The sequence below is a fragment of the Lactuca virosa genome, chromosome 9 (genome assembly GCF_052849685.1).
Source record: "Lactuca virosa cultivar CGN04683 chromosome 9, Lactuca_virosa_CGN04683_v6, whole genome shotgun sequence".
Lineage (NCBI taxonomy): Eukaryota > Viridiplantae > Streptophyta > Magnoliopsida > Asterales > Asteraceae > Lactuca > Lactuca virosa.
Genome location: NC_136434.1, coordinates 7,383,846 through 7,455,934, shown reverse-complemented (window position 1 = coordinate 7,455,934; position 72,089 = coordinate 7,383,846). Strand labels below are relative to the sequence as shown.

Here is a 72,089-nt window from a genome sequence, read left to right as displayed (position 1 = left end):
TACCTCAACTTCTAAATGGTGAGGATTCTGTCAAGACCTAATCACAAAATTTATGAACATAAACAAAAATAAGAGGAAGATAAACAATTTTAAGGGTTTAAAATCATACATCTTGTTAATCTCTGTGTGTTTGCAAATCCGGTGAATGTGGTGTCTAGGGTACCAACAGAGGGAGAGAGCATTAAGACCATTACATGTAACCATGAAGATAAAGGTGTAACTATTGGAACCCTAGAGAAGACTGTGCTAATTTTAGAACTGAGTGATATCGATTGGCATTATGTAGCATCTTACTCTCATTTCAACGATAAATAAAATATAGTTTAATTTTATTTTTTTTTTGTATTAAACCATAACACTTTGAAAGTACATTGCTATAAATGGGTGGCAAAAAATAGCAATGTACTTTCAAATACAATCATAATTACCCTGAAACATTTCCAGGTGCCAGGTGGGAGAAAACTAACAAAACAAACAAAAAAATTGCTGATTTTTGCATATAGCATCTTACTCCTAAAATGCGATCGGATCTATCAAACGGTGTAGAAAGTATTTTAAAAAAGTAGAAAATTATACCAGAGAGCTGTAGGATTAACTTGACCAGCATCTGATAAAGCTGCAAACCAAAATTCTAACATAAGTCACCAACTTAAAAGCCAAAAAATATGAATGTAAGTACATTGTCATTATTCCATTCATCGCTTTATATTAGTTTCATTCTATTTTTTCTTTCTTTTCTTTGTTTCTTTCCTTTCTCAACATGTTTGCTTGAAATCACCAGTTATCCTGGTTATCTGCAAGTTAATAATTACATACCAAAAAATCTATATCTGATGTTAATAGGCAAATATTTTTGATGTTTAACCTTGAACTATGATTTAAAGGCCAAACCTCTATTTTTGAGCCTCTTTGGTTCTTTGTCATCTAGATGATCATACTATTGAAAGGTCTAATGAACCTTTGTCTCTTTTATAGGGACACAAAAGTCAAAGTCATTCATTTACGTGAACAAAAATCAACTTCAAAACCAAGATGACTCTTAATAGAACTCAGTACGGATTTTTACCTTGAACAAAGATAAACCATTGAACCAGCATAATATCTACCATATCCAAGTCCATCATGTTATTAGAGAATTCAATATTCTGTGAAAAGTAGAAACAAAATCAATAACTTTTAGTCAAGTTACATATGTATGCTTAATTTATGTTACAAATACAGTTCTGTAAGAGTAAATGATTTCATAATACAGTGAAAATAGTAGTACTTTCAAAAAGTCGAAAGTCCATCATGATCTTTTTGGGAACCAAAAAAAGGATTTTCATTTAGACTTTAATTTGGTTCGCTCAAGATATATTTGTCAATAAAATTGATCATTGTAAGATAAAGTATGAGGCTAAAGATGGTATTAAAGAATACAATAAAATGTGAGAATAAGGGTAAATCAGTCGTAAACAATCAAGTACTTGATTCTTACTTGCTCATCAATAACATGGGCATAAATGATTCTCCAAATTGGTCAATATATTGAAATAGACCCATTCTAATAGCTTTTTTATTGGAGGCAAAACATTCCATTAATGTTGGTGGGACCTACATTTATATCCCCAAAAGTTTCAGTAATTTTATCAACAAACTTTGTGCATGTAGCTCAAGAAAACTCAAACAAATCTTGTTTTGGTTATTTTACACAAAAAAATCCCTAAAAAAAAGAAGAAGAAGAAGCAATAAGTTGAAGAAAATTAAGTACTCGATTCCTGCCATTCCAAATAATCAAAGAAGATATGCAATTGAAACCTAACTCAAGATGCAAGCATATAAACACAAAATTAGGAGAATCTTACCATGTTCTTCTTACCGATTTGTTCAAAACCTTCACAAACAGATGCAAACAAATAAAAAAAAAACAAATGTCAGACACAACTTCTAAATTTTGAATTGTGAAAACACATAAAAGTTACCTTAAAGTAATTTGAAGCATTGGCACCATAGTTAATGACTTTACGATTGATAAAGGAACATTTGGGAGAGATAGAGGTGGTGCACTGGTAGTGGTTCATTCTAGCAGTGGTTGTTGTAGAAATAATAGAAGAAGTACGATGGATAGAGAGTGTGAGTCTAGTTGGTTCTATCTTCTTTGAACCACATCTAATTCCTGGAAATGTAACTTAACAAAATGTAAGAACTAAAATAATTTAAAATCCATTTCACATTCATTAAAATATGTCAAAAGGGGGGCATACTCACGAATATTTTATTTCAGACAAAGATGCAAAAATATACCTAAATCGTTTGTATGCGTAAATCTGGGTCTAAGCTTTTCATAAATAAAAAGCATTAAGAACAGTGTCTATGGTTTTCTCTGGTTATGCAGTGATACATGTAACCATGAAGATAAAGGTGCAACTATTGGAACCCTAGAGAAGACTGTGCTAATTTTAGAACTGAGTGATATCGATTGGTACTATCCAGATTATGAAGGCTGATGAGAGGAGAAATACTTGGATTCAACATATATTGATCAAGGATTAAAGGGGGACGGCTGTGTTTTAAACTGATTGGGAGGGTGAAAGGATGTGATGGGATTGAAAGAGAAAGGCTATGTAGAGGTTAAATTGAAGCATTTTAGGATTGACAAAGGAGTGATGGTTGTTCGTATCTGGTGGTGGTAACAGTAAACAACACACAAAATAGACACACATATATACGGAGAGAAAGTCTAGAGAGAGACCTTGTGGTGATTTTTTCTGATTTCCAAATTTGTGTATGGCATGAGTGCATAGATCGTTGGACTCTGACGGTCACGGTGGTGCAGCGGCGGCGTTCGCTTTAGGCTGATGACGGAAGCTTTGAATGATGGTGGCGGTGGGGTGTGGTTAGGGTTCCATATATCCACAACGATACTTCCGGTTGCTGAAATAATTTAGTGTTGTTAAAGAGAGATGGTGAAAAGAATTATGATTGCAATTCTTGAAATCAGCTGTAGAGAGATATAAGGGAAGTCGATCCAGAATGGAGACGAAAAAGGGAAGGGTGAGCGTTTGGAACAACAGCTAGGTTTATTTTGAGTCCATGGTTGTCAAGATTGGACGTTGGCGTCTGGGGATATATGGGGGCGGGTCTGATATACATGGTCGTGAACGAAAATTTTGGGATTCAGATGATGGATTGAGCGGGAGAAGGTGGAGTCGACGATGGTACCAAATCAGAAAAAAAAAAGAACCTAAATCGAGGTGTTGCAATGTTATTCGAGTGAGATACATAGATAGATAGGAAGGAACAGAAGAAAGTGTTGTTGTTCACCGTTGGTCGAGGATAGTGAAATGGTGGTGGAGGTAGCAGCCGATGATGGTGGTGTATATGATAGTCGATGATGGTGACGTTTCATTTGTAGAATGAAAGAGAGAGAGGTGGTGGGGCGATATTGAAATGGAGAAGAAGAATGGAGGTGGGGGAGGGTTATATAAATGGAAAATAATATCAACAGTGGTATAGTATTATAAGGCGGAAGAAAGTGCGACATAGTGTGAAGGTTGTTAGGCAGGATTGGTGATGGGACTAAATCAGGAGCCATCGAGGTTTAAAATTGTAGGGGGCAAAGTCAAACAGAGGATTACGGTTCTTTGACTTTTTCAAGATCAACTAAGGTTTTACTTGCATAAAATTGTTGTATATAATGCTTTAAGGGGTGTACCTCTTAAAATTCAGCAAAACATGCTAAATGCTTTTTAAGGTATATATATATATATATATATATATATATATATATATATATATATATATAGAGAGAGAGAGAGAGAGGAAGGATCATTTGAGAACTCATAGTTTCCTGAGAACCCGAGAACTAAAAGTGGAACGTTGGATCAAAATAAAGGACGATCAAGATGCAATGTGGCATTTTTGTAAATAATCAGAAAACTAAAGAGGTGGGGGCATATCAATTAAATTACACAAGGGTATTACTGGAAACAAATATATTATTAGTTTATTAATCTTATTTACTAAAAGAGAAAACAAAATTTCCCATTGTCGACTGCGATTTTCCCCAAACGATCGTCACCTTCTCCGATTATGGTGTCGGCGATTCCGCCTCCCCCACAGCCGACGTCGGCGAGTCGCCTCTTCAGTACCGCATCTAGGTAATTATCGGTGACCACCGCCTTACACTGCCACCGTAGATCCAGAATCAAAATCCCTTTCATTGATCCATTGTATCATAAACCTATCTCCACTGAAGATCCCTGCAGATTGATAGATTGAACAACGCGGTAGCGACATCCTTCTTCCCTCTCGGAGTTCCGTGCCCTAATCTTATTTACTATCGGTTGCTTTCTGTTCCGTCCGATCTAGATGGAGCCACGGTGTTGATTGGAAGTCTCCTGCCTCACTGTCTTCTCAGATCAGGACTACTGCTTCTCCTGTTCTTGACCGTTTTCACTGTAGTCTCGCTACCATGGGTAATTCCTTTGGTTTTCTTCTTGCTTGTTTTGGTTCCTGCGCTATTCATTTTGATTTCTTCTGATTTTTATTTCACGTAATTCTGCTGGAGTGTCAATGCTTGCGTGGCTGATACTGATCGGTGGGGTGATGTTTGACCTCAAGTTTAGATTTCAGTTACGCAATTTGAACAAAGGCTAATGAATTATGATTATAATCTAGTAGCGTACAGGTTAAGCAGGATTATAGTTGTCAAGTCGGTAGTGCTTTAGATATACAAGTATCACTATAAGCTACTACCTCTGACCAACCAAATAACATCACTTCTCTTATGAATCGGACTGAGGGAGTGTATAAATTTATTGACCTGATCATATACTTCTATGGTTATGACAAACAGCCTACATAAGTATCGATCTGAGTATAAGCACATATGACAACATAAATGAGATGTTTTATGATTTCTAGTGTTTCTTACTTTTTTTTCTTTCTGAAATTGTGATTGTCTTTGAGTTGTTAGATCTGATTTGTATGTTTAATTGCATCTACAGTCTCTGATCATGCTTTCAGTGGGATTTTGACTGGTCTCCCCAATCCTGGAGGCGGAGAGTTTGGAAAGTTCTATAGTTTGCCTGCGCTGAATGATCCAAGAGTTGGTAAGTCTTTTTGACTCCTCCGCTTCACTTCCCAACTTTTTAGCTGATAATTTTCATTTAAAGAATCTATAAATTAACAGCCACTTGAAACTGATCAAACTTTTGTTCATATGGAGATCAGACAAGCTGCCATATTCAATTAGGATACTTCTTGAATCAGCCATCCGTAATTGTGACAATTTCCAAGTCACCAAGGCAGATGTTGAGAAAGTCATTGATTGGGAGAAGACTTCTCCAAATCAAGTTGAGATTCCATTCAAGCCAGCTCGTGTTCTCTTGCAGGTTTCTTTTTTACTACTTTGTGAAATAACCATTATGAAAAAAGGTTATTATTATTAAAGCCATTTTTTTTAGAATTGTAAAATTTCATGAACGCCATTTGAGATTTTTTTTTAATATTTATTTATTAATATATTTTTTAATTTACATTTTAATATTAGGGAAAATGATAGAAAAATATTTTTTAGTTTTTCCATAAAGACTAAATATGTCCAATATATAAGGTGTTTTTTTTTAAATATGCGATTCACTTGTGATTTACATGTGAATGTGATTCACATGTAAATCAAATATAAATCCATATGAATTACATATGATTCACATATAATTAACATACGGATTACATGTAAATCACATGTGAATCACATTCACATGTAAAACACAAGTGAATCACATATGAATTACATATGATTCACATGTAAATCACATGTGATTCACATGTAAATCACAAGTGAGTCACATATGAATTACATGTGATTCACATGTAAATCATATGTAAATCACATATGAATCGCATGTGATTCACACGTAAATCACAATTATACGTGATTCACATGTAAATCACATATGAATCACATGTGATTCACATGTAAATCACAATTACACGTGATTCACATGTAATTCACATATGAATAACCTGTAATCCACATGTAAATCACAAGTTGGTCACATATGATTCACATTTAAATCACATTTACACGTGGTTCACATGTAAATCACATGTAATTCACATATAAATCACATGCGATTCACATGTGAATCGCATGTGATTCATATGTTAATCACATGAAAATCACATATGTATTTTTGTGAGTGTTTTTGCGTCAATCATTTTTTTTAATTTTCTTGTAGATTTGGAAGAAATTGTGGTGAATATTGAAGAGTTGAAAAATGATAAATTGAAGAAAATAAGGAAATATTGACACGAAGACATGAAAACGCTTTGAAATTTGTAGCATTTTTTATTTTTTATATTTTATTTTGTATCGAATAAAATACTTGTATTATTCTGTTTATAGATTAATTAATAAAAATGAGATTTTTTGTGATTTACTTATGAATATTATAGTATAAGAAATATACATATATGCATTTGAAAAAATATGCATATATGCATCTAAAAATTTATTTTTTTTTTTTTTAAAAAAATGCAGTCTTATTTTTAAATGCAGATTTTTTTTGAAAAAAATGTAACTTTCTTTAAAAAAACTTGCAGTTTTTTAATTAAAAAATGCAGTTTTTTTAAAAAAATTACAGTTTTTTTTTTTGAAAAAAATGCAGTTTTTTTCTAGAAATAATGCAGTTTTTTAAAAAAAAATTACAGTTTAAAAAAAAATGCAGTTTTTTTTTTGAAAAAAATGCAGTTTTTTTTGAAAAAAATGCAGTTTTTTTTTGTAAAAAAATGCAGTTTTTTTTAAAAAAAAGATGCAGTTTTTTAAAAAATATTTTTTTTCATTTTTTTTGAAAAATTCATGTTTTTTGAAAAAAATTAAAAAATCGAAATTTTTTTAAAAAATCGAATTTTTTTTTTTTTTAAAAAATAAACCCAAAATTTTAAGTTATTTTGTTAATTTTTAGACTTTTATATTAATATATTAAATAACACAAAAAAATTAAACATTAAATGAGATTGGTAAGATGACGATCATGTCCTTAACGAAGCTCTACTTTTAGTTCTCTGGTTCTCGGAAAACTTTGAGTTCTCAACCGATCTCAACCCTATATATATATATATATATATATATATATATATATATATATATATATATATATATATATATATATATATATATATATATATATATCGATTTATGATGTTTAATATCAACAGATCTAACTACTCCGTAAATTTGTACAAAATATTAACTTCGAAGACCGCACACGTAAAAACGTATGCACGTCCTCTCTTGTAGAAAACAAAAAAATTACTTCTAAAATTAGTAGACATCTTCTAACTTGGTTCACGCTTCCGTCTCCCTACCTTTTCACGCTTCCAGAGCTCATTGTCGTTCACCACCACACCTCCCCCAATTCCACATTCGACCCCCTCCTTGAGGATCACAAATCTAATGACGATAACTCAACCAAGTAGTAGATTATCAATATGAAGACGTATGCTTCTAATTTTAGGGGAACGCCGTCTTTATAGGTGTTTATGTATGGGAAGATGGAAACGGCCATCGAAGGCGGCGTTCAGAAAATTGTTCAACCTAACAGTGAGAGGATTATGCAATTTTCTTCCATATGTATTGAAATCGGAGTTTTCTAGTCAATTTTCTGGACCTCTTCATTTTTATTAGGCTGGGTAATTTGATATGCGTGTGTGAAGAAGATAACATGAGTCGATTTAACTTGTTTTGCAGTTTTCTTGTCCTAATAAGTGGGGCCTGTTCACCCTGATGCTCTTTACAAGTATGCAATTTATGTTCTTTTTTAATCTTTTGTGATGAATTGTTGTCAATAATGATGATAAAAGATCTACGATTATATGATTATTGAAATGTCAAATGAAATGGTTTTGTATGAATTGTAGTAATCTTGTTAGTAGAAAAATGAAATTGCACACCATGTGTTTGATTATTTGTCAATTTGAAAGAACATAGGGCGTTGTCCTGATTGTGACAGTATTAACTCTTCTTAAATTTTGCTTGCGGAACGAAAGGAATGGACAACATAAGAACCACTAAAAAGATGTAAGCATATGTAAACATGGAACAATTTTCAAAGGATTAGGATGGTTAACCTTTTCTTTTCTTTTGATATGATGGGGTTCTTAATTGGGTTTTTTTAGTAATGTTTGACATGCCATAATGAAATTCTCAATGTAAATACGAAAGCAATGATTTTCCTTTAAGAATTGTCTTGTTGTACTAATACAAATGGAACTATAATTGTTGGATGGGGATATAAAATTGTGGTTGATGTAAAAGTTTTTTTATGCAGCCTATATAAAACAAAAACAAACTTTTTTTAAAAAATCAAATTATTTTAGTAGTTTGCAGACTTTAAAAAATAAATTATTTTTTTCGTGCGGATGTTTGGTTGTTCTCTTCTTCTGCAAATATAGTTCGCAGATCGCAGACGTTTTACCTTTTCAAAAACAAACAACACCTTAATTTTGTTAGTTATAAAAAATATACATGAATCACCTATTTCTTATATAATTGTTGGTATTATTGGAAATATTAATAAAAAAAGTCTAAAAACTAACATAATAAATCAAAACTTTTGATTTTTTTATAAAAATAAAAATTTTCATTTTTTTTAATGCAAATTTTTTAATTTATTTACAAAACATGATATCTTTTTAAAAAAATCTGAAAAATATATATTTTTTTAAAGCTGCAATTTTTTAAAACCAATAAATTTTTTAAAACCACTAAATTTTTAAAAAACTAGAATATTAAAAAAACCGTAATTATTTTAACCAAATTATTTAACGTTTTAGGAAGATATATGCATATTTTTTCATAAAAAAAAACCATATCTATTAATGAATATATAAACACAATAGTACAAGTAGTTTATTCAAATACAAAATAAAATATAAAAAATAAAAAATGCTACAAATATTTAAAGTGATATCATTTCTTCGTGTCAAGATTTCCATATTTTTTTCAATTTATCATTTTCGTCTCTTCAATATATTCCACAAATTCTTCCAAATCTACAAGAAAATTAAAAAAAAATTGATTAATGCTAGAACACTCACAAAAATGCGTATATATATCTATATATATATATATATATATATATATATATATATATATATATATATATATATATATATATATATATATATATCATGTAAGATTCAAATGTGGATTACATGTGATTTATATGTGAATTACATATGATTTATATGTGAATTACATATTATTTACATGTGAATCACATGTAATTCATATGTAATTCACATATGATTTACATGTGAATTGCATGTGATTCATGTGACACATATGTGAATTACATGTGAATAACATGTAATTCATATGTGATTCACTTGTGATTTAGATGTGAATCGCATGTAATTTATGTGCAATTCACTTGTGTATACATGTGATTATATGTAAATTACATGTGAATCACATGTAATTCATATAATTCATATGTGATTCACTTGTGATTTACATATGAATCGCATGTAATTCATATGTGATTCACTTGTGATTTACATGTGAATTACATGTGATTTACATGTGAGTTGCATATGAATCACATGTAATTCATATGTGATTCACTTGTGATTTACATGTGAATCACATGTGATTTACTTGTGAATCTATAACTTATATGTGAATCACATGTGATTTACTTGTGAATCTATAACCATGGTCGATTGCACTAATGGATTCACAAACTTCACCTGAAATATAATCAGAAGTGAATTAGAATTCAGAAAGATAGTTTCTGATCCATGTCAATTAGATCATGAACTTCTCTATAGAAATTCATCAGATGAATATACACAAAACTTGTTATAAAATAGAAAGACCTCAAATCCAAATCACAAATTCCATAATAGAACCCTAAAGAAGATCTTACTTGATCAAATAGTTGTTTTATTGAATTTATAAAACATATCAGAACAGAAAATCAGTTGTATATTATACACACATCATGTAAAGTTTAAAAGTATACAAACTAATCCAATATTCATTTAACATTATTCATAAAAAAATAATATATACATGTGAGTCATTTATCTCATCTGCATCCATAAAATCACCTTCTTTTTTCAAATTCAATGACATGGATCCTTGAGAAGTTCAATCTTGCCCAACTGAAAATCACCAGCACCTGATACATGAACCTGATGAAAACTAGGTTAGCCACTTAATCAAATATATCAAGCCACAAAATGACAAAAAAACTTAAAAATATTTAAAAGAAAAAAAACAAATACTGAGAGATTGTGAGCACGAACATAACCACTTAATCAAATATTCACTGAGAGATTGTGAGCACGAACATAACCAGTGATGAGAAGATCAACAATTGAAATTAGTAATTGACCAAGGAAAATACATGCATTACTGCAACCATTGCCATATAACCTTCTTGCCATCTACCTTCTAGGACAACCTGCCAACATGGAAAATATCAATCCTCTAAAGACCAAATATTGTTTCAAACTAAAGAAAGTGAAACATCATGTGACATGACACTAGTAGTAGTTATTTTTTCTTGGGTTTATTTATCTCTATTTCCCCTGTTCACAGTATTGTGAACAAAAGTGTGTAGGGTACACCAAGCTCTATATTTTAGATTTTTTTTTTTCTAAATGTTGTTTTAGTACTTGGGTGTAAGTAAGTTATTAACAACCCCCACCCTTGGTTTGTGATTTTGTAAACATGAAGATTTCTTACATAGAAAAGGAAGTTTAGAATTACCCTTTCATTTTCAACATAAAGATTTTTTATTGTCCTGATGGCACGTGGATGAACAAGGTAGAGCCGACCTGCAAAATTTGTTATTAAGATCTTCAATCCAATATGTTTGCAGCAAGAACGCCTTCAATTAACGTTAGCAGTCTTGTTTCCTAAAATGAAATTAAAGATTTTACTCATTTTTAACAATTGAAACTTTAGGGTATACATAAAAAATTTACTAGGAACAAAAAACACTTCTTAGAAAATATTCGGTGTAAAAGATTTGTTAAGATTTTACCTCTTTCATACTATTAAGCTCCAAGAGAAGGTCAGTTAAAACAGCAAGCAATGCCTCGTTTTCCCTAATACAATCCAAATAATTGAGGGAGAAAGGAAAGATATATAAGATCAAATAAAATAAAAGCAACATTTCTTTTCTCATTAAAACACAAAATCAAAGCTTCATATGGCTACAAATACAATACAAATATATGTAAAAATTCATCTCCATAGATGGATACCTCTGTTTTATAGTACGATATGCATCAAAAAATTTGAGAAACAGTAAATTTTTTTAATGAAGACTCTGTAACTTCCTAAAAGTTCAAGAACTTTATTATAGAATATTACTAAACATAAAAAAATTACAAAATATGGAATAAATAGGCTATAAGGCTAGCAATTAATCTTTAATATGAATATAATATGCTTAAAAATGATTTTTTTCCTTGAATTATTTTCCACTCAAAAAGTGTAAATTCCAAATGTATAGATAATATACATATTTAACATATACATATATAAACATATTTAAATCACAATTTAGCAACTCCTACATTAAGTGGGAAGCTGTTATATTATATGACGATTGATGAGCTTTTGAGCTTTTGAGTTATATCATATTGTGGTGCATAGATATGACTTTCTCATCCTACATTTCTCAAAATATAACCAAAAAAGTTTGTTCATAATCCTAAATTGGAATTGGTTCATCATTCATGAAGTCAAACTGAAGTTAACCTGTGATATTTCTCATTGAGGAATTTCATCGAACATGTTGAGTGCAAACAAATATCTATATTTTTCAATAACACAGGTATCTATTTTTATTCCTACAATCAACACAAGGATTTAACTCTTTTTAAAAACATATTGACTAAACAGGTTCAACTTAACGATTAGGCAAAAACAATTCATAAAGGTCAAACAAAGGTCAGGAATCAACAATAGAAACAGATGATACTTAACTTTTGATCGACAAGGGGTCATCTTCTCCGTTCAGGTCTTCAATCCACAGTGGAGGCCGAGATGAAGTCGGCGATTACAATGTACTCCGGGGAACGAATTGATGGAGGATAAAACGATTCAAAATCAAAGCATCTTCAGTGGAGTTTTTTCTATGAAGAACGTGAGATCAAGGAGTTCAGCAACAATGAAACTTCGATCGTTGGGGTATGTCAGATTTCATATAGATTGATGATCGATGATGATAGTTTGATCAATTAGGATCTGGAAATCGACGATAAATGTGGTTCGTCGTTAATATTCACTGTATTCGTGTGAGTAGAAGCAATTTCAGAATTGAAAGCATGGAATTGGATGAAGGATTGGAGGCAATTCAACGGAGGTGAGTCGTCGGAGGATGGATCGTAGGTTTGAGCGAGAGAGGAAAACGGGGAGGAGAGAAAGAGAGATGAAAATTTATTTTATCAGATATTAGTTTTAAGAAATCATTTAATTATACTTTTATTCCTATAATACCCCTGACTGAATTAATTACGATACCCCTCCTTTTTTTTGTCTACTTATTTACAAAAACGTCATCTTGCATCTCGACCCTTCCTTTTTTGATCCAATGTTCGAACTTTTGTTCTCGGATTCTTGGGAAACTTTGAGTTCTCAAATGATCATATATATATATATATATATATATATATATATATATATTTAAAAGTATATTAAAAGGAATAATGAAAAAATATATGCATTCTTACATCATCAATATCCGTTAAAATCAATAGATAACCACCAAATCTCTAAATTATTTATATATTTTTCATGTTAGAATCAATAGATAACCACCAAATCTCCAAATTATTTGTATATTTTTCCTAGATACAAGAAGTTAGTTCGTTAAGATGTTTATATTTAAAGTTTCATACAATCAAAGTTGTTTTTATTAAAAACACTTTCATGATCTTATCAAAGCTCAAAATTAATAATCAACAAGTTATTAACCGTAAAACTCATTGTATGTGCCTATTTGAAATAATCATCAATTATATATTTTAAAATGTTTTCAGAGTTTTAGTGTGAAGAAAAACGGTCCCAAAGTTTATTTCAACATATTTTACAGAGTTCAAATACATATAACGGTCCCAATTAAAAATTTCTAAACAGTTAGTGGTTTAATTATAAAAACATTTCCTACGAGAGTGTCACAACAGATATAAAAATAAGGTTTAAGAAGACATTACAAATCAAAGGTCTTCTAAATACAAAGCTTATGAGTCTTCTATGCTTCTAAATATATCTACTGTTTTTGTCAAAGATTACACAAGTGAAACTCAATCAAATTGTATGAGAGGTTGGATGTTCAGGGTAAAACATGTACAAGATGATGATCAAAGTGACACAAGTGGTTTACAAGGAAAGCCCTTGATCCTTGCTAGGATCCCCAGCACAAAACCTTGGGAGGTGATAATGATCACCCGCCTTGATAATTTTATTGATTAAAAATGATGTTTACAAAGATGAATGTGTAAATGTAAGTACAAGTATTATAGATGAGCTAATCGTGTGTCTAGTGTGAATAATACAAGTATTATTTATAGTTTAATGCTAATAAAAAGAAGTCTGATATTTCCGGGATCTTTCGAGAATCAGCATATGAACGTTGTTTGATTCCGAGTCTTTTGCTTGGTCAATATGATTCTTCGTTGATAATACGTCTTTAGTTGACTATTTCGGTACATATGAAAAAAATAAAGAAGAATATAACCGTTGTAGATGTCAGGAAAATAAATGATAATAATCAGGATCCTGAAGTATGTTTTAAGGATCCTGAGGCTTTGGAAATATTGAGGATCCTGAATGTAGTTCTATGATATTGGCCCTAACAATTGCCCCCATATTATTCCTGCGAAATATTTGAGGTTAGTTTACCCGATATTTAAAGGGATAATTTAGGTAAATTAAAAATTAAAAATAATTAAGAGAAAGAGATAGGAAATTTGAATTTTAAATCTTAATTGGATAGGATTTATCTGATCAAAAGTAATCATTACTCAGTCAAATCATATCTTTTTTCTTCTGTGGCTAGGTTAAGTAGGGTAAGGAACCGTCATTTTCTTTCACCTTCTTTACCATTCCCTCCGATCATCCATAATCGCCTTCAGAGGTAATTCTTTTTTCCTTGTTTTCCTTTGTTTTTTCTGTAGTCGTCTATGGGAAAAAAGATGACTCGTTCGCGCGCCAACATTATTGCTCTGTCGGAGAGCGATTTCGTCGATCAGGGGATCCTGACCTACAATGAGGTATGTTCCTTTGATGACGAGGACATGCAATACCTTAAGTCTATAGGAGCTTTCCCTTCCGACGTCGTTTTTAAACCTTTCGATACCTCTATTCAGCCCGATTTTGCATCTTCCTCATGGGTATGTTTTCCGGAATACCCTTTTCCCTTGGTTTAAAGTATCCGTTTTCTGGAATTGTCTCTAAGTCCTTTCAAGCCACTATACTTTCATTTGTTCAAACTATGCCTGTAATCTGGATGATTTTTTTCTTGGATTGACCGAGTAAATCTTTCCCATGATCAAGAGATAGGTCTTCCTGAGTTGGATTTCGTTTATGAACTTTCTAACTTTGGAAATTCTCGTTTCTTACTCAAGATTAAGCTCAATCAGTCCCCTTTGATTCTGAAATTGAAACATAATGACGGAGCCTGGAAGGAGAAGTATTTCTTTGCGAGGCATGATTTTATCGCCGGCGGAGAGTTTTTGCCTAAAACTTGGGCTAAAAAGGGTAGGGTTAGTTTGTTGGTTTTAAGGATCCTAAAATTTACCCTTTTTTATTTTGTTTGTTTCAATGCAGGTTTGAAGTTTGGAGAAGCTTTTTCTGAAGCTGAAGATACTTAGGCAAAGGTTGCAGACTTTCTTGCTCTACCAGTTGGTGTTAAGAGTTAGGACGTTCAAGTTTGATTGTGCAAATCTTCAGGAAGGTTCATCTACGACTGCTGTCATGGCTACCGGTTAGGATACTTTTCTATTTGTTTACTTTAATATTAGGATCCTGAATTTACAAGGATCCTGCATGGTTTGCAGGATCTAAAACTACTTATTTCAGTGCTCGCTTCGCTTTGGCTGATCTTGAGGATGACATGTCTAGCGGTTTGCTCGTTGTGAAGAAGGAAAAGATCCCACCTTCTGCTCCCGCCAAGAATACCCGACTTGACCTTCCTGTGAAGCCTTCCTCATCTCGTAAGAGAAAATCTTTTGATATCTGGGATCATGAGAATCTAGGGACAGATGAAGCACTAACGAATCTAATTTCTTTCTCCCAATTTGTAAGTGTTTTCGTGTTCCTTTTGTTCAAAATTGATTTTCTACTTATTGTTGCTTTTAATAGGTGGTTGATCATGTCTCTCGTTCTAATGAGGATTCCAAGGCATAGCTTGCTCAAACAGAGCGTGCCTTGGAGCTTTTGGACCATTGTAAATCTTAAAGCTTGGACCTTTCTACCTTTTTTCATTCTATATCTAAGTTATAAGCTCCTTTTTGCATGTTTGGGTGGGATTTCTTGCATGGGATCCATAAATTTGGCAACTTTATGGATCATTGACCCGTTCTCTTCAATATAGTCTTTGAATGTGAGTTTTGGTGTAGTTTGGGACTCCAAGTTTGAGTCTAGATCTCATTTTCCTCACTTTTGGTCTAGTAAGCGTTTGAGTCATGCATTGGACATGCATGACTGAAAATCCATGATTTTTATCATCCTTTGGGTAAAGGAAGACCCCCTGGAAAGTCCTAATTTATGGCTGTAAGGAATAAGAACTTAATGTTTTAAGCTGGTCAGTACAGATCTCACGACATGATGATTAGGACCGTTGCCTCATGACAATGCTGGCCATCCCAACTATTTTTTCCAGATTAGGTCACAACGTGCCTCAGGGTTAGGTCGTGACGTGACATGGACTGGAACCTTCTTGATGTGCTAAGTTGACTCATTGAATCGGGACTGGGTTGAGTTGGTCCTCACGATATGACCGTGGGTCGGTCACGACGTGAGAACCTGTTGTTGGAGTTTGGACCGTTGACTTTGGGTCTTGTTGGGCCACCAATTTTATTTTGGGCTGATGTTTTTATTTTAGGTTCTCTTGGATGAAGGCCTACGATGGGACTTGGGCCCAATTTGGAAAATTGGGCCATAATTGGGCTTTGGGTGACCATTTTGGAATTAGGCCTTTTAGTGTAGTTGGTTTGGGCCTTGGTCTTGGACCAAGCTAGGTAAAGGATAAAATGGTCTTTTTACCCTAATTTAGACTGGTGGTTATGGATTGGAATCCAATTATTAATTGGAATTTATTTTGTAACATCCTGATTTTCGAGAATGAGATTTAGGGATTTCATGTAATTAAGGAAGTCTACTCGACGAGTTAGAGGCCCTAACTCGTCGTGTAGAGTTTAGTCAGCCCGCGTTATTTATGTGGTCTACTCGACGAGTCGGAGGACCCCGCCTCAACGAGTAGGAGCTGGAAGATGAAACCCTAATTTCCAAGGTTTTGCACCCTATTTAAAGGGTCATTAGCCTCCCTCAGCCTCCTTTACCGTCCCTCTTGAGATCAGAAAACCCTAATCTCGCCTACTCTCCATTTTTGTGTGTAAAGAAGCTTGGAAGGTGGATTTGGTGAAGAAGTCTTGAAGTCTAAGAAGCTTGGAGCAAAGAGAAGCTTGTGGATCTGACTCTACTTCATCTTAGCATCATTTTGAAGGTAACTAGTCGTTACCTTGACTTCTGATGTGTGTAAAACGAACTAGTTTTATTCCTACTTTTTAATGTAAATTAGACACACAAAAGGCAGTGTACTTGTCAATTGGTGGTATAGATCTAGCAAGCAGGGTATCGAACACAGGGAACGACAATTAAACTAACTACTAGAATTATCTAAAAACAAATAATAAAGGAAAGGGTTTTCTCTAGTTTTACAAGACTAGAAACTTAACTAACACTTGAACTAAGCAATTAATAGCTAAGCAAACAAAAATTCAACTAAATTCAATAATTAAGGAGACTTCTGTTTAGGTTTGAATCATTTGTTCCTATGGTTGATTTTTATGGCAAGTGCAATGGATTAATTAGCATTTTTCTACCGATTTTTATGGCAAGTGCAATGGTTGATTTTTATGACAAGTGCAATGGATTAATGCAAGAAAGACTCTCGGAAATCTTCAGAAAATGATCTTCCAAAAATGCAGCCAATTGTCGTGTAAAATATCATCAAATCATAAGCTTGAGAGGTGAAATAAAGATCAACTCGTCGAGTCTGTAAAGCGACTCTCCGAGTTGTAGCGCGAAACTGGCAGAAATCGTGCAATTGCACTCTGACTCGTTGAGTCATTATATGCACTTGGCGAGTACATTGTTGTGTGGAAAAAAATTGAATTCTGCTTTTCATCCGATTTTGGTATGCTGAAGTAACTTCGAAATGACATTTATTTTTCTTCAGTGTTTAGTCACTCTTTAACTCTCTTCATAACCGGACTCAATATTCGGATTCAAAACTTCATTCTCTCTCGCCTAGAATTGATTCTTCCACTATTCTATCACTCTCTAGACCCTTGCATGCAAACCCTCATTCAAATTCTGAAAAGAACAACACACAAGTAATAAAACAGAAAACAAACTAAAAATCAACCCTAAAAATTATTTGTCCAAAAACAACCAAACAAAATAACTAAACAAAATAAAAATTGTTTCAACACAACCAAATAAAAAAAATAAAAGGATAATCTAATCTTCATCTTCCTCATCATCATTTCATTGATCCTTTCCTCCCATGTGCGCACTGTAACATCCATAAAATTCATGCCAAATTTAAACTTTTAAAACATTTCAAATACTCAAATTTATTACAAAAAGGTTTCCAAAATAGTTTATATTAGAGTATCCCAGAAATCCAAATCAAAATATGAGGAAGTGTATGGTCACGCCTTCGCCTTTCCGCGGTCATCCGCTGAACCTGAAACAATAAACTGAAACTGTAAGCTCGAAGGCTTAGTGAGTTACCCCCAAAATACCAACCTCATATAACCATAATCATATCATATCAACAACTACAGAACAACCATGCATCTCGAGTCTACAGTGTGACTGGTCCGCCCGCACCGAGCCTTCAGTCCACCTGGTCCACTCTCTGAGTCTATAGTATGACTGGACCGCCCACATCGGGCCTTCAGTCTATCTGGCTCACTCTCCGAGCCTCGACACGTCTGAACCGCCCTCTCGAGGCCTTCAGTCTATCCGGACCGCTCGTTGGGCCTTCGGCCTGACTATGTGCCCTCCCGGGTCTGCAGTCTATCCGGTCTGCCCTGGGTATGTTGGCCTACAGCACAAAGCATGACCCGCCTCAACCCAACCCCAATCAAACAACCATGTGCACATATAACAGATAATCACATAACAGTCCATAGACAAACAAACCGATCTAGCAGATCATATAGCATACCAACATCCTAACCAGGATACCGATCTAACCGGTCACTAACATAGCATCATCCTACATACCAGGATACCGACCTAAACCAGGTCACTAACATAATACCGTCCTAATTACCAGGACGCCGATCTAACAGATCAACAAGCATATCAAACAAATACCAATATACAATCCGAGAAAGGGCCGGCCTTGGTGCCTTAGACCCTGTTGATATAGTGAGAATAACTCACCTCACAAAGCCGATCTGAAATGAAGAATCAAACTCCCGAATCACCGACTCGCCAAAAATCCCGAACTATCCAAAATAGCGAGTAATAAGTCAAAAATAGGAATATTGATCTTGACCAAGAATCCCACAAATAATATTAGTCCAGTTTGCTTTTTCTCTCATTTGGGCCAAGGCCCAATACCAATCCATGATCTACAAGTCCATATGTGTAAGGCCTAATATTGGCCCAAGTTACCAAATTGGGCCCAACTTCCTAAATGGGCCCAACTCCAAGATCCACTATCAAGACTTGGCCCAAAACACCATATCCATAAAGTCCAGCAAAGGCCCAAGCCCAACTAGTCCATGAACAGCCCAACACCCGAAACCCAAATCACAAAAAGCCCACAGAAGGCATACGTTGGGCGTACCCCAAGGCTACGCGGGGCGTACATGAGTCTCGCGTTGACTGGAAAACGGGGTCATTGACCCAGTACGCTGGGCGTACGTGAGTTTTGCCAAAACTCTAATAAATGCTTACTGGCTAAAGCACTTAAGCCCAAACCTCAGATCCAGTGACCAAATGTGCCTAGGACTCATAAAGTCTCGAACTTTAACACTTTGTACGTCCATAATGCTCTTAATCTAAGGTCTTAATCCATTAAGACCTTCCTACTACATGTATGGGACATCTTAAGCCATTGGGACCTCATTTTTAACACTCAAAACCCCTTCAAGAGTCTGAAAGGACAGCTCATCTCGTCCAAATCATCACATGCATCATTTTGGGACTTTTGGGACAAGAACTCTTTCATAAAGCTAGAATGACTAGATCTACCTCATACATGTGTAAAGTTCCAAGCTTTTTACCTTCTGGAGCTTCTAGGGCACAAACCAACTTCAGATCTACAAGCTTGATCTTCTTCTCCAACTCCTTGATGCAATGTCTTCACCTTCAAGAGCTCAAAATGCACACCAACTCACACTCAATGAGCTCAAACTCACAAGGAAAGGCTAGGGTTCTCTCAAGACGGCTAAGGGAGGTGTGGGGGCTGAATGAGATGAGAGGGAATGGTCCATAAAGTGTTTAAATACTCCATAAACCCTAAAAGTTAGTGTTCCTTCCTGGAACAAGTATGCCCAACGTACACATGTGTACGCCCAGCGTACTAGGGCGCGCCCTAGTACGCTTTGCGTACCATATGTACGCCCGGCGTACTCCTTCACTCCCAAAGCTACCGTTTTTCCACTAGGGCCTCCTTTTGCCATTTCCTTCCAAATTAAGGGCCAAAAGTGACATAGTCAAAACCCGGGGGATGAATTTTGAAGCTTCTTGAAAAATGGGATGTTACATGCACACACGGATAATTACCCCCATCCACATGTTGAATGTTGAAATGATTAAACATTTGAATATAAGATTGGTTGCCAAAATTCACGCCCCTTGCCAAATCATCTTGAAATTGTCTCATCTCCACATTGTACCAATCCATTGGTACTTCATCATCGACCGGAATCACCGGTGGGTCATCATGGGCTTCTTTTTGTCATCTCCTCACCCTCCTACCCGGCTCCTCGGGTGCTATAACCGCATCATCATGTGGGATTGCAAAAACCCCACCACCAAAATCTTCTATAATCCTTGCCCTCCTAAAAAGAATAACATTAAAAGGAGGGGTCGAGACCAAAGTCAATAAATTCCAAGCCTCGTTTTCCATCAACCCAAAAGATCTCGCCAAGCGGGTCACAAACATCCTGCCATTAATCTTGGAGGTTTTTCTCTCCTTAACCGCTTCCTCACTCAAATATTTAGCCATACAATATGGGAGGTTGCAGAAGGTGTTTGGTGTAATGATGCTCCACAAGTAAAATACATCACAGTTTGGAACCTTGTCATCGTCCTTACGCATGTTGATTGTGCAAGCAATAAGGCGGTGTATAAGACGGTGGAGTGGTGAACGAATGCTCCCTTCCTGAGCCGATTTTGGGATATAGACTTTATTTGCAATTGTTTTCCACCATGTGGAACCCACGGCTCCCTCCGGAAACTCTTTGTGACAATGCTCCAAGCAAGTACCAAAACCTTCAGTATTGACCAAATGTTGGTCATAGATGCCTAATCTTCATGCAAGCTCGGCCATGCTGCATTGGCGGTGTACCCCGCCAAGGCAAAACGTGAGGACACCCGGATTGTGGTAATCATTTCCTCCACGGAAAGCAATAGTTGAGAAAAATTCCCAACACAACTCCTGAAACACCGGTTCTTGAATATGGAATAACCGGTTCCACCCATCACAAGTGAATAACACCCCATTGTGCATAAATGTGTTGACCACAAATGGAGCCAATTCCTCCTCATATCAGACTTGTCCCAGCCACTCCCAGTTAATTTCGTTGGGCACATAAATTTCCTTCTTTTTAACTTCCTCCATCTAGTCATTGTGGACTTTGATTGAATTCGTGGAAAAGTTAACCAAGGATGATCCCCTTGGTTCCCTTGTGAACTTTGGCCCCTTCTGGAAAACATTTTCTGTAATCATAAAACAAGATAAAACAACACTAAAACACCACAGAAATGTTAGAATAAAATCTGGCCTGCATCAGGGACTGACACGTCGAGTCCATGAACTGACTCGGCGTGTCATTTGACCTGCTCGTGTCGCATTTCTAATTCGTGCCAAATCATCCATCCAAACTAAAAATTAATTTCAGGGGTTTGTCTAGGAAGGTATTTCGAGTATTACATCATAAAATATTTAATCTAAAACACTCTATTTAGGTCAAGAATTGGAACCCTAGGAATTATGTCTTTTTCAAAACCGGGTTTTTTCAACAAATTAAGTCACGAATCCTCTAAAGTTTTGACCCTTAGCATAAATAGGAAGAAAAATGTTACCTTGTATGCAGAATTTGGAAGAAATTGAAGAGATGAAAATGAATGCTTGAGAGAGAATGGCACGGCGAGTGAGGCGTGTCGGCTGTGAAATGTGTTTGTGTTTAACTTTTAGGGTTAAAAACCCTAATTTACAGATTATATATATATATATATATATATATATATATATATATATATATATATTTGGTAAAAATAATCGACACGTCGAGTCAGTACACCGACCCGACGAGTCGTGTCGCGAATGTTACTTTAATATTTATGCATGGACTCGTCGAGTCATAAACCGACTCATCGAGTCGTTTAATCTGTTTGAAAAAATTTTCTAAAACTTTTCCCTCTTTAAAATAAAAACACCACACCCCACACTCAGGCCTTGCTTGTCCTCAAGCAATCATTTGTAGACAAATAGGAAGATTTGGATGGAAAAATCCTAAGAAAACAACACAAAACAAAAACGAAAAATAAAATGAAAAAGAAAGGAAAAAGAAAGCAAACTCTAGAGACGGGTTGCCTCCCGTCTAACGCTTCTTTTTTAGGAGTCTTTAGCTGGACTCCTTCCTGCTCTACGCTTCAGCGGTTTCTTCCAATGGGATCTCCTTCTTCAGTTTTTGCACTTTATACTTCGTTTTGTAAGTATAGATTCTCCTCTTACACGCTCGTTTCAATTCATCCATTTTCTTCCTTGTGGCATTTTCTTCAGCTTTACGCTTTATCCCTCTACCATGCTTCTTCTTTTTCACTCCTTCCTCTTTACGCCCCATCGTTTCCCTTCCCCCTTTATCTACCTCGATTGCCTTTTCAGTCATTATTTCATCATCACTCGAGGTCACAAATTCTTCCTCACTTTCATTACATAATAAAGAATCTGGTGGTTTAAAATTGAAAACTTCAAATGCAGTAGAGACTAGGGCTCGAGGCTTGGTTCTCTTGATTGTGGTTGACATCGCTTCTTGATCAAGCATATGTGATTCAATGGAAGAGTTATGCTTATCATTATTCCAAGCCTTAGTATTCTCTTTATCTTCTAAGCTTTCCTTCTTGTTATCTTGGACTACTTCATCATATTGCACAATTGTGTCAAGACAAGCCAAGTGTGCATTTTCAAAGTCGCTCAAATATTTAACAGCTTCGCTTTCCTCAAATGGATTCTCCAATTGATCACGCAAAATGTGCACGTTGGGTACAGAGAGGGTACTCATGGTTTACAGGCCAAAATCTCCATCAGATTGTGACTCTTCGTATGTACTCGTCGAGTCAGTGGGTGCTACTCGGCGAGTCAGTGAACTTTCAACACTTTTGATGGTCTCCTGGTAATCAGCTTCCTCGATCAGCCTCTCTATCTCCTTCAGGTATCTTTCAGCATTAAAATTCGCTTCCAAAGATAATATGAATTGATTTGGATTGCTTTCTTGCAAAAGCACAAGCTCTCTTTCTAACAATTCATCATCCAAATCCATTGAGGAAACTTTATCTTCTCTTGACTCTACTCATCGTACGGGAGCCATTCCTTCTTGGGTTTTCGCCAATCATCATCATATTTATCGCCACTTGAATAGCACACTTGTGCTTTCTTGTTCCCGTTCTCGTCCAAATCACAATTTTTAATAAGGTGAGGCCCGTTACAATTCTCACATCCCACTCTAATGGCATGGATGGATTGGTCCATCTTAGTCATTCTTCGATCCAAACTCTCCAACTTAGCCATCATTGCTGCCATGCTATCAGTAACTGAGTTCACCACCCCTCGATTTGGTTCATTCCTTGGGTTATGATATTCTCTAGAGTGCTTAGAGAATTCTTCAATTAGAGCCTTTATCACCGGGGGTGCCTTCTTTGTGAGTGGTCCTTGCAAATCAAGGAGTTGCCTAGTTGTCACGTTCACTCCATCATAGAAAATGGAGACTTCTTGTTGGCTGTTTAGATCATGATGTGGGCAGTTCCTTAATAAGCCCTTGTATCTCTCCCACGCCTCATAAAGTGATTCGCCAGCTTGTTGCTCAAAGTTTGCTATGGCTTTCTTCAACTTTGCTATCTTTGATGGAGGGAAAAATTGATCAATAAATTCCTCACACATCTTAGCCCAAGTGGTGATGGATCCTGGAGGGAGTGATTTCAACCAATCTTTCGCAGCTCCCTTGAATGTGACTGGTAGCATACGAAGCAGAACGGTGTCGCGAGCCACATTAGGGACATTGAAGTAGTCGGCTATATCGTTGACCTCGTCTAGATGCTTGTATGCGTCCTCGTGATCTTTCCCGTAGAATGGGATTTCCTTAAGTTGGGAGAGTATGTGCCCCTTAAGTTCAAAGGTGGCAGTTGCAGGAATCGCGGGTTGCACGAGTCCTGGGCCGGTATCATCACGCATCCTTTTTTTCCATTCGCCCATGGGAACTTCATCGATGTTAGCCATGGTGTTAGCTAGTTCGCCTTCTATGTCGCTTCCTTCTTCAAATTCGCTTTCTTCCTTTTCGGTTTCGTACTCGGTATCCTCCTTCTTCGGGTCTTCGTCCGCCAATGAAGAGATGTTGGATTCTCCTACTTTCTTGCCCTTTTTCTTGCTAAAAACATATTTGAGATTCTTCAACGGTGAATTCTTCGATGTCGCGGTTTCGCCTACGGTTTTGCCTTTGTTTTTCCTTAAAGTTGCTTCCGGGTCTTCAAGTGGTGGAATCAAAGGTGTACCTCCTCCTCTAGTCATAAACGTACTGCAATCAAAACAGAAAACACGCTTAAAAAGAACAAAAATGAACTAAAAACAAAAATGTGCAATAAGCGATGGACTCGTCGAGTCGGTTCGTAGGGACTCGGCGAGTTCACTGCTAAAACAGTAAAAATTTGAACTAAAAATCCTAAAAACTGAAAACTAAAACTCAAACCTAATAACTAACTTAATTAAAGCAGTAACTTTTTGCAAGATAAATCTTACACAAAGGATCGATAACACTAGCAATTAAATTAATTTTTAGAACCGTTCCCCGGCAACGGCGCCAAAAACTTGATGTGTGTAAAACGAACTAGTTTTATTCCTAATTTTTAATGTAAATTAGACACACAAAAGGCAGTGTACCTGTCAATTGGTGGTATAGATCTAGCAAGCAGGGTATCGAACACAGGGAACGACAATTAAACTAACTACTAGAATTATCTAAAAACAAATAATAAAGGAAAGGGTTTTCTCTAGTTTTACAATACTAGAAACTTAACTAACACTTGAACTAAGCAATTAACAGCTAAGCAAACAAAAATTCAACTAAATTCAATAATTAAGGAGACTTCTGTTTAGGTTTGAATCATTTGTTCCTATGGATGATTTTTATGGCAAGTGCAATGGATTAATTAGCATTGGCTACCGATTAGTGTGATTAGGTTCACATTCGCTATTACTAATCCTTAGAAAACACATCAATTCAATCAATGGCCAGTTGGTTAAATTAACTAATTTCCTAGTTTATTGATTCGGGTTAAGTAAGACTTGTAGTAGCTAATTGAATTGGTCGTTCAATTAACCTCTTGTTGATGGTTCGTCACACAAGCTCACACATTAACTTACATATTCCCTAGTTAACCCTAGTTTCACGTTCTCTATTCCTAGGCATATAACAATGTTTTCACATAAATCATATGAGATTAGCAATTAAGAGATGGTTCATGCAACTTAATTTACTCGTTAATTAACAGAAAATAGTTGTTGTTAACACACAAGGTTCTTTAACAAGCTTAACAAAACAATATTCACCAAATTAATTTAATCCAACCATAAAAATCAAACCATATTCACAAAATCATATATCCTAAACAGAAGATATGAGTTTTAGCTCATGATTACAACAGAAACTAACTCAAAAACGAAATCAATTGGTTCATACATAATTCAAACAAAAGGTTAAGTAAGAGTAAACCTAAATTTGTCTTGATTCTCCTCAAAAACGAATGTAGGGTTGATTCTCTGGTTTCCAGCACCTCAGCAGCACCTTCAGTCGCAGCTTAGCCTCCAAGGTTTCATTAGAAAAACGGGTGTCGATCTCAAAGTCTCTATTTATAGATTTGGGTTGACTCGTCGAGTCCAGGGACCGACTCGCCGAGTCCTTCATTAAAAATCTATGTACGGCAAGGACTTCTATGTTCGCGAATGTTCGTCATGACTTGTCGAGTTAGGAATTGACTCGCAGAGTTCTTCATGATTTTGACTCTTTTTCTCTTTTCTTCAATTCCATTGCTTCCAATAGCTAGTCCTGCTTCCTTTTGCTTCCGAGCATGTCTTTTAGGCTGAAAATACAATTCAAACGTAATTAAGCACCTTTTGTTCAATAATCGCAACAAAATAGCCAAAAAGTATTAAGATTCTATGCAAAATATATGATTAAATATGCACATATCAACTTCTCTCTAGCTAGATCTCTTCATGCACAGATTTAGGGCCATTTTTAGCATGTTTGTGGATTATTTCGGGTATTGGTCATGATCTGAAGTTGTAACTTTAGATCTAGACTCCTCTAGGTCCCTATAGTCATAAAGTTAGTAGATTTATCAAGCATTGACCTTTCTCTTTGGTTTAAACCTTTCCTTTAGCTTGGTTTTGGCATTTAGGACCTTGCATGTACGTAAAGTTTACAACGTTACATGGAAACCATGCCCTAGGAGGTTAGATCTGCAATTTGGAGCTTTGGGGCAGCTTAAAAACGTCTGAATGAGTAATGAACTGAAGGGACTCAACGAGTTGCATGGCCAACTCGACGAGTCGGATGAAGATTGCCTGTATTAGCTCTGTATGTACTCGGCGAGTCAATGAGAAGACTCGACGAGTTAGTTAGGATTTTTCCCGACATTTGGACATCGCATGGACTCGATGAGTTGGCTGGGAACTCGGTGAGTCAACTAGGGTTTTCACGATTTTCTCAAGTTCTGGAAGAACTCGACGAGTCCGTAGGCTACACTCGACGAGTTGGGTCAACATGGACTGTTGACCTTGACCGTTGACTTTGACTTTGACCAAGGGTTGACCAATTTGACTTCTGGGGGTACTTTAGTAATTTTGGAATTTATGGAAGGGGATAATTGGCGGATGTAGGTGTTGGAGTTGGAGTTGTACTTGGAGGAATTTGACATTATCATTCTGAGCTACTTATGAGGTGAGTTCTTCTCACTATATCAACAGGGTCTAAGGTACCAATGCTGACCCTTTTCAGATTTGTATCCGAGTTTATTGCATGATATGGTTATTGATTTGCATCCTGGTAGTTAGGATGGTGATATGCTTAGTGACCTGGTGAAACATCCCAAAAATACGGTCCAAAAATTTTGTTTTTAAAACATTATTAAAACCATCATTTCATTACCAAAGTATAAAGATCATAAACTATGTGTTTCAAAATCTCATAATATCTATCACATGTCAAATCTCATATCAAATATCATATCATTCATATCAGAGTAAAACTCCCAGGCTGCAGACTGTGGTGTGTGTCATGCGATCATCCCGAGCCCTTCCCTTTTGCTAGTAGAAGTACCTGAAACCAAAACTGAAAACTGTAAGCACAAAGCTTAGTGAGCTCCCCCAAACTACCACATACCATACAATAACACATAAAGCACATACTGGGCCTTGCCCACTGCATCGGACCGAAGTCCGGAATAACTCGGGCCTTGCCCACTGCATCGGACCGAAGTCCGGAATAACTCGGGCCTTGCCTACTGCATTGGACAGAAGTCCAGAAATACTCGGGCCTTGCCCAATGCATCGGACCGAAGTCCAGAAATACTCGTGTAACGCCCGCAGATTCGGGCTAGTCAATTTAGAGACAATGAGCGTCAAAAAATGAGTTTTTGATGGAAGATTGTTTAGAAGGATTAATCTTAACCAAGTTATAGTATATGTCACAAGGGTTCCGTACATATAAAGAACGCTGAAATCCGAGTTATAACGAAGAAGTTATGGCCCGTCGAAGTTTTACGGCGAAACCGGCACGACACCGCGTAACGTAAAAAGTGAATTTTTGATAAGCTAATTTTTAGCCTTATATATCTAAATGAAATTTGTAATATACTTTAAACCAAGAGTGTGCATAAAAAGAACGTCAAAATCTGACTTCGTATTAGTAAGTTATGATTTTTCTAAGATTTGGCATAGCAGTGCACAACCCGAAATTCGAATTTTAGATCGATCGATTTTTTGGCCAACGCAACCTAAATGAGAATTGAAGATCTCATTAATAGTAGCGCAACGGTAAAAAGACAGACGAAAACGGACGTCGGATGAAGAAGTTATGAATTTTTAACGGACTTTTCCTGTCCCGGCCTGTTAAAAATATAACTTTAAAAATAAATTCAAAATTAGCCGACGGAGTCTAAATGAAAGTTGTAGAGTACGTCCCCACCTACGCGTGGATATAAAAAGCGTAAAAAAGGAGTTCGTATGAACAAATTACAAATTATAATAGCATATTTACGTATTAAAATAAAGTATAAATCATATATACGTACACATATATATACATATGTATATATCATTAGAAAGGTATCGACGATGCGGTCATTATAAGACTAGTGTTGAGTACTTTCGAGATTAGTTTAGTACAAATATTATTAAATCTATTTAAAATAGTATTATAAATGGGTGTTTAGTCGTTTATATAACTATAAGGTCATTAACTAATTATGGAGGGTAGTTTTTGTAAATTCAATTACTATAAATAAGAGGTTTGGGCTCTCATATTTCTTGCACCATTCTCTTGATTCAAGAGTCTTTCTCTTCTTATCCCCCGAGCATTTCGGTCCCTCGTGATTCGACTTCTCTTTCTGTAGTTTTAGTATAGTAAGGTGAGCGCTGAAGCGCTGCACAAATCTTTCTTAGAAAGATTCAGCGACGAAGTTCTGCCCCTGCAGAGCCCGACTCCTAGCTAAAACCCCCTTGTAAGTAAGTTATGCTTACCCTATTTTAATATAGCTTATATTTAAAATTAGTATTGTTATTATGAACTTAAAATAAATATTTGAGCTATTATTATGACTTATATAAGTGTCGTTATAATATCTTTTTAACTACTCGCGGTACGGGGAATCTGGTTTAAAGGGCTGCATAGGGTTGTTGGATTTCAGAAGTGTTATATGCCAAAATGGTCCTGCCCTCCGGTGTTTTATGTCTGGCCCCTGTCTGTACATAGTGGTTGGAAAGTATTGTTTAAACGCTTATATAATAATAATAATAATAATAATAATAATAATAATAAGACTAATAATTAGTCACGGTAAATATTAGACTAAAATCTAGTGGTAATAATATCAGGTTTCGTCAAAGAAAATTATTTTAAAGTAAACTAAGCGCTGTCCGAGTACCGAGTCACCACCTTATCAAGTGAGTGCATAGTTACTTTCATCTTACACATAGATATGAAGTATTTTATATAAATTACGTGCTATGTGTGCATACTATATGAATACTTGCTGTCTATGCTGGATGAATGATTTTATACATGTTTTAAAATGATTTAAACTGTATATGTATTTTATATCTACAAATATGTTGGGTATGACATGGGTAGATGAAATAGTTGGTGTGTAATAAAATGATGAGAGATATGTGATGATAGGAAGGTGATGATAATTAGGTGAGGATAGATAGGTGATGATGAATTGGGGATGTAGGATGAAAGATACCATAACCTTGTCCGGAAATGTGGAGATGTAGTCATCTACCAGAGTATAGATGGCGACCACGGACTATTCTAGACAACCCCGTGGAAACACCAGCAGGCTCATAACCTGTAGGTGATGAATTACGAGTTCATGCGATGTTGTAACTACGTATTCATGTGATGATACTCTAACCCTTACTATGAATTACGAGTTCAGGCGATGTTGTAACTACGTATTCATGCGATGATACTCCAACCCTTACTAAGCGCGTATTGAGGGGGTAATCCCCGAATCATTACTGTCTGTGCGTTGTAGGCAATGATCCTTAGGAAAAGTCCTTAGGAACGAACATATAAGGAAATGTGATGTAAAGAGATGAGAGGTAAATACGATATAGGAGATAACCCTTAAGATAATTCTCTAGGGAATATTAAATGAAGAAAATGGGGATGGGGTTAATTGTTTGACATGTATTATGTGAAGAAACAAATTAACTATATTATTGTGGGTTGAAAACCCTATGTACTCACCAGGTTTCCCAACCTGACCCACTCAAGCTTATTTGTATCACAGGTGTCGATATGAAGCTACTTTACAATGAGAGATTTAAAAGAGATCTAGATCACTAGTGTAAATGAATGTAAGTTCTGTTTATGCTTATGTTTCTGTATTAACAATGACATCCCAAAGTTTTAATATGAACAAAATACATTTCTTCGGAAATGCTTTGATAATATATTTATCATGTATTTTCTGAGAACAAATTCCGCAACATCTTTTAGAAAATTACTCTGATTTTATTTTATAAAGCATAAACATAATTGGTCTTTTCTGGCCGTGAAAATGGGGATGTCACAACTCGGGCCTTGCCCACTGTATCGGACCGAAGTCCGGAATAACTCGGGCCTTGCCCACTGCATCAGACCGAAGTCCGGAATAACTGAACATAACATATACATAAACATGTAACATAAACATATAACTACTGCATCGGGCTTGCCCGACATCGGACCGAAGTCTGGAACACAAAGCACATAACATAAACATGCATGAATCACAAAGACATCAGGCATACATACTACTTCTCGGGATCACCCCGGCATCAGACCGAAATTCGGAACTATTATATCTAAACGGGCCGACATTGTGGCCGTAGACCCGTTCCTAAAGGAGGAAACTCACCTCACACTGTTGAAGTCCCGCTGACAGAACCATAGCTGCTCGATGATAGATTCCCGATCTGTCAATATCAAAATAACACCCAATTAATAATTGGGTTCTAACACATATTCATAAATCCATGCTTGGGGTAAAAGACTACTTTACCCCGTAACTTAGCTTGACTCAAGCCCAAGGCCCAATCCAAAGGCCTAAAAGTCTAATAATGGACCAAGGCCCAACTATGGCCCAATTTTCCAAATTGGGCCCAAACCTCTACATAGTCTTGCCTTAAGGCCCAATCATTTATTCTTGGTCCAACTCTTGGCATTCTAAGGGCCCAATACCATATAATCATCAAGGTCCAATCTATGGCCCATCTATGGCCTAATTTTCCAAATTGGGCCCAACCCTCACATATGGGCCTTACCCTAAAGCCCATCTAAATGTTCTAGTCCATTTGCTTGCTCTTGAATGGTCCATTATTATCCCAATCACCAAGGCCCAACAGGAAGGCCCAACTCAAAGTCCAAGTGAAATTAGGGTTTCACATAAAATGACGATTAGGGTTAAGTGTTTCTCACTTAACCCATTAAGGACTTAATCCATTAAGTCCTTTACTCTACTAGATAAATGATATGGAATAATTTGGGCTTAATACACAATCCAATCCCAATGGCCCAAAGGTGGGTCTCAATAAGTCCAAGGCCCAAAGTATCAAGAATTAGGTTTTCTAAACCCTAATTAGGGTTTCCCACCCAAACATGGCCCAATAGGCCCAAAACTAATCTTTAAGCTCATTAGGGTTTTCCTAGTGGGGCACCACCCACTACCACCTCGGGTAGTGGTGGTCAATGGCGGCTCACGGCGTCGGCCACCACCTTACGGTGGTGGTTATGGTTCTTTTCATTACATATTTTGCTAATTACAATTACAAGTTTTACTCCAAAACTAACACACACACACTAACTAAGCTAACTACACACACAGCCACCCTAGTGGTGGCTGGTGGTGGCCGGTAGTGGCTTGTGGTGGCAGTGTCTGTTCTTGGGAATTCCGGATAAACAAAACACACACACATCACACACTAAATATAAAAAAATATAGCCCCACACACGTTTCTCATTAATTTGCACTAAGGACCCAGCCACCCACCTGGTGGCTCACGACGGTCCGGCAGCAACAACGAGATGGCGTCCAACAGCATCAACAACGACACGGTAGTGGATGACGACGACAGAAGCTTTACGGAGGTACAACCGCATGGCGGCGACAGCAACAATGAACCCAACAGCCGCAAATGCGACCGGTTCTCCCACTAACACAACGTCGGTCCCTGAGGTCTTTTCCCGGCTACAACAGTGCCCGATGGCAGAAGCTATAAGTGGAAGAAGGTGAGGCGGCGATCGATCGTTTATCCCTCCGGCAGCAGGTTCGCCATGGTCTTACGGAGGCAGCGGCTGTATGGAGGGATAAGGGTGGCGGCGCTGGACTTGCATGATCGGAAGAACGGACGAAGAAGGAGGCGACAGTCGACTTTGAGCTCCGATCTTCCTTACTCGCACGCCGGAACCACGGTTGTTGCCTTTGTCGGCAGCGGAAACAGCAATACGGTGGTCTTGGGTTTCAACGGTGGCGACTGGGGAGATTGAGAAGGCGGTGGCGCCGGAGATGGGAGGCATAAGGTGAAGGTGGCGGCTGCATAAATGGTCCGTAGGGTTAGGGTTTCCAGCGAAATAAGGGTACATATATACCCGCCCATATGACATCTTTACCATAATTACAATTATGGTCCCTCCCCATGGGATCTTTTCATTTTTAATCCATTATTTACCCTTTCACCCCTGATTCTATGATTTCCTTTCATAATAAATCCCTAAATTACCAATAAACCCTTAAGCCTTCAAATATTTTCAATTTAAGTCCCGAACATACTCTTTTAACCCTCGACTTTTAAAATTCTTCACAAATTAGTCCGGGACTTACCTTTATTAATTTATCTAAATAAACGGGGCGTTACACCTGGTAGGTCGGTATCCTGGTATATAGGATAATGTTATGTTAGTGACCGGTTAGGTATGTATCCTGGTTATAGGATGTTGCTATGATTAGTGATCTGTTAGATCGGTTTGACTATTATATATGCTAGCGTATGATATTTATGTGGACATGATTGTTTGATTTGGGGGTCGGGTTGAGGCGGACCTGCTTTGTGCTGAAGGCCAACATACCCTGGGCGGACTGGATAGACTGCAGACCCGGGCGGGCATACTAGTCAGGACGAAGGCCCCGCGAGCGGTCCAGATAGGCTGAAGGCCCTGAGAGGTGGTCCAGGCGTGCCGAAGGCCCGGAGAGCGGTCCAGATAGACTGTAGGCCTGGTGCGGGCGGTCCAGTCATGCTGATGGCTCATTATGCATGCTGTTTGGCGTTGGTATTTTGGGGGAACTTACTAAGCTTCAGGCTTACAATTGTTGATTTTGTTTCAGGTACTTCTGATGATCGCGGGAAGGCGAAGGCGTGATCGTACACCTCCTTATGTTTTCGTGATTTGATTCTGGGATACTCTGACACTAAACTATTTTGAAAACAAGTTTTTTAATAATTCTTGGTTTTAAATGTTTTAAAAAGTTTAAATTTGGTATGATTTTTATGGGTATTACATATTTTATGATGATAGCACGATGATTTTCGGACCAGTGGCCAAAGATTCATCTGTGAGATTCAACAGTCTGAGGTGAGTCTTCCTCACTGGGTTTAGCAGGTCGAAGGCACCAATGCCAACCCATGGTTTGTTATGTTAGGGTGCTAGATGTCTGCGTGCCTCTTGCATGTATATGTATGCTTAGTGGGTGGGGCCCAATGGGTAATCTTTATGCCATTACTTGTTTTATTTGTAAGTTTGTATGCTGGGTGGGGCCCGTTGTGAGAGTTAGGGTGAGGCCTGTTATACTCAGTGGGCGGGGCCCGTTATGCGAGATAGGGCGGGGCTCGTTACACTCATCGGGCGGGGTTCATTATATGTTTGATATGTGTGGTATGTGGTATTTGGGGGAAACTCACTAAGTTTCGTGCTTACGGTTTTCAGATTGACAATCAATTCTTAATAAAAACTTTTTCTAAAATTGATTTTGCAGATTGACAATCAATTCTTAATAAAAACTTTTTCATAAATAAATCATCTTCAAATTTAGTAATACATAAAACAATACTTAAAATCTCCTTTTTAACAGTTGAATAATTCTTTTGAGTATTATTCCAAGCACCTGAATAAAAACGAACCAATTGTTCTTCAGAGGAATTTGATAATTTTTGTTTTAAAATACCTCCAAATCCAATATCACTAGCATCAGTTTCGACTATGATATTAGCATGAGGATGTGGTAAATTTAAACAAGGTAAAGAAGGAATTTTTTGTTTTATAAGTTTAACAATATTAGTATGTTCTTGAGTCCAAGGTTCTGGATTGTTTTTTAATCTATTATAAAGAGGTTTGCAAAGAGTTCCTAAATCTTTGAAAAAATCATGAATATAATTTAAACATCCTAGAAACCGTTGAAGTTGTTTTTTATCTATAATTTCATCAGGAAATTTATTAGAAAATTCTAAACTTCTTATAATAGGTTTAATAGTATTATTAACAATGTTATGTCCTAAAAATCTAATTTCATTTTGAAATAAATGCATTTTCTTAGCTGAAACAGCTAAGCCATTTTTATAAATTAAATCATAAAACTGATTTAAATGTTTGAAATGTTGATCAATAGATTTTGAAAAAATAAGAACATCATCAATATAAACAATTGAAAAACTATTTATAGGAATGATAATATCATTCATAACGTTTTGAAATTCAGAAGGAGCATTCTTTAAACCAAAGGGCATAACGTTCCACTCATAATGTCCAAAAGGAACATTAAAACCTGTTTTGTATTTATCTTCTTCATGAATTTGAATTTGCCAAAAACCAGATTTCATATCGAATTTTGAAAATATTTTTGAATCATAAAGTTTTTTCAATAAATCTCTTTTATTAGGAATAGGATATCTAATCCAATCTAAAACTTTATTTAAAGGTTTATAATTGATAACTAATCTTGGTGATCCTCTTTCTAATTCAGCAGCATTCATAACATAGAAAGCTGAACAAGACCAAGGAGATTTAGAAGGTCTAATTAATTTTTTGTCCAATAAATCTTGAATTTCTTTTTTACAATGAGCTTCTAATTCATTATTCATATGAATAGCTCTTGATTTTGAAGGAATATCTTTTTCATTAAAAGTTTTAATATAAGGTAATTTGACAATATGTTGTTTTCTGTTCCAAAAGGCGTTTGGAATATTTGAGCAAACATTATTTTCAAACTTTTGTTTTAAAGCTATAATTTTGTCTTGAATATACTTATCTTGTAATTGATTATGTATACGAAAATCATTAATTTCATTGATAAGGTAATTTGCTTGTTTTGTTTTATAATTAAGAATATTAATAGTTGAATAAGACGGAGGTTCACAAAATTTAAACATAATTTTTTTTCCAAAAACTTTAGTAATAATTTCATCATCTTGAACCATAAAAGGATATAATTTAGTAATAAAAGGGGTTCCTAAAATTAAAGGAGAAGTAAGATTTTTTACTAAAATTAAATGAGTTTTATAACAATAATCTTGATTGTTACATATATGAACATCGGAAACTTTATAATTTATTTTTAAACTGGTTCCTTCAGCTCCAGTAAGCCTAGAAGTTTTTTCATAAAATTGAGTGGGAAATATACCTTCTTGTATACAGTTCATATCAGCACCACTATCAATTAGAGCAGTAATATCCATTTTAAAATTATCCTTTACTAAAGTTATTTGAGTATTCCATTTTTGAGAAATTTGATCATTTATAATTCTTTCGATAACCTTTTCATCTTTATTATCATTATTTTGTGAATTAATAATATTTTTTCCCTTTTCAAGAGTTATAATTTTGCCTTTAATTTCTTTTATGTCTTGTTTAACTGATTTTAATTCTTCTTGAAGTTCTTGCATAGAAATGGGTTTTGTTTCAGAAAATCGTTCATATATGTCTTTTAAATTAAAAATTTTTGTATTATCTAAAACAAAATTTTCATTCTTATTAAGCATTTGTTTTATTAACAGTTCTTGAATATTTTTATCTTTAATGAAATCTAAATTTTTTAAAAGATCTTTGTCATTGTTTGTAAGGACATTAATTGAATAATTACAATTACATTTTCCAACACATTCGCATGTATCAGAATCTTCCGAACTTGAACTATTTTGCTCTAAAATGTTTAAATCATTTTCTTGAAAATCGGAAAAACTAGAATCAGAATTGGAATCAGAATTTAACATAATTTTTCTAATTTGTTCTTTTAATTCTTCCGAAATATTTAATTCATTAATTTTTGTTTTTGCATAACAATTATTAGCATTATGACCATTACGACCACATTTATGGCAAATAATAATGTCTTTTGATTTTCTTTTAGATTTTTTATTAGATTGTTTATAAGGGTTTTTTGATGTTGAAAATTTATTTTTCTTATAATTCTTATAATTTTCTGTTTTATTATATTTCTTTTTCTTGAAATATTTTGAAGACTTTTTATTATATTTTTTGGTTTTTGAAGTAGACGGACCTGTTAATGGTTGATAACCATATTGTTGACAAAAATTTCCTAATTCATTTTTACTATTAATTCTATCCTTTTTAAGTTTTTCTTTAAATCTAAGGTCAGCACAAATAGCTAATCCTTCTTTATTAATATAATTAATTAAATCTCCATAAGTTAGGTTTTGATAAGGAATTGTATTATTAAAATTTTCTCTTAATTTTTGTCTAATTCTTTCGGCAAAAAGTTTTGGAAGTCCAGCAATAAAACGTTCTTTCCAATAAGATTCTTTACAATCAGGTCTTGAAAAAACTTTAACGAGATAATTATCTTTGTACCATCTGAAATCAGTTAATTTTCTACAATGTAAGTTCATTAGAATTTCAGAAGTTCTTTCTTGAAAAGTAGTAGGATCTCCTACAAAGTTTTTGATTATAGCAAAAATTAAAGTATTAACCATATCATCTTCTTGAGTTTGAATAGGTAAATTATTTTCTTGTTTTATAACGGTTTTCTTGGCAGTCATTATAAAATTCTTTTCTTCTGGTGTAATGTAGAAATCCCACCAACCTTTAAGGGTACCAGTAAACCCAGAAATAATAATATTAACAATTTGAAGTTGAGTATTATTGTGAGACTTGTAAGCATTAGCTGCCATGGTCATTTCTTGAACAATATTAAGAATTTGATGTTCAGAGTTACCATCGATATTCCATTCGTAAACAGAGGTACCATCGTAAGCTGAACGATCATATTGAAAAGCTCTTTCTTCAATTTGAACATCAGGAAGAGAAGGTCAATTCCAATAATTTTTAATAGTTGGTTTTGGATTATTACCAAAAGAATTAATCTTATTTAATCTTGAAAAATCATTTGTAAGCTGATTTATATCATCATTATCATTTATGAATTGTTGAGTAAGATTGTCTAAATTTAATTCACTTTCATTATTACTTTCGTCAGATTCGTCAAAAGAGTCATTATTTGTTTTTAACATATTTATAGATACGTTTTTTGAAATACGAAAATTAGTAAGTCTTTTTTCTAATTCATCAATTAAATCTTTATTTCCAAGATTAAAATTTCCATTTATTTGATGAGGAATAAAGCTGACATTACTAGAGCTTGCTATATTATTATAAAAAAATTTTGTTTCAATTTTATTTTCTTTTGATAACTGTAAATTTATAGTATTTTCTTCAATCCTATTTAGTTGATCTGAAATAGTTAAAAGAGTTTCATTCGAATAATTATTTTGATAAATAATATTTTGAAAACATTTTTCATTTGTTATCTGACTCGGAACTTTAACTAAAGGAGTTGCAATAAAATTATTATCAATAATGATTTCCTTTTTTGGCGGATATTCAGAAATAATTTCTTGATTAGTAATAACATCTTTGTATGTTTTTGAAGAAACAGGAAAAACAGTTTGCATTTTAAAAGGATAATCTATATTATGTTTAGGAACATAAATCAATTCGAACCATTGAAAAAACGGAGAGTGAATTTGATTTGATAAAACATAATCTTCCCAAAGTCCAAAATGTAAAAATCTTATATAATATGAAAAGTTTTCTTCATGCCAAATTCTTTTTGTATTATTATAATCTTTATAATATTCTTCTTCTTTTAAATAATCAAAATTAACATATGAATGTATTTTAGAAATATCTATATTATTATTCATTTTAACAAGTTGATTGATTTAATCTGAAAGATATATTTTTAATAATACTAAGTTGAGCACTAATAACAATATATTTATTTTTAATCATTTTTGATAAACAATATATTATTTCCTTTTGAATATTATAATTATATGTGTCCTTTTCTATATTAGATAATTTAATTTCTTCGTCTTCTTTAAGTTGTTTAATTCTATTTATTTCTTTAGAAACGCTTGCAATAATTTGCCATCTAGTCTTTAATAAATTATTCCAAAAAGTATTATTATTACAACAACTAATCTGTCTTTTAGAACTCATTAACACGTATATTTAGATAAATTTGTTAAATAATTATCAAGATGTATATTAAAGGTTTTTAATACTGCTTTTATGTTATTAATTTCTTGTTCTAATTCTAATAGTTCCTTATCATTAATTATTAAATTTATATTTTTTAATTCTAATACCTTTTCTTGTAAGAGTTTTTTAAATATTTTTATTGAATTTCTTAATCTTTTAATAGCAGTAACTCTATTTCTGTTTAAAGAATTGCAATTTATTTGAACTTTATTACTCATAATTGTTGTCTATAATTTTGAAGTTCATTAATAAAATCAGATTTAGTAGGACTTGGTAAACTTGTATCACTAGTTTGATCTTCTTGATAAAGAGGTTTAGGAATAGAACTAGAATAGTCAATAGTTTTTAAATTTAAAGACTTTGATTTTGAAAACGAAGATTTAGAAGTACCAATTTCAGGAATAGAATTAGTAGAAAATCTAGATGATGAAAAATTTATAGAAGAAAAATTTATATCAACTGAGCCATCATTATGCTCAATTATATTTGAAATTTGTTTTGAAGAATCTAAAGATTTTGGTTCAATAACATTTTGTAAATTCCAATTACATGATTGAGTAATTTCTGACCATTTAAGTCGTTTAGGCATATGAACTTTTGTATGATTAGTATTTGCTTCGTAAATAATTGTTTCATTTCTTGGACTTGACAAACGGGTTTTTGGTTCTAAAGTAGTTGTCATGGTTTTATAACAAACACGATAAATGATTGCTAAAGGTTTAGAGTTATTTTTAAATTCTAAATTCTTTGTTTCAACAGTTAAAACCAAAGTGTCTAAAATATTTTTGTCAAATAATCCTACAGAAAAATTTGGATAACAATTAAAATACATTGGTCCATTTGCGATATTTGTTTCTGCCATAGCTAAAATAGAATTTTGAAAATCTGTATGTCTTTTATCTCTTAATATTAAGAGAACAGGAGCATCAACACCAATTCTAAAAAGAGGTTTGATAGCAATTTGAACAAGACCTAAATGAAGAAATTTATATTTTTGTCTATGTTCAAAAATAGATCTTGATGATAACAAATTTATATTTTGTTGGTCTTGACCAATGGATAGGGTTTGTTCAGTCATTTTAATTGAGTAACTTTGAAAATAATCAAAAGTCCCTATTCTATAAATTGTATTTATATTTGTTTTAGGTATAGTCCAATCATTTAAATTTTGTTCTATATTATCAATAGTTTCTTCAATAGAGTTTATATGGTTATCATCATAATCTTGTTCTTTATTCATGATATTTTTACCAGTATCATATTTTTTAGATAATATGCGTGAAAATCTACTCATATTTGATTAATTTTAGTTTAAAGATTTTATAAGAAAACTTACTTGTTCTATTTAGGATGAACAGAGAGGGCATCGACCCAACGGTGATTGTGGTCCGGCTCCGCGACTTACCATACTTGCACGTCTTACGCTAATCCAACCAATCACTGGTCTGGTCTCTATATCATTCTTAACAAAACTCATAATTTTCTTAAAATTCTTCAAACAAAAATTAACCAAATAACAAACAGAAATATCATACATAACTATCAAAAATAGAACCTAATATATATATATATATATATATATATATATATATATATATATATATATATATATATATATATATATATATATATATATATATATATATATATATATATATATATATATATATATATATATATATAGGGAAATGATCAAATGAGAACACCTAAAAGGTTGAGAACGCGAGAACACTTCTGGACCAATCATATTATAAGGCTATATTAGTAATTGTGTATTTATTTTAAATTTAAACAAATTAAATTCAAATCTTAATTTCCTAAAATTTAGCGATAATGATTATCTACCTAAAATAGAATATGAACCGATTTTTTTTATTTCTTTTATTAATGGATGATAAATATAATTTATATTATTTTTTTGTAAAATAAAAAATCCTTTTTTTTCTAATTTTTTATTCATCAAAATATTTTCAATCATATATGACTAAAACATTTGTAATTATAAAAATATATATTTGTAATCCTAAATAATAAATCATAATTTAGAGATAACATTTATAAATGAATAAAAATAAACTACTAATCATACATGAATATTCTAACAAATAAAAAAAATCAACACATTAAAAATTATATTCATCAAATAAAAATTTCAAAGATTGAGTTTATACATTTATATAATTATATTCATAAAAGAATATGCCAAGACTAGTTTCATACATTTATACATAATTATATTCGACAATGATTAAACCACTTCAAAGGAAACTTTTTTTGCAAAATTCATCTCTATATCAACTATTTTCTTGAATTGGTCGCAACCCCTTCCTTCTCTTTGAATCAAATGGCTCGCAAGCTTGTGTAACGAGCAGGAGCAGACACGATATCTAAAAAATTCTAGCATTCCTTTTTCTTTGATTAATATCTACAAAAATGACAATAGCATGTAAAGACAATAAAAAGACCAACAAAATATTAAAATGAATGATTAGTAGAAAAGCATACATTGTTATAATCATAAATGATTATTAACAACCATGTTTATAATCATAAGTGATTATACAAAATACACATCAGCATAACAAGTGTAATCATGGATGCTTCAGTCCATCCTAACCCAGCCCGCAAAAAGGAAAATGTAATTGGCATTCAATTGCTTAACCAAAACAAGCACTACAAGAAAAAATATACAACTACTACGATTCAAATCATTGATTTGCGAGGGGAAGGTTAAAAGCATATTAAAGCTCCATGTCACCACAACCAAGCTTCTGGATCACCTTGCACAACCCAAAATTGTAATTTAACACTAATCTAAAACCAGGAAGTCGATCTTGTTGCTTGATTCCACAATCAGAATCCAAAATTAGTGTGGAATAACACAGAACAAAAATTAGGTTGTAGCAGTAAAATGAAATCGAACGTACCACGTGACGCATGGACGTTGTGAGCACTCGATCTTGTTGATGTTCGTAATTAGCCCTAGGTAGGGTTCTTCTAAAGGCACCACTATCAGAAGGATTCTGAAATTCATCTGTTTGGGTGGATGAAGATGAGATGGTTGTGGTGTTGAAGGTGGGTCAGATGTCGCCGAAGAGAGAAAACGAAAACGAAAACAAAAACAAGGGGGTTATGATAGGCAATCGAACGTACCACCTTGTATCATCGGCGAAGACAGAGGCGATGCTTTTTCATGCTCCGACTGTGAAAGTGGTTCGTGGATGGCGGCGACGCAAGTCGATAATACTGGAGTGAGTCGTAGGTTTAGGTATAGAGAGAGAGAGAGATTGAGAGATTTTAGGAGTTGTTAAAAATAAGGGAATGATTAATTACACTGATACCCTTTTCATAATTTTAATTCAAATTAATTGAATTTAAACATTTTACTATTAACAAAATTTCTAATTAATTATAGCCTTAGATCTAAGATAATAGATGGATGATATCTGTTCTCGCGTTCTCAACCTTTTAGGTGTTCTCATTTGATCCTACTCTTATATATATATATATATATATATATATATATATATATATATATATATATATATATATATATAGAGAGGTAAGTTCAATTGAGAAAATAAAAAAGGTTGAGAATAGGGGAATCGTTCTCAGCCACTCATTTATTTTTGCCGCAAAAGCCTTTGTTGTACCAGCGGAAATGGATAAGGAATACACATGTGTTTCCAACAAAACATGTTTCCTTAAACTATGTTAATCATTACCTTAATATATACAAAAACATAGTTTTTTTTGTTTTTTTAATTTTTAAGAAGCTATTTATATCGAAAAATGATTTTAAATATACCAAAATTCATGATTTTTTATTCTCTACAAATAGATATCCATATTGATATACTTTTAAGATAAAATAAAAAATTTATTTTTTTTATATTTTCAGCTATCGTTATTCATAAGTGAATAAAAATGCATTAGATTTTTGCTACAGTACATTTGTTATTCACTTATGAATAAAAATATATAATTAATTTTTTTTACAGTTTAAATATCATCTATACTACTTATTCATATATGAATAACAAATTAACTGTAACAAAAATCTGATAAATGTTTTATTCATATATGAATATAAAATATGACGACAACTAATACACGTTTTATTCATATATAAATATAATATATGATGAAAGATGATGTAAAAAATATATTTTAAGTAAAAAAACTTTATTGCGTGTCATATTCATATATGAACGATACTTAAACTATAAAAAAAGTTACGCATACGTTTTATTCATAAGTGAATAACGAATATACTGTAATAAAAATCTGATAGATTTTTTTATTCACTTATGAATAACGAGAGCTGAAACTCTAAAAAAAATAAATTTTTTATTTTATCTTAAAAGTATATCAATATGGATGTCTATTTATAGAGAATAAAAAATTATGAATTTTGATATATTTAAAATAATTTTTCGATAATAATGGCTTTCTAAAAATAAAAAAAAAACGAAAAAAATATGTTTTTGTGTATATTAAGGTAATGATTAGCATAGTTTAAGGAAACATGTTTGGTTAGAAAACACATGTTTATCCGTTATCTATTTCCGACGGTACGCCTAAGTGTTTTGCGGCAAAATAAATGTGTGGCTGAGAATGATTCCCCCATTCTCAACCTTTTTTCTCTCAATTGAACTCTCATATATATATATATATATATATATATATATATATATATATATATATATATATATATATATATATATATATATATATATATATATATATATATATATGTTTATCTTTAGAATAATATATTCCCCTACTTTCATTTCTGTATCCTCGTCTCTCATTTTTTATATACTTTTTCTTTCAAAGCAAGGTGGTCATGTAACGACAATGACAAAGATGTCTTGTTAACTAGACTTCTGTGTTCATTATAACCGGTATTTCATTTGTTCTTATGAATATTAGTGAAAACAATATAATATTTAATGTATATAGATTATAATAAATATGTAACAAAAAAAATAAAAGAATGCTTCGTCTAATTTAAGTGTGCTAAATCATAATAATTGGAACATGTTTTTCTTGCGTTGCGTGTCTTTATCTAGCACAATGACATGCAGGAAGGCATGCCGAATATGTTGCATACACACACAAAATATGATATACATGTCTTTCTTGCCTTGCGTGTTTTCTTTGAATTAGAGCGATTGACGTTGCTCCCTTTCTCGACATGTAATTTGTAATTAATATTTTTGTTTTTGTCTAGTTCTTTATTAGCTTTTGTTTCTAATATAATATTGTGATTCCAAAAAAAAGTATATGTGCGATAGATATTCTTATCTATAAAAGGTGGCATACTATAAACGATACATATTCATTTTCATATAAACTTACAGTTTAAAGTAAATTTATCTTATAATAATGTAAACTTTATTTGACTATTTATCTCATAATAATGTCAATTACAAAGTAAATTTATTTGGCTTTTAACTTATTTGTGTATGATATTTAAAACTATTTGTGTATGTCATATACATTTAAAGTTAAACGACAAAGAAAACATTATAAGTACAAATGATAAAAGTAAATTCATCTCATAATAATGTTGGTTACAAAGTAAATTTATTTGATTAAACTTACTTGTGTACTATATTTAAAACTACTGTGTATGTCATATACATTCAAAGTTAAATGATAAAAAGAAAGTAATATAAGTATAAATGATTACAAGGTTAAATGATTCAGTAACTAAAATAATATAAGGTGATATAATTATTAAGCACTTCAACAAGTGATTTAGACGATTTTACACATACTGATAAGAACACAATCAATTTATGTGATTCATATGATTATAGTGAACACAGACATTCACGAGGATGAGATTTTATTGAATTCTGCAGAATGGCTTACTACACTTTGATTACACAAATTCAATGAATATATTCTTACTAGGAAGTTGACCTATAAATGCCAAATGCCAAATGCCATGCTACGAAAACTGGCCCATGACGAAATTGGAGGCGAAGCTGATATAGAAACTAGTTCACGAAAAATGTCTTCATAGGTTGTTGCCCTCGATCCCGACAAGGGGCAACTCTCCCTTGACCCCCACCTGCTTTTCCATGATTGATATAGGGGTTAAAACGTAAATCAGTATCTATAACTTACAACGAATATATAAGGATTTTAGGGTATAGTCGCCCCCTATCCACACCCAAAAAATGTTGTCACCTTAGCATCACATCGATCATCACCCCTAGATGTGGTGTTTACTGTACGCAGAGTATTTTCCCATGCATATCTCATCTCATTAAATGAATATAAATATGTATACATATGGGCTTTACAGAAAATAATCAAAGTGGGCTTTACATAAAATACACACAAATAAATATACACTAACAGCCCCCCACAGTCAGAACAGGAGGTTCACAGATGTTCATACTGGATCTGAAATCAAGAAATAATGTAGATGGTAAGCCCTTTGTGAAGATATCAGCGAACTGAGAAGATGAGGGAACATGAAGCACACGAACTTGACCCAGGGCAACTTTGTCTCTGACAAAGTGAATGTCAATCTCTATATGCTTGGTTCGCTGATGTTGAATCGGATTAGTAGACAAGTATACCGCACTCACATTATCACAATAAACAATAGTAGCACGAGGTGGAGGCTGAAAAAGTTCACGCAGAAGATTGCGAATCCAACATGTCTCAGCAACGACATTTGCTACCCCTCTATATTCAGCCTCGGCACTAGAACGAGAGATCGTACCCTGTCGTTTGGAAGACCAAGAGATCAGATTGGAACCGAGAAACACACAATATCCCGAAGTGGATCGTCTAGTGGTAGGGCAACCAGCCCAATCAGCATCCGAATAAGCAATAAGGCCACGAGCAGGGGAAGCATATAGTTGTAAGCCATGATCAATAGTACCACGAATATATCATAAAATACACTTGAGTGCAGAAAAATGTGGTTCTCGGGGGTCATGCATGTACAAACATATCTGATGAACAGCATATGCAATGTCAGGGCGAGTAAACGTGAGATATTGGAGACCACCAGCCAGACTGCGATACAAACCGTATGGGATTGCCAACATTCGTGCTTCAATCCCAGTCATCCTTGATCTAGAACGAATGAATTACGACTCATGGAGGGAGCTGTTCGAAACTCACTGTTATGGTTTTGGGGTGGCTAACCATCTCAAAGAACAGCCTAATCCCAAACCATCCGACTTGGAAGAATGGAAACGTATTGACAACATTGTCAATATGTGGATCTACGATACTCTCTCCCCTTCTTTACTTCAGATGTCATCCAAGAGAAAACCGAATGCCTTTGCCTTATGGTCATACTTGGAGTCCCTTTTCCGCTCCAACAAAGACTCCAAGATAATGCAATACGATTCTGAGCTTCGAAACATCACTATGGGAACATCCACTGTTATTGAATATTGCACCAGTATACAAACTCTTTCCGATCTTCTTGAAAACTTGGAAGCTGAAGTTCCAGAGAAAAACATTGTGATCTACACAATAAATGGACTCTCTCCTAAGTTTGATCATGTTGCTAGTCTAATTCTCCATCAAAAACCTCTGCCCTCATTCTCTGATACTCGGGCCATGTTACAAGTTGAAGAGCAAAGAATTCAATTGAATGATCAACGAAATCAAAGTCACATTCACTCTGATAACTCTTCCTCACCATCTGCTCTTGTCACCGGACCTGATCCTCAATCAAATCTCACTCGTGGCAATAATCATGGTAGTCGTGGGGGACGTGGTGGAAAAGGTTTCCGTGGTGGCAGAATCGGAAACAGAGGCGGTTGTAATGGGGGAAATTCCGGCTTTAATCACTTCAGCCGTCAACAGCAACCTCCAGCGGGGTGGGGTTTCGGCTGGTATCCACTCGCTGGATCAGTGGGCTCATCAACAACACAACAACAGGCAGACCTGCTTCCGATACCTCCTACTCAGCAATCACCGACCCATCTGAATTCATGGCCCAATAATTCTCAACAGTCTCGTCAATTTGGTCTGGCCCAGTTTCCTCAGCAGGTTTTTACAACATCAACTGCTCAGCCCACTCCTCCTTGGTCTTGGTTTGGTCCTCCGAGTCAGCAACAATCTCAGCCTACAACTCTTCCAGAATTGTTCAACACGATGTCGTTGAATGATCCCACCAATCACAGCTGGTATATGGACACAGGAGCCACTTCTCATCTTCATGCTCAACCAGGTATCCTTAAAAAATTAAGTGACCATGTTCCTTGCTCTTCTGTTACCGTTGGTGATGGATCTAAAATAACTGTAAGTAATATGGGCGACACTGATCTTTCTTTTTCAAACCCGTATCGCCCCCTTTCATTGAAAAATGTTCTCATTACCCCTAATATAATGATAGAATAGAAGAAGAAAAAACTGAGAAAGAGATGAGATATGAGAAGTAGAAAGATCGATCAGCCAAGTAGGAAGGTTGCCGACTGCTTAGAGGTGAGAACAAGATATTAGGGTTGGCTCTGATACCATGTACGCAGAGTATTTTCCCATGCATATCTCATCTCATTAAATGAATATAAATATGTATACATATGGGCTTTACAGAAAATAATCAAAGTGGGCTTTACATAAAATACACACAAATAAATATACACTAACATTTACTTGGCCACACCACTGCCATTTCATCCCCCGTCTTTAGCATGGTACGAAGAACTTAATAACCTGATATGATATTTGTTTTATATTATTAAATATAAAAATAATACAAAAAGTGTCATGTCCGTGTCAAACAAATCAAACGATATCATTTTTTTTGATTATGCACGTTTTAAACTAGCACAATGACACGTTAAATGAGTCCATAGATAGCACAATATGTGTGCATTGTATGCATATATTTATTTCATGTATTTATGTTTTAAAAGATGGTTATGCAGTGATAATAACACACTACTTTTCAATCCTTTTATCTATTATAAATTTATAATATGTCTATTTAACAAAAGTTACTCGTAGTTTTTGTAACAACCAAACATGATATTTGTATAACACAAATCAAGGAGGATGGGTAGAAGGCTGTTAAAAATTTAAATAAATCCTGTCTCATATCAGATTGTAATAATTTATAAATACTCCTATTGTACTTCATGGGGGATATTATATTTAAATTTTAAAGTAGAACTTACAAAAGTGCATGTTCACGCGTTGCTTTGCGTGTGGTTTTTGTGTAATTTAAACGGCTGTTTTGAACATTTTGGAATTATCATCGGACTAAAAGGAAAATAATTTGTTTAATGAGGGTGTAAAATATAAATTTGAAAAGAGGGTGAAAAATATCTAGTAATAAAAAATTTGCGTAGTCTCCAAAGAACAAATAAGGTGAGGAATAGGATTACTGTTTGAAAATAAGAATAAAGAATTAGAGAGAAAAAAACGCGGCTGGTGTACCCCAAACCAGATTCTCCTCCGGTTTTTTAGTCGTTTACCTTCCTCATTGATTGCGTCTGAAGAAAGATCGTAAAAACTTAGCACTTACCAAGCTCCAATTTCAGCGATTTTGAACAATTTGGTCAAGAGATCGGCTAATTAGCTGATAATATCAATATTCTCTGTGTGGGTGATTAATTTTTACTTCCGATCTTGATGTTTTTGGAGAAATCTTATGTGGGCTTTGATGGGTTTTCGATTATTTGAATTAGGTAGATGAAGTTTTAAGTTTTGTTGCAAGTTCTTGCTGTTTAAGATATAGAAAAGCAATTCATATTGCTTTGTTTTGGATGATTTCTGTTGGGAGTATAGATGAAAAGAAGGGGCTGAGTTTGAGGTATGGTTTTGAAGGTGGAAAGATGGAAATAACGACGACTGATATCGAAGAAGGGGAAGCTTGTTTTCAGAGTAATTATGATGATGCTTCAACAATTGACCCTGATATCTCTCTCTCTTATATTGTAAGCAATTATCATTATCTCCCGACAACTGTTTTAGTTCTTTATTGTCTCTTTATAATTCAATTCACTTTTGATTATTTATTAACTACACATATCCTGGAATGGAAGTTTGGTTTTAGTAATTGACACAACATGTTATGATAAAAACATTAATATTTCCCTCATTTTCTCAATTACTTCTTAAATTTGCCAAACTTTTAACGCCTCCAAAATGGCTATTACAACATTAAGCAGCAAAAACACACACAAAAACTATTTGCTGCTTGTAAACACTTTCAAAATGCACATCCAAACACCCACTTGGTAAAGATTCTGGGCATTGCATTTTGCTAGCTACTATTTGACCCGTTTTATTCTTGCCTTATTTACCTATAAATGAATATCACTGCAAGCTTGGCAAGAGTTATCTCCTAATTGATTCATATAACCTTTTTATTCTCGCCTCATTAATCGTTGTAATTCTGAAGGATGAGAAAATTCAAAATGTTTTGGGACATTGTCAGAAAGATTTTGAGGGTGGATTTACAGCTGAAAATTTGGGTAAGTTGCTGGACCATTGGCAAGTTAAAACCAATAGAAAATTTGGAGTTGTTATGTGAATTTGTGGTTATTTGCAGGGGCAAAGTTTGGGGGATATGGTTCGTTTTTGCCCACTTATCAGCGTTCTCCTGTTGGGCCTCATCCAAAGACACCTTTGAAACTTCATGCACACAGTGCACCTGAATCTCCAAATCCAAATAATGTACATATAGAGGTGCTTCTTTTTGGAATTTTGTCAATTACATTCGTATTTACTATTTATATACGTTTCCTACAAAAATGTTGATTTCTGAATGTTATTCATGATAGGCTTCCCAATCAAGTGCATCACAACCATCAAGAAAAGGGTCATCTGCTAATGGCAGATTGAAACAAGAAGTCCCCACATCATGTGGTGACAAATCAACTTCTAAAGGCTACCAATCTGTTAACAACTTACCTAAAGATTCTGACCAAAAGTCTCTGAAGGTGAGGATCAAAGTTGGCTCTGAGAACTTGTCAACTAGAAAAAAAGCTGAAATTTACAGTGGACTTGGCCTTGATGTCTCTCCCTCATCTTCATTGGAAGCCAGTCCTGTAGATAGTAATGGGTTCTTTCATGTGCCTCAAGATGACCATAATGAATCCCCCACTAGTATTCTCGAGGTTAGTAATAACTAATCTTCCCAGCTTTCTTTTTAATTAATATTCAAAATGGCTTAAAATTGATGTTTTTTTCAATTCGAATTTGCAACAGATAATGACATCATTCCCGGTTTTGGGAAGTCTTGTATCTCCTCTTCCTTATGATGTTTTGCACTTGATTGAAAAAGAAAAGGGGAGCCAAGAAAGTAGTGTGACAGCTCTTCATGGGTCTGATTTGAGTAAAACTGATCAAGATGTTCTTGGAGACTTGTTTGATATAGCAAAAGAGGAACCCATGGAGCCAGTATTGCCAACAGATGGTGGTTCAGGTGGAAAGATTTGGGAAGCTAACAACATGACTTGTGATGAAAAGAACCCGGTTTTCTCTATAAAAACGGATTCAGATGTGTCAATTGGCAGCAAGATTTTTGATAGTGGACCAATGAAGCCTCTAAAGCAGAGGGATGATCAGAAAGCTATGAAATTGGCTCCAGATAAAACATCATCTTCAGGGGGGAAAAGGAAATCAAAAGGTCTAGTTAATGGTTCACAAGGCGGTTTAAAGAATGAATCTTTTACATCTAAAAGTAAGAACAATGAAGATCATAAGAAAAATAGCGGGAAAGTCAAGGACACCTACAAAGATTTCTTTGGAGAACTTGATTTAGAACACGAAGATGATGATGAAATGGGTTTGGAGAAACCTTCTGGAGGCAATAATGGAAAAGTCAAACTGGAAAATGATAGTTTATCCGGAGAGAGAGAAAGATTAATTGGAAAGAAAAGTGAAAAACCATCTTTACATGTGACTACAATGGGCAATGGGCTAGTTTCTGATGCAGCTGTCCCTATGGTAGCTCCTGTAGTGAATGAAGATTGGGTTTGTTGTGACAAATGTGAGAAATGGAGACTTCTTCCACCTGGTGTAAATCCCAGCAGCCTTCCTGAGAAGTGGCTCTGTAGCATGCTTGATTGGCTGTAAGTAGTTCTTTTCTTTTTGCACAAGGTTAAAAGATAAATTCTTTGAAATATACATTTTGGTCAAAATGTACCTATAAAGGAACTCACTTTCTTGCCTTTTTTTTTTTGAATATTTTTTGACATGTTTGTAGGCCTGGAATGAATCGATGTAGCATCAGTGAGGAAGAAACAACAAAGGCTATGACCTCTCGTGTTCCTGGTCCTTCTGTTCAAGGTGTTCAACCTGTTCATCCTGGTGGACCTCAATTAGGAGTGACCTCACATGATCCTGATGGGACCCACCAGCATTTCGGTTCACAAATTCGACATGCTGGTTTCAAGAAAAAACATGGATCAAAAGATCTGACAAATGAAGCCAAGCTGGATAGGCCTTCGATGTCTTCTAACTCTTCAAAAAAGAACCTTCATGCCTCATATAGAAGCAGAAGCCTGAATGCCACAAACCCTTCACCTGTTAATGGAATAGATTTTCAAGATTCTGGTCAGTCAAGGGACGTGAATGTGGTTGGACAAAAGAAAAAACTGGATGAAGGTATCTTAATCTTCTTTTATTTTTTTTTGAATTTTATAAATAGCTAATGTTGGGCTAAATGCAAGAAACAGCAATGTACTTCCATTTACTTAGTTGACCCATTTAAGATAAAATATTACCAAGATCAACCTATTTTGAGGTAAATGGTTCGAATTGCTGCCTTTTTCCGAAAGTGTATAATGGATTTCATTTATATCACACTTCCTCAGGTAACAATAACCATCACTCCAAGATCAGCAACAAAAGAGAGAGTACTCAAGATTTCCCCAAAGATTGCAAGAAAGTCAAGACCAATGTTGAGGATGGAACATTCCACATGGGAAAATTTGATAAAAGAGATGTTGCAAAGAAAAGAAAAAGAGAAAATGAAGTTGATGGTACCCCCAAATATGTGAAAGAAACAAGTGAAACCAACCACAAGAGGGAAAAGAAAGCAAAGATATTAAATCCCGAAGATGAAGGAATCCCTGCAAGAAAAGGTAAAAACAATGAAGATGTGAAAATGAGGAGCTTGAAGGTAATAGATTCTTCAAGAAAAGATACGGTTATGGCTGCCACTTCAAGCTCTTCGAAAGTTTCTGGTTCACATAAAACTAAAACCAATAATAACCAAGAAGCAAAAGGGTCACCGGTGGGGTCCGTTTCTTCTTCTCCTCTTCGGATCTTGAATAATCATAATAATAAGAAGTATAAAGGCGTTGAGCCTTTGAAGAAGAATGTTTATGTAGAAAAATCAAAAGAAGGAAGAAACAAATCACAAGGTAAGTTTGCAAGTGAGAATGGTAAAACACATGGGCAATCAAAGCATAATAGGTCAGATGTTAGAATGGATCAAGATTCAAAGAAAACTTCAAGGAAAGATGTAACCGGAAAAGGAAAGTCAAAGTCTTTGCCACCAAGGGGTCAAAATGAAAAAGAACGTTTTCCACAACCTCTTGATGATTCTCGAAAAGAAAACATGGGAAATAATGTGCCGTTAAAGCATCATAAGAAAGGTCAGAACAATAGTGGAAATCAGCCTATGAATGTTAAACATCCCAGTCCCACACCCAACATGCATAAGGGTAAGGGAAAAGACCAGGATGCCCCTGTTCTTCTTCTGGTTAGGGATATATCCAATCAGGCTACAACAAGTGCTCTAAGAGAGGCCACAAATCTTAAACACACAGCTGATCGCGTGAAGGTTCTTTTTATTTTTGTCTTTATTGTTTTTTTATTTTTTTCTGATTTACCAACAACACCTTAATTTGTCCCTTGTTCTGAATTTTTGAATTTTATACTAATTATTAAGCTGTTGTGATTGTTTGTGAAGATGATTGGGTAAATGATTATATATGCAGAATGGTGGATCAAGCCTTGAGAGTAGAGGGCTTTATATGCAAGCAGCACTTAAGTTTCTTCATGTAGCTTCTGTGTTTGAATCCTGCCACAAAGAGACAGGGAGATATGGTGATATGATACAATCAGTGTCCATATATGGTAGCACTGCAAAACTTTGCGAGTAAGCAAAATTGCAAATAGAATTTTAGATGCCCATATTTGTAATTTTTGTTTAGTAGCATGAAGTGTTTGTTTGTGAACTACTGGTTATTAGGTATTGTGCTCATGAATATGAGAGAACCAAGGAGATGGGCACTGCAGCTTTAGCCTACAAATGCATGGAGGTGGCATACATGAAAGTCATCTATTCTTCACATGCAACTGCTACCAAAGATGTGAATGAGTTGCAATCATCTCTTCAGACGGGTGGGTCTTATATTTGAGATTTTGCATTGAAGGGGATGTTTAACAATAACATATGATAACATGATATTCCTGTTTGAATGATTTTTGATAGGAGGGCGCGGGTCTCCTTCTTCTTCTGCCTCTGCTTCTGATGTTGATAACTTGAACAACCCTGCAGCAGCAGCCATAGCCACTGACAAGGGTGTTAATAGTAATAGTAATAGTAATAATGCTGTAATTGCAGCCCGACACAAACCCAACTTTACACGGATTCTTAGCTTTGTAAGTGTCTGACTCTGAAATGCCAAAAACGGTTGGTTTGTTTGGTTTGCTGAGGATTCTGTTATGCAGGCACAGAATGTGAACTCTGCAATGGAAGCCTCGAGGAAATCACGGATTGCTTTTGCAGGCTCCACTTCAAAAGAGGAGGCCATTAAAACGGCTCTTGACTTCAACTTTCATGATGTGGAGGGATTGTTGCATCGGGTACGGGTGGCAATGGAAGTAATTAATAGGTGATTGCTTCCTTCCTGCTTATATATATTTTTTTTCAAAAAAAAAAAAAAAAAAAGAAAAGAAAATCTTTGGAATTGCTTCCATGGCAAGGGCTCCACCAACGGGTCCCACGCCTAACATTTTCCAGAGTAAGGACTAAGGAAGGAGGGTAAGGTGATGATGTGATGGCCTAGGCTTGAACTTGAGAGAGACCTCCCTCACTAAGGGCAAGGGCAACGTGTTAAGAGAAAACAAGATTCAGGTAAACCATATATATATTCATACGTCTTTTTCATCTCTAATTATAAAATTATATTACCTGATTCAAAAGAGATAAATGGTGTGAGGATCTCTTAGTCGTTGGATTCTAGTGTTACTTAATCTTGACTTTTAAACTAGTATATAATTCCTACATTTTTATAATTGAGTAGGTAGTTACAAAATGTTTCTTTTCTATGAAATAGTTAAGTCTGTTTTTCATTTGTTTGATTAAAAAAAAAAACGATTTTGAAAACATGAATTTATATTTGTTAAGATGAATTATCTATTTGTTAAAATATGAGATAATTTAAACATTTCATCAGTAATAAATATTTTCATTAAAATGCTACTACATTTTTTCTTATATTTTGCTTGTGAAGCTGATTATATGTGTATATTTATGTACAGAATGGTGAATTTAGCTTCATTTTGGTTTCAGATGCAGATGCAGTTGATACTTCGGAATATAATAGAGGAGTTGAGTTAAATTTCGCTCTGAAACAAAAAGTAAACGGCGTAGTTATTGCTTAATGTTTCGGTGAGGATGGTGAAAAAGGTAATTTTGCATTATTTTGTTGTTATTGAAGGGTATTTTAGACGTACTATGAAATGATATGACATTTCTATTTTATGACCTAGTTCATTTTCTTTTTCGTGTTTTCTTCTGCAGATAAATGTGGCGGAAAGATTTTACAAGGCGAAAGCTCGAAACAATACCTAGGATCATTAGTATTTGGACATATGTTTATATGATCAAGTCAGATATGCGTGTATGTCTTGTGTGCATTTTAAATATTCAATGCACAAACATTTTATGCAAGATATAGAGGGTTAATGTCTCATTTGTTAACAAAACACCTGTTCGTTTGAGGCCTAAAACTTCAACCAAATTGGTTGGTTAAGTGAGTAGTTAAAAGTACATACAACCCCATGTGGTCCTTCTCAATTGGTTCCATATATATATATATATATATATATATATATATATATATATATATATATATATATATATATATGCAGATTAAAAAAAATCAACATACATATGGATGGTTTGTCAAATAGTGAAACATTCGCAGGGTTTGTTTGGAAATAATATTCTCACCACTTTAAAGTGAAAATGGTAGAAATTGCAAGGTTAGTCTAACTTTGCATTTTGTTACATGGACAATATTAGTGTCTTGTGTGCAAGTATAACATCCCCATTTTCTACAAAAAAAAAGACCCAGTTTTTTTTTCTAAAAATTCTACCAAATTTCAGCATTACCTCTAATCTAAATAACTACAACATAACCTACTATTATTTCCAACCATTCCAAATAAGACAAACGTATATATCTAATTACCAACTACATAATATAACTCAATAGCCTTTACCAAATCTTCTTATCTCTCAAACATAATCTTTTACAGTTGCACTCATCTGCTAACCATAACTGAACTTATAATATATGCCATCAACGACAATGGGTAAGCTCAAAGTTTAACAAGTAATGATATAATAGTCCATAATATAATACCACAATTAATTAACCACATAATGTAACTTATATTTACCACAATCAATAAGGTATTTTCACCCTCAATCTATTATTGTTTACAGATTTAGACAAATTGAAGCCATCAATGGGTATGAACATCAAAACTTCTTCTCACTAGATCCTTACATCGGAAGCCTTTTGATTCAACACCAAATTACCCTGGTTCTAATTCAGCTTAAGCTCTCGAAACCTGTTACTGTATCCACAAAAGTGGTAGATAAGCTATGCACTACGTGTGTTGGATAAAATACTTGAGAGGGTAGTCCATACCATTTAGCAAGCATACATTACCACAATTAGTTTTCGTCTTGAGATCCTGCAGTGTTGGCGTGTCTAATCCAAAAACACATCACCAAGAATAGAGAAGGGTCAACAAGGGCGAATTATGTTTTTATTGATCAAGTATTTGGGTAGGATTGCTTGCATTTCACTGGCTCAACAAGAGAGATGTAGTGCCACCATCGTCATCTTGTTACCTGTGTGTGCATGTCATTCCATCTTTTGCCATCCGCATCATTGCTGATGTGGCAAAAAGAGCTGATGTGTCCACTGCCGGGGTTGCTTCCGACCTTATGCCCCTGTAAAGCAACAAAATAACTTTAGGGACTGAATTGACCAACCTTGGAAACATTGTCGGGCATTTCTTTAATATCAGTATAAAAGCTAACAAACATATCTAAAGTAAGGATTATAAGAAAGATTAACATCATAAGCTTTTATCTCATTCATAGACAAATGCAAATATAATTCGAAAAAAGTTTTCTCTAACAATCCCTAAATTTTCAGCTATTTATTATAAGCTTCGATGCGCATTTTCAGTCTCTTGAATTTCCATCACTTATATCCAATTCTAGGTTAGCCCCACTGTAGAATTCAAGAAAGAAACAAGGGAAGGGTATTTACTACTAGAAACAGAGTAACATGTTTATCATCTCAGTAGTCTATTTGAAGCCATTTTCAATGTGCTTTTGATATTACCTTGCATAGATGAACAGCTTTGCGTATCAACTATCAACCCAAGTTTTTATAAAATTGGGATGCTTTCAGGTATCTATCTATCTTCTACCTTTTTCTCAATTGCCTTGATATCAGCCTGCAGATCAAGTATTCCATCATTAAGTAGTAATTTTTTGCATCACGGCTTGGGAAGCCAAGTTACAAGATTTAATTTAGTTTATGTTTAGTAGTATGCATATGACATTAGCTCAAGTGGCAAGTTCAACCAAACTTAAGGGTTGATTGGATTTGGGGTTATATTGTATCTCCAATGGGTCACATTAGGTAAAATTTTACAGCTTGGCTAAAATGAAACAACTTGAACGAGTCAAAATCATCCAACATGTATTTAAATAACTATAACCTTCTAAATCGCCATATTAAAAATATGTAGATTACTACTTGCTTCAACAAAATAGTTTTCTGTTATAAAAAATTTAACACTTATGTTATATATGAACCAACTCGTTCTGAGCTGCAATACAAAAAAAGTATCCTTTTTGACCTGTTACCCAACCAAGCTATTTTGACACTTCTATATACAAGTAATAAAAACTTAACACTTTCGATATTTGGGTTGGGTTGGCCCATTAACACTTTTTTGGCCATTTTTTGCAATTTATTAATATGACTATAATTCTGATGAAACGATTTAGGAGGTTCTAAGCATTTGAATATACACTTTCGACCCATATGACCTGTTGAAGATAAAATATAACCCAATATGGACCCATTGGTATGAACTGCAACCTCTAAAATTCAGCTATTAAAAAGAAGACATACCATTTCTGTAGGTAGTGACAACAGTGAGAGTTAAGTAGATTCCATGATTGGCAATCCGATTAATCATAAAACGGGACCCAATCCTTTATGAAAAATCTAAACATCCACACGAGATCATCCAACTGGTATCAAGTGATATCATGAAATGGATAATTACCAACATGTCCTAAAATCAGGTCATGATCCTTGGTGTGAAATCAAACACTTTATTAACTATAAGCAAAGAGCTGCATCCAGAATACTCTTTCTCAAGCACTTGACTGCTATATATAATCAACAACTCATTTTGTACATTCTGCAAATAAGAAAAAAAAAAAAACATAAGTATGGCTAAGTTTGAAGTGCTTAAAGTAGAAAGGAACTCAAATACAGAAACATAATAAAACGAATTTAAACTGATAAATAATAATACACAAAAAGAGTAATAAACCAAATCCCAGGTCTAGTTGCACACTGCAATACCAAAGGTATTATGGCTACACATGCTTCGATGAGAAAAGATTCATTAATTACAGAAAGCAAATTAAAGAAGTTATGCACAAACATATACAATCATCAAAACATGTGAATGCATATATCAAATTAAATATCGAGTTTATTTAAGCATATCATTAAAACATGATCAGTTAACAATAACACATGTTACAAATTAAGCTCGTCAGCACATCCAAATAATTACTGAAATACAACTGAAGAGGCATTAATAAACAATCTCAAAATAAAACAGCATCAATAAACCATTGACATTACAAAATAAGCAGTATTCACTAACATAAACAACATTAAAAACATAAAACATTCACTTAAGAATCATCAATGGCAAAAACATATTAGTAGGACCACTATTTTAGACCCCCTTTTCTGAACCGCTATAGCTATGCTATTAATAGATAATTACAAATGGAATAATTTTATGTGTTTACAACTGCATTTATTGTATTTGATGAGAAATTGGTATTCATCATAGCTGATTTAGGAATCAATCAAGAATCATTATTTCATGGATTTACTTTTAACCTTTTCCTAAAAATGATGCATCTATGTACAGTATGGAAAGATGAATATAAACATTATGGTGACGTGGCCATGTGCTATTAGTCTTTAGTTACGAGTTCACTTGATACCAATGCAAAATTAATTTTAGTTCATGTGGACACACATCCACTGGATCAATAAACTTTAAACACAAATCCACAAAAAAAAAAAACATAAATAAGCTAAGGTACTATCAAAATTAAATTATACAGAATCATATTATACAATTTGGCTATATGGTACAATGATGATAAGCCAAGACAATGAAAAATGGATCAAAGGATCCTGAAAACGTAACGGAATATGCATTTGTTATTTATGAATCCAACAGTGCACATGAATTGAGTGATTATTGTATTAATTACAAATACGTCATGATTTTATGTAATTAGTATTTAATATACTTTATAATAAAATATAACGAAAAACGTAGATGTTCCTATTCAATTGTTTTCTTTTCTAAAACTAGTATTATTATTGACTATTTGGTCATTGTTGGTAGTTAAAATTTAATGCTTGCTCATATACATACATTGTTAAATGTACTACTTGTTCGATTATTTATAGCTATTAATTTGTGTGTATATACAAGTGAAAACTTGTTATTCCGGATCTTGTTAAGATAGAATAACAACTGACCTAATTTTTTGGATCCAAAACATCTTTTAACTTCTTAACATTTTAGACAAGTATATAGATTATTTGGATAACTTAGTTTTCTCAATCCATTTTATCTAAAATCTAAAAATCAATAAGATTATTGAAGGAATCAAAAGGTAAACTTTTTTGATAGGTGTTTTAGACTTCTATACACACACGTATATAGAAAGACACTCCCATATTGCCCATTTTTAGAACATGGTCTCCATATTTCAAGCTTACATATCTTTGCAACATAGCCTAGTCAACTCAAATTTATTAAGTCGGTTTAGCTTGAAACATTCTACTTGTTGGAGTTGATAAATAGAAGGGTATTATCATTTCTCCACAATTTTTGTAACGCAATTCATTTGAGAAACATTGAAGTATAAGGAAAGAGCAAGTAGAAAAACACACGAGCTAGAGGAAAAGAAAAATAAGAACAAAAGCGAGTGCCCATATAGTTAAGAATGACATAAAATATGCTTTTAAATGAGAGGAAATTTAAGGTATTGGAGTTGATAAATAGAAGGGTTAATGCTAAGGAATAGAAACCAATAATGTCATTTTTTATTCTAAGCCACTAAAATTTAATGTACATTCTAACCCCCTTTCGACTTCCTACTTTGGTTTCAATTTAGTCCTTATTATCATTACATTGCCCTTTCAACGTTAACATCTAACATGATGTCCCAACATGGAGTCCACGTGCATTATTATTTTATTCTTATTTAACTAGAGTTTAAACTTTATTTAATATATTAAAAATTAATATTTATGTTAAAAATATTTTTATACACTTTTGTTCTATGTCAACTCCATCTAATTGATACTACTCATTTTCAAGACCTTGCACCGTTGAAATCATAAATCAAATCTAAAACCTAAAACAAATCAATATTAATAGATCATGATCAAACCCAAACTTCAAACCCTAAGACAAAAGGGGTGACTGGGTGAGGATAAAATAAAAATGAAAATTACCAAAATAAATATCCATCGTCTTTTTAGGCAACGAGCCTAGGTCACTTGGAGAATTTTAATATAATTAAGTAGCATTATCATAGGATATTAATATACAACCTCATGGATTGTGATACCATATCTATGAAAACCATTGTTTAACTATGAGAAATCTCTTAACTCAAATCATGCAAAGTAAACCCAAACCATGATTGAGCTTGAAAACAAAACAAAAAAAAATGAACCAAATTTACAAAACAAAAAAACATTTGTTGATCGATGCTTAGTAGAGATTTTGTCACCCGATGTTTATGTTAAATACTAACAATTATTGAATCAAAAATACTTAACTATTTTAGTTTCCACTCTCATAAGTAAAATTAGTAAATAGAAAAGCTATTGTTAATTTTTTTGCATTTATAGCTACCTTGCACCCACTACCACCACCAAACCCACCCCGAATTTACCAAGATGTTCATTCATTCACAGGGATACACAAATACAATCTCTAAAGCAGAATTTAGAAAGAAAGAAACATCATCAAAACCATAAAAAGAATCCAATGTCACCTAAGGTGCTCTTTGCTCATATTATTCATTTAAGCGACTCACCCAAATTTAAATACTTTTATCTTTTTCTAACTTTCTGCATATATTGGAAAGACTAACCTTCAAGAGCTTTGGCTCACTGCTTGAATGCAGATAATGAGAGACTCTCTCCTTCTCTTTTCTCAAACAATACTCAGCCTACATTCCATAATAAAAATCAAAGATCAAACAAAAGATAACATAAACATATAAAATGACAACAGATTATCAAATTTACCATCAACATATAGTCAGGACGAGAATCTTTCATAATCCAGTTTGATGCTTTTCGATAATAATAAGCAGCAGTTGCAGCAAGCATATCATTTTCAAAGTCATTTACATAGTAGTTCATTTGACCCATCCCAATTTCAACATATATATCAATAACATTTTTTAGCAATGCTCTATCAATCATCTCTCCTCGTTCTCGGTTGATCTGGTTCACAATCATCCTTAGTTTCAATTTTCTATAAAACATAAAATGACATTGATTCACATATCAAAATACTTACAAGATCAATGACAACGTCTTTGGCTTTACCCTTTAACTCCTCATAAACCTGGATTAAAACACAAGCAATCCCATTGTAAATGAAGAAATCTAAAGCTAAGACAAATAAGCAACAAAATTAACACAAACCATGTCACGGAAACAAGTTAGTGCAACTTCATTAATTGATGGAAGATTCCACTTATAGACGAAATAACGATCAAGATAATTGAAAAAACGATAAAGCCATTTAACCATGACTTTATGATTCATCCAGCACTTCACAAGTTCCTGCAACATAAACTCACCATGTTTCTCTCTTAATGAAGGAAGTACCTGAATAATGACAGAAAATACAACATTGTGAGTCGGAAGTGGACATATATAGCCAACTATAAACCAACAGTTTATTGATTCAGGGGTTGTTAATGGAATTTTTTTTTTTATTATTATTGAGGAAGCATAAAGGTTAATTGTGGTCAAAATGTAATGGAAAACTAACAAAAATATTTGACTAGGATGTATGTAAAGGCTGATAAATCCCCTCACAGCTCCAATAATAGGACTTCTCTACATGGATTACCAATCTCCTAAGCTCTGATTTTTCAGAATCAAAGGTCATGTTCGCTAATATGATATCTAATCTAAAACAGCAATTGCATGCGACTTAACATCAACTAGCATATTCTCTAATATCCATATGTGTATGTAAGATGTATGTTTATGCATTATTTTCCTCTTTATTACATATGCATATGCTTGATTGTCCTTGATAGAAAGAAAAGGCAACTTGTGTTAAAAACAAAACAGAAAAGATAAAGGAATACCATTGAACTGATGTATTCTTGAACTATTTCCCTGTACTTGTCATACAGCCGACCAGAATGATCATCAGGGGGCTTCTGGTTGCACATGTTAAAGATGATGCTGTACCCAAAAGTTAAGGGAAAATAACAAGTTCTAATCTTTGACTAGTAAAACAAAAGTATATGATAAGGACTCTATTTAAGGAGAGAGATGGAGCCTTATAAGAAAATGTATGAAACATTGACTTCAAAGGGTATCCAGGATACGTGTACATCATTATGGACTATTCAGAGTCAAATTGTGGTTCATGATGCCCTTCAATAATTCTTCTCAGTTTCATTATCCTAGTCTCCAGGAACTGCCATCCTTCATCAAAATCAATTGTCCTCAGAAAAGTCATCATAAAACTCCTGCTGCAGATTATTACAAAGATTCATTCAGAAACCAGTGAACATTTAAAACAAAAATTAACTATGCTTTCTTGAGTGTCCAGAACCAATACTACATATACTTCTTGACAGTCTAAATCCTAATGAATTCCAACCATTGTATCCACAGATCCTATTGAGGATGTAACTGTAATCAAACCCAAGGAAGCAATATTTCAGAAGCAAATAAAAATCTCAAATAATATCTACATTGATTGCTAGACAAGGTTATCTGTTAGATGCTTCTTGAATGTCTAAACCAAATCTACAGATACTTCTTAAATGTCTAAAACCAAAATAAACCCAACAATAGTAAGCCAAAAAATCTCATTGAAGACCTCAATACAGATCTACTTGTGTTTAAAATTCAGAACAATTTTAATCAGTTCATTCAGTTCAAACAACAAGATATCGTGGACTTCAACAACTTATGCAACATGCAACCTTTAGTACCTAAATTAAACCAAAATTAATCCCAATTTATGCATCATTCCGCCGATCTAGCTTAAACTAATTAAAATGCAGTTCATAAAAGTAAAATAATCCGATATTAGTTATTTTATGTCAAGCCCTGAGTTACTATATTACGTAGTACCATTAAAATTTCTATAGATAAAGACATGGTAACCCACAAACATTCGTTTTCCAAACGATCGGAGCAAACTGAACACAACCGAGATTAAAAAGATTAAAAATAAAATCGGATAACAATCAAAACCTGAAAAAAAAAATCGGACCTTTTAAGTATGAACAAAGAAGAATTACTCGTTGTCTCTACGGAGTAATCGAATGCAGTTATCTGGAAAAGTACCCAAATTTTTACGAAATCGAAAGAGCCCTAAGACAATTCGCGATGTAATCGTCGATATGTATGTATCAGTGTATGTGTGAGGCTAATCCATCCCCAACTCCCATTTTTCCCCCTTTTCTCCCATTCAACTCCAACTTTAGTCATTCGGGGTAGGGCCGTTCATAAATTTGGTTAGTACAATTTGGATACGATTATTTGGTTTGAATATTCGGATTTTTGGATTGTTTTTCAATAAAACCGAATTATTATTTTGGATTTAGGATTGGTTATGGTTTATAAAATAAGAACCGAATAATCCAAAAAAACTGAATAACAGTTTATTATTTATTTTTTTAATATATATATATATAATTATTTATTAATTTTGTAATTTATTTTTTGAAATAGGTTCAAAAAAGTTTCGCCTAATAAAAAATATTAATATGCATCTTCTATCAAAAGTTTTTTTTACCTACAAAATATTAAATTATAATATACCTTCTTAATAGTTGTTTATAAATTTCAAATCGTAACTAAATAATTTGTTTTTGCTTCTTGTGTAAAATTCGGTAATATTATAATTATATGTCGTTTTAAAATATTTTAGTTTTAAAAAACCGAATTGTAATTTGATTGGATCGGATCGGATTTGAATTTATTTTGGACTATTCGGATCCACGTTTTAAAAACCGAAATCAATTTGGATTCACTTGATTGGATTGGATCAAACCAATCCATCCAAACGAACACCCCTAATTCGGGGAAATGACTATTTAGGTAACTAACTGTTGAGTTTGTTTTCATTTGGTCTCTTTCCTTTTTTTGTACTCAATATACCATCGAACTTGTTGTTTGTGTTCATCATAACCCTTTTGACCGGCTTTTGACCTGTGATAGTCGGTCAAATGGTTATGGTGAACACAAACAACAAGTTCGATGGTATATTGAGTACATAAAAAAGGAAAGGGACCAAATGAGAACAAATGCAACAATTGGTTACCCTCCTGATTCATTTTCCATTTACTCATTTACAACAAATCACACGTCATCTCATGTTGATATTAATGACTTTATGAGATTCATTCTTACTTCTCTTCAAAACATAACCCACGAAATAACATTATTCATACATATACAACTTTGTAATACACTTGAATACTTATTAGGGGAATCTTGACTAAGCAGGTGCATTTAATGACTGCATTTACTTTTCCAATCAAATGATTTATCGTATCATGGATTATAGACAAGTCTACAAACGAGTGGAATCACAAGTGTTGTGATTTTTTAGTTTACTTAGCTTTAAGATCGAATTCATGGGATAAGATACAACATCAATATGTACAATATCATGCAGCTTTTGCAGACACATCACCATAATATATCTTGTGGTAAACGTTTATGTTGATAAATATACCTCTCATACACAATCATATCATTTTGTAGAAAGGTGTTGACAACTAACCACAGTAAGAATAGCATAGACCTTATTTTAACGAAGTTACCCATTCGAAACGCTTTTCATATACGTTATGGACAAAGAAGGTTGCAGTCTTTGATAATTTTGCAACTTTAATTTCATTTAACTTTTCGGGGAAAATGACTCAAAAGGTTAACCAACTGTTGAGTTTGTTCTCATTTGGCCCCTTTCCTTTTTTTTGTACTCAATATACCATCAAACTTGTTGTTTGTGTTCACCATAACCCTTTTACCGGCTACCACAGGTCAAAAGCTGGTCAAAAGGGTTATGGTGAACACAAACAACAAGTTCGATGGTATATTGAGTACAAAAAAAGGAAAGGAACCAAATGAAAACAAACGCAACAGTTAGTTACCCTAAAGAGTCATTTTCCCTGATTGTTTTGGAGAAACGCCATTTATTTCTCAAAAAAAATTAAAAATATTATCGATTTTAGTATCTTCTTTATTTTATTTTAGAAAAAATTTCATAAATGGTTCATGTGGTATCTCGTACATAAGTTTAAAAAAACTTGACAGATGATCCTTATGGTTTCAAAACTTTTAACAAAATATCCTTATCTTATTGTTAACGCTGTTAATTAAAAGACATTTCGGTCATTTCACTACTATAGGGACCATTTATAAAAAAAATTATTGTTTAAAATTAAGAAAAAATAAAATATAATTTTAAATATTCAAAGGGTCTCTCTCTCTCTCTCTCTCTCTCTCTCTCTCTCTCAGAAACCATCGAAGTGGTTATTGATTCTGGTGAGATCAAAAGGAGCAACAACCCTCGTTCTCCTATTCTTCCTCTTGTTGACCTGAGCTGCTAAACACACATTTGATTGTCGAGAAACACCACCCAATCACCCACAAACCATTTTCTGCCCTCGTTCGTTTCTTCTTCTCCGATCGACAGCGAACCAGAAAACTCACTCCCTTCTTTCCCTTCATGTTGTGCTGCCGAACCAGAAAAAGGGAGCCGCCGAGGAGGCCGTCAGAGCAGCCCCCTAGTTGCAACAGTCGATGGTTGCTCCTCTATTTCCATTCTTCTTCCTTCTTCAGCAGTTAGTGTCACACCCCCAAACCGGAACGGCGGAAACGCTCGGGGGCGGAGGACGTCATGTTTAGTATCACAACACATGCATCATAGTAATCAAAGTAACAAACAACCATTGTATTAATATTAAAGTGTTTACAAAGTATGTGGTTTACAAAAGGTAGACTCCAAAAGTAAATAACAAAACAAGACATGAAGTTATATGCTCTATCTTCTGAATCCCTGAGCGCGTACCTGTCTACTAGTCTCCTCAGAATACAAGTTATTTTGGAAGAGTAGATAAACATTTAAGCTGGTGAGTTCATAAGTATTTTAGTAATGTAATGTAAGTTGAAAGTTCTTTTAGAAAAGTTCGCGTGTTCCTCCAGAAGATCCTATATCTTCTGATATGATGAAAGATAAGTAAAATGACTCTACAATTCCTTCTATGAGTACTAAATGGATACAAGTTATATACAATACAGATCAAACAGACATTTGATTGTGTTAATCTGACCTAATCCCACGGCCAAACAAGGAACAAGAAATGAGGCGGAAAGCACACATCCCATTGTTTGTTAGATCTTCATTGTATATAACCTTGGTGTATTCATTTGGTACTTACGGAGTTAACTGTAATAGTTCCTTTATATTTGATGAAAACATTCTTTAAGAAAAACCCTTATTTCCTTTAGTAAAAATGGTAACCACAATAGTTCCTTCTATAATCACTTAGTTTATACTAGTTATAGTATGTTCCTCCCTGTAATAGTTATAGTATGCTCCTCCCTGTACTAGTTATAGTATGCTCCTCCCTGTACTAGTATTAGTATGAACTGAACCCCTAAACTATACCTATTATAGTTTACTAGTATGTTTACTTGAACTGTTACTGACTTGAAGAAAAGACTCAATTATCTATTGAGTTAAACATGTATCTTAAAACGGAGTTTTATAAACAATAAACAAACATCTTTTTAAAAGAGTTGTTGAATAGATTTGATCTCTTACAAGAGCATAAGAAATCGTTTAATGTGATGGTTATCACAGGTAAATATTTACACAATATCATTGTGTTCAACTTGTATTCCCCCCCCCCCTTAAAATCATTTAAAAACATTTAAAAGATTGATTATAGGGGTATGAACTCACCTTATGTGGGTGATTCAATTGAAGATTCGTGCAAGGATGAGAAGTTCCACGAATGAATTCCCGAGACACAAACGAGTCCTAAATGACATATATTGGCATGTAATTAGTGAATCTAACTACAAAGGAGATTGGGAAACAACCTAGGATGCAAGAATAACTCACCAAAAGAGTGCTAGAAGCAAGTTAGGAGGTTGAAGGAGCGTTCACGGCCCAAAGGAAGGATGGTTCATGGCTGGGCTTGAATGGTTCACGGCTCAATGGAGTTCACGGCCCAAATTGATGAGTGGTTCACGGCCCAAGATGATGGTTCACGGCCCAACAAGGTTCACGGCCTAAATGGTTGAGTGGTTCACGGCCCAATGATGAACATATGAAGGGTTCACGGCCTAACTTGATGAAGAGCACTTGAAGATCTTTGTGTTTTGGCTAGTGTTTGAAGATCCTAGTAAGCTTCTATGGAGTATCTAATGAAAGGGGTGTTTTAAGAGTGAAAGATTGAAGTGTTTGTGGATGATACTTGAGAGATAAGGGGTTTGTTTGCGGCCAAGAGAAGAAGTGAGGAATAAATGAAGGAAAGGTACTTATATGGGAAGGGTTCACAGCCACACTTGGGTTCACGGCCGTGAACACCCTTTGAGGGGTTTTCTGGTTCGATTTCATTCCTCTAATACTAAGCTAACACTTCTCAACATCCAATCCATAAGTGTATTGGGCTTAGAACTCATTAAAATGACCCTTAACAAGGCTAAAAGGTAATAGAAATAAGCCTGACTTTTGGGATGATTGGATTGACTTACAAGGTAGAAATTTTCGGGTTGTCACATCATCCCCCCGTTAGAGAGAATTTCATCCCAAAATTAGCTTTCCTAGCAGTACTCCTGGGGTTGTGCTCCTCGTAATGGCAAAAAACTCACTCGTAGACCTGGGCAACTTTTCCCTGACGTTCATTATAAGATTCATACTTGGTCCATCTATCATCACCTCGTGTATTCAAGTCGTATATAATTAAGATTAGTAAGACGGTCGGATGTGCGACTCTGCCCCAGGTCCACAACCAAACAAGGAATAGGAGATAGGGCAGAAACACACATACTAAATCTTCATAATCGTAATTATATGCTACTCTCGCGTATACACTAGTGATAGGTGGGTTGTATTCATGCTTAGCCTCTGTGCTTGAACTTCATCTGTTGGACGAGTGGTAGTTCGGGAAGGTCTGCTGGGTATACGGTGGCAAGGTTTCAGAGGGTAAGGTACTCCTCGCATGAGTACTTCGGGGTTTAGAAGACAAGAGACAAAACCGAGGTCTTTGTCGGGTTGTCGTTACGAATGTCGAGGGTTTCACGAATTTGACGGTCAAGGCGATGGAATTTTGAAACATATGAACTTAGTATGGTGAGGACCACGCCAATCCATGACGAATGATGACTACAGACTCTTTATCGAAACAAATGACAGGCCGATTTGAAAGAAACGTTTGTTATACGATGATATATCTCTAGTGTGCTCTATAATGTATCCCGTGTAGCCTTTCTAGTGCTTTTTGTTTCTCATTGATGTTACCACTGTCACGTATAGTACCACGATAAGCGAGTACATACCGTGAAAGTGTTTTTGATAACTAGTGTCGATACTCTATATTATGATCCTCCTTGGTACCTCTATGATCACCTGGCATATACAAGTCATGTGTAATTAAGATGAATAAGACGGTCGACTGAGTGACTCTGTCCTAAATCCACAACCAAACAAGGAACATGAAATGAGGCGGAATCACTCACTCTATGTCTGCAAAATCTTAGTTATGCACAACCCTGATGTATATACTAAGCCATCATAGCTCACCTGTACGGATCTTTAGTTCTCTTATGAATGTTGTGACTCGTTCAGACGGGTGAGTTATTATAATTACTTTTAAATTGTCCCCAAGTTTTAATCTTATATTAAATATAAATCAAAATTTTAAAGTAATTATTTTATTTCGAAAACGTACCGCTGCTCGCTGGTGATTCCGGGGTAGTTTCTCCTGCGGTGATCATCAGAATTCGTCCATCCGCCCCCAAGTTCTTCATTATCGGGCAGTCCCTCTTGTAATGTTCTCACTCGCCACAGCCATAGCAGGCCTGGTTTACTTCAACTCTGGGGAATTGGGAGATCGGTTGAGCCGGTACCCTGCAGAAACGGGCGGTGTGCCCCTTCCTGTGGTAGTTCAGGCAATGCATTTCCCGGCATACTTGTCACACCCCCAAACCAAGGATGGCGGAAACATCCGGGGGTGGAGGACTTCATGTATAGTATCACAACAACGAGTATAATAGTGCTCAAAGTAAATACAACCATCATAAATATAATTGAAAAAGTTACACCAAAGTATATGTTTACATGTTTCAAATCAATTACATTATGATGACAAAATGAGTTGTTTGACGATTTATCGTCCCATCCTCAAAATGCTCTTGGTTTTCCTGTTTCACTGATTTCCTGAGAATACAAGTAGTTTTGAAAAAGTGTCAACAATTAAGTTGGTGAGTTCATAAGAGTTTTGTTTGAGAAAGAAACCGTTTTCCTTGTAAAAGCGACAAAGTATGTTTCCAGAAAACCCAATATTTTCTTTGTTAAGTGTGGAATGAATGCTTCTATGATATGCGATAATGAACCCTAGAAAAACCCACAGATTCCTTCTATAATCACTCAGCGTATATAAGTTATATAAAATTTAAGTTAAATACACCGTTGAATATAATGGGTCTGCCCTAGGTCCACAACCAAACAAGGAACAGGAGATAAGGCGGGCCCACCAATTCTAAGTCGATTATGACTAGATTCTTATATAACCCTAACATATACACTTAGCGATTATAGCTGAAGTCTAACAATTCTAGCTTTATGTAGTTTTAATAGAAATATGTTCCAAAGAAAATCCAATATTTTCCTTATAAAAGTTAGGTAGTCCTAAATCCCAGGACCAAAAATAAACAAGTATTTTTCCATACTTAAAGATGTAAAAGTGATTTTAAATCGGCATAAAACCCTTTTTGATTTGAGAAAAATCCCGTAAACTTTATGTGTTATGTGTTGTCTTTAATCCTAAGACCGAAAGTATACAGTAATATCCATACTTATTGATATAAAAAGTGATTTTAAATCGACATAAAACCCTTTTTAATTTGGGAAATATCCCGTAAACTTTATGTGTTATGTGTTGTCTTAAATCCCAAGACCGAAAGTGTACAGTTCTGTCCATACTTATTGATATAAAAAGTGATTTTAAATCGACATAAAACCCTTTTTAATTTGGGAAATATCCCGTAAACTTTATATGTTATGTGTTGTCTTAAATCCCAAGACCGAAAGTGTACAGTTCTATCCATACTTATTGATATAAAACGTGATTTTAAATCGACATAAAACCCTTTTTAATTTGGGAAATATCCCGTAAACTTTATGTGTTGTTAACTCCCTATGTGAGTCGCTATAACCATACTATGACTATGAACCTGCCACGACGTTTCTCAGGCGTCGAAATAGATAATGTCACTTGTCACCTCAGACCTGCCGGTCTAGCTGTAGCTAGCAGCTCAGGTGTGGTTTGTCAAACCAATATAGATCTATACACAACTATCATGTTCTCCCTACAAGAGACTCTGGTTATAACTACCAGGAATTTTAACCTGTACTCTAGGAGTACTAAGAGGAATGTCTCACAATTTACGTTAACAAGTTTACGTGTGGTGTGCGTGAGTGTAAAACCTTTTCTGTGGGAATAAAACCTTCCGAACTATGTTTGTTATGTTAATGAAATCATAAACTATACCTATTATAGTTTATCATGTAATATATGAAAAACCCATTTGTTTTGAGAGCGAAACCTTTTTCATGTGGTAAGAATCCATAAACTATGCTTATTGTAGTCTATTATATGTGTTCGAAATGAATGAAGAAATCTTATCATGAATGACTAAAATTTCAGTTTATGATGATAAACTAACAACAAATACATTCAATATTTAGAACTTATTGCTATAAACTTTGCTCAACATAATACAAAGTGTTATGAAAGTTATAAGCTGTTAACTAGTTTTTAACCGATCTGCACTGTTTTAGAAAAATCATACGAAGTCGAAAACTGAATCCGTAAATTCTGAGAGTTCATAAAATGTGTCTAGTTTATTCATAATTTTTATTATGATTTTTGGAAGTCTTTAACTTGTGTTAAAATGTTCATATTCACAGACTGGTCCGAATTCGTTTCTGACATGATAGACAGTTTTGTAAAAATCACCATAAATCATAGAAAAATCGTATGGTGATGTGCAAGTAGTCATTTTAAATGTATGAACCTGAACTATTTGCATATTAAACAGTTTTGAAAGATATTAAGTTTAAGATAGTCAAAACAGTCCGTGAATAAGACTCAACTTTTCTGATGAAAGTTGTTGTTTGAGTTTAGTTGTGTTCTTGGTGTTTTAACTTGTATTCCCCCCCCCCCCTAAAACTTGAAGAAAACATGAAAAGGTAGGGGTATGAACTCACCTTGAGTGATTTCAGTAGATGGATGATGGAGAAAAGAAGTGTTCAACTCAAGAACACTTAGATGATGCTTGAAGATTCGAAGATCTAACAACAAATATGACGATATTTGTGTAAGGAACTCATGATTTGAGTGAAGAAGTGTAAGGAAATCAAGTGTGGGAAGAGATTTACTTACCAAGGTAGATGAAGAACTTGAAAATCAGCCTTGAAATCTCGAAATTTAGAGAGAGAAGTGAGAGAGAATGAGTTTTTGCTTCTTGGTGAAGTGTGAGTGAATGGGAGGAGAGATAAGGGTTTTTCTACCCTTGAGTCAAAGTACTTGGCTGGAAAGAGGGGGAAAAGGATAATGAAATGACCAGGTATGGTGGAAGGACAAGGGCTGGTCATTGAGTGGGCATGGGTGGTTGCTTGTGTCATACACTAAAGTAAAGTCAACACTCCACCAATAATATCCCACCCACTCTTCTTGGATAAGGATTATACCCAAAAACGTGATTAATTATGAAGTATGGGGTTCTATATGTTAAAATATAATTTTGGGAGAAAATCCCGCGTTAAAATTATGTAAAACGGGCCTAAAATGAAGTCGTAGTAAAAAACCGGGTGAAAATGGCGAACCTGCGAGGCTTATCGGTATTGGGCCGAGGTTCGGTCCCTGATGCTGCTGGGCCCGAAGGCGAACTGGGCGAAATGGAGCGAATGCGAAAGGAGGGTTTGGTCCGAGAGGACCTTCGGGTTCGGTCCTATGCGAGGTTCGGGTTCGGCTCTTCCAGCTTCGGGTTCGGTTCAAGCACTTCGGTTCTTAGCAAGTTCGGTCCCTATAGGGGACCTTCGGTCCTAAGAGGGTTCGCTCCCCAAAGGGTGGTTTCGGTTCCTTTAGGCTGTTTTACCCATTTTTACCCCGTTTTAAGCGATTTTTGACCCGGTTAAGGGTCGGGTTGACCCGAATGATTATAAAAAGTTAAAGGAAGTTTTGAGAGAGATTTGGGAGAGATTTTTAATAGAGAGAGATAGAGTGAAAGAGATTGGGAGAGACTTATTTTGTGACCTTTTTGAGTGTTTGGCTTCGCAACACAAGGTTCTTACACTCTGTTAAGCCTTGTTATGAATGTTATACACTCTCGGGGGGTATGGAATAATGTTTTATCGAGTAGTTTCATCACTTGTCCTGATTAGGGTTTAGAATTTTCGAGCACGTGAAAACTCTAAGTGATACTTTGTATTAAGATTGCGAGTTGTTCAATAAGAAACATAATGGAAACCCTAATATACAAGGGTTAGATGAGTTGACCGGTTTGACTTGTTGACTTTAGTTGACTTTGACTTGGCCAAAATTGACGGTTGTCACATCATCCCCCCGTTAGGAAGAATTTCGTCCCGAAATTAGTGTTTTGACTGGGACTTCAAGAATTTGGAGGAAAGATGGGGGAACTTTTCGTAGTATAAGAAATTGATTATGGTGAGGAACAACCCGCCAGATGTCACATGCCGACCTTGGAATTTCTTATTGTAACTTGAGCTGAGTCGATTTAAAAGGAGTTATTGTTTTGGAATGATAGTGTATTCAATGTGTGCCTTTATGCTCCCTGTTTTATCCTTGTTGTTACCACTATGAATATTTTATAATGTAGTTAGTGAGTACTGATATTACGAATGCTTTAACAATTGGTGATGAAATTTGCATTTTAAGTCCTACCAGATCTTTTATAAAATCTTGGTGTAAACTAGTCGTATATCATTAAAATTGCAAG

The 72,089-nt window shown here is 34.3% G+C and overlaps 3 protein-coding genes and 1 non-coding gene across 6 annotated transcripts; 3 read left to right on the top strand and 1 right to left on the bottom strand.

Moving 5' to 3' along the window:
- Positions 1-23,481: 23,481 nt before the first annotated feature.
- LOC145141704 (small nucleolar RNA R71) lies at positions 23,482-23,588 on the top strand. The gene has a single exon (XR_013722898.1). It is a non-coding gene; the product is annotated as a small nucleolar RNA R71 (small nucleolar RNA).
- A 21,421-nt stretch (positions 23,589-45,009) lies between these two features.
- On the top strand, positions 45,010-46,395 carry LOC145138908 (uncharacterized). The gene has a single exon (XM_079072911.1). It carries the CDS (start codon positions 45,010-45,012, stop codon positions 46,393-46,395), a length of 1,386 nt encoding a protein of 461 aa, XP_078929037.1.
- A 980-nt stretch (positions 46,396-47,375) lies between these two features.
- LOC145135867 (cysteine-tryptophan domain-containing zinc finger protein 7-like) lies at positions 47,376-53,949 on the top strand. 3 transcript variants are annotated; one of them, XM_079070069.1, is made up of 14 exons: positions 47,376-47,936; positions 48,404-48,476; positions 48,554-48,690; positions 48,786-49,121; positions 49,213-50,078; positions 50,213-50,613; positions 50,823-51,796; positions 51,954-52,114; positions 52,208-52,359; positions 52,451-52,620; positions 52,690-52,853; positions 52,982-53,095; positions 53,534-53,650; positions 53,765-53,949. In XM_079070069.1, exons 1-12 carry the CDS (start codon positions 47,766-47,768, stop codon positions 53,004-53,006), a joined length of 3,630 nt encoding a protein of 1,209 aa, XP_078926195.1. In that variant the 5' UTR covers positions 47,376-47,765; the 3' UTR covers positions 53,007-53,095; positions 53,534-53,650; positions 53,765-53,949. The 3 variants fall into 3 exon arrangements, with proteins under 3 accessions (XP_078926195.1, XP_078926196.1, XP_078926197.1); XM_079070070.1 differs by having other exon boundaries at positions 53,503-53,650; XM_079070071.1 differs by having other exon boundaries at positions 52,690-53,095.
- A 624-nt stretch (positions 53,950-54,573) lies between these two features.
- LOC145140999 (cullin-1-like) lies at positions 54,574-62,308 on the bottom strand. Its single transcript, XM_079074365.1, has 10 exons — positions 62,101-62,308; positions 61,202-61,348; positions 60,956-61,055; positions 60,279-60,464; positions 60,151-60,198; positions 59,874-60,074; positions 59,717-59,794; positions 56,412-56,706; positions 55,611-55,725; positions 54,574-55,210 (listed from the first exon to the last, which is right to left on the bottom strand). Exons 2-8 carry the CDS (start codon positions 61,210-61,212, stop codon positions 56,584-56,586), a joined length of 747 nt encoding a protein of 248 aa, XP_078930491.1. The 5' UTR covers positions 61,213-61,348; positions 62,101-62,308; the 3' UTR covers positions 54,574-55,210; positions 55,611-55,725; positions 56,412-56,583.
- Positions 62,309-72,089: the final 9,781 nt, after the last annotated feature.

Excerpts from the sequence above, each read along its gene's own strand:
- LOC145138908 (XM_079072911.1), top strand. The coding sequence starts at position 45,010 with ATGTCAGGGCGAGTAAACGTGAGATATTGGAGACCACCAGCCAGACTG.
- LOC145140999 (XM_079074365.1), bottom strand. Across the intron at positions 60,465-60,955 it reads AAGAATACATCAGTTCAATG|GTACTTCCTTCATTAAGAGA; the intron begins GTATTCCTTTAT and ends GTCATTATTCAG. Across the intron at positions 56,707-59,716 it reads GTGAGCCAAAGCTCTTGAAG|AATGTACAAAATGAGTTGTT; the intron begins GTTAGTCTTTCC and ends TCTTATTTGCAG.
- LOC145135867 (XM_079070069.1), top strand. The coding sequence starts at position 47,766 with ATGATTTCTGTTGGGAGTATAGATGAAAAGAAGGGGCTGAGTTTGAGG. Across the intron at positions 50,079-50,212 it reads TGTAGCATGCTTGATTGGCT|GCCTGGAATGAATCGATGTA; the intron begins GTAAGTAGTTCT and ends ACATGTTTGTAG. Across the intron at positions 50,614-50,822 it reads AAAGAAAAAACTGGATGAAG|GTAACAATAACCATCACTCC; the intron begins GTATCTTAATCT and ends ACACTTCCTCAG.